The 72,089-nt window shown below is 37.7% G+C and overlaps 1 protein-coding gene across 5 annotated transcripts; it reads left to right on the forward strand.

Annotated features, from left to right (window-relative positions):
- The first annotated feature begins 7,732 nt into the window (after positions 1-7,732).
- Positions 7,733-53,811, forward strand: GALNT3 (polypeptide N-acetylgalactosaminyltransferase 3). Of its 5 annotated transcripts, none has more exons than XM_082689465.1 (12): positions 7,733-8,509; positions 27,056-27,096; positions 30,143-30,763; positions 34,815-34,987; positions 39,523-39,672; positions 41,561-41,795; positions 42,285-42,402; positions 43,885-44,085; positions 46,918-47,049; positions 47,265-47,366; positions 51,729-51,881; positions 52,732-53,811. In XM_082689465.1, exons 3-12 carry the CDS (start codon positions 30,252-30,254, stop codon positions 52,852-52,854), a joined length of 1,899 nt encoding a protein of 632 aa, XP_082545591.1. In that variant the 5' UTR covers positions 7,733-8,509; positions 27,056-27,096; positions 30,143-30,251; the 3' UTR covers positions 52,855-53,811. The 5 variants fall into 5 exon arrangements, with proteins under 5 accessions (XP_082545591.1, XP_082545593.1, XP_082545594.1 ...); XM_082689466.1 differs by lacking the exon at positions 7,733-8,509 and adding an exon at positions 25,533-25,550; XM_082689467.1 differs by lacking the exon at positions 27,056-27,096 and having other exon boundaries at positions 7,733-8,193.
- The last annotated feature ends 18,278 nt before the right edge of the window (positions 53,812-72,089 follow it).

Here is a 72,089-nt window from a genome sequence, read left to right on the forward strand (position 1 = left end):
AAAATGTACTTGTGTGAGACAACTGGCATTAGGCCATCATTGGTATCCAAGCTGTCATCTGCTGATACTACATCCTGGTCTCAATGCACCTTTTAGTCATGGTTAGAATTTCATTTTTGCTATGTGTCATTTCAGAAAATTTAGCTTTTCCTAGCTCTCTGTGCTTCATCTAAAACAGGAATTGGCAATTTTTTTTTCTATAAAAGGCCAGATAGTAAGTATCTTGGGCTTTACAGATCATGCAGTTTCTGTCACAACCACTCAACTCTGCCTTGGTAGCATCAAAGCAGTCACCGATGATAGGTAAAGGAATAAGCATGCCTCTCTTCTGACAAAATTTAATTTACAAAGATACCAGATCTAAATCATTCTCTCCTACTTTGGAAAATATTTTGGGGGCTCTCTGAATCTTCCTGGGGCAAAAGAGGCCTTGGGGCTGTCCAATACCCCATTTAGAAAAGTTTTCTGTTCTTACCATTCTTCAATATTGGCCAAGAAATAAACCCTGGGGTCTTTCTCTTCTCCAAGGTAGCTTCTTTTTTGCTCTCAGAGTTCCTTCATGGCTGGTTTTTTAGGGTCAGGTGTGCATTCCTGCACATCTTCTTCTATGAATGGTGGCCCAGATAGTTATGAAATATGGCGTTCCTCCATGGTGACATTCCAGAGTTTCTGCTCAGGCATGCTGGCAATGCCCACTATCTCCAATCCCCCCTGACTCTCTTCTCTTTCCCCATTCTGCACAAATTTTATCAAGATTTAGGGTGGGGATAGAAAGCTGATTCAGACTGAGCACATATTCTTTAAAATATTTGGTTTATACCACAGATTTTGTGCAGTCACTCAAGGCTTAGACTCTCAAAATTCTAATAAATCCAAGCTTTTGCATCTCAAAACCTTTCTCTGGAGAGTACAGAGGGTGCACAAATATAAATGGTGCTTATGTTCTTGTTCGTATTGAGAACCAAGTTTAGATGAAATAGTTAAATAAATTTTTTAAAATTCCCCCTTAACTTAGTGGCTTAAAACAGCAATGAATCAATATTTCTTATGGTTTGGTGGGTTGACCAGGTGGTCCTTCTGCTGGTATTTCCCTGGGATCAGTCACAAAGTTGCATTTAGCTGGTGGTTGGCTGGGGTCTGAGCTCAGCTTGAACATCTGGGACAGCTGGACTTCTCTCTACATGGTCCTTCACTCCAGGCTTCTTCACACCATGGCAACATTCCAAGAGAGTGGAGACAGAGGGTAAAAATATCACTCAACGTATAGCCATGGAAGGGACATAACACCACTTCTACCATATTCTGTTGGTTCATGCAAGTGGTACAGACACTCCAGTTACAAAAGATGAGGAAACGGATTTCACCTGATTGGACACCAGGTTGTTATGCTGTGCCCTGCTTAAAAGTATCCTGCCAAAGGTCAGGTAGGGTTGATACACAGCCTGGGTTCCATTCAGATCATTGGGTGCCCTGAAATAGATTTGCATCTACTTCAAGGAAGGGGTCATCCACTTGCCAAGCCATGTACTCAGGGACTCTCTCCGCTCATGGATGACATTTTCTAATTCACACAGGATACTGTTTAGGCTAGTAGAGGTCCTGCTGGATATCATCTTACTGTTGAGTCAAATACATACTCTATCTCAGTGAATGCTAAGATCTTTACCACAGAATTTAACTAATCATTCCAAAGCTGTACAGAGTTTGCAGTGGTGGGGAGGAAGGAAGGGGAGAGGGAAGAAACTGGATGATATTCCTTGTTTATTTCCTCTCCCTATTCACTCCCAAGAGTGAAGCCACATTAGCAGGCCTTGGGAGAATATGTCCCCAAAGATTCTCCTCAAGCCTTGAAAAGATGTCCCACAAGGGAGATTCCTCTGTCCTCTACTCTCCTCCTTCCCTGCCATTTCTAAGCCATTTAACTTCTTCCTATAATATCTCCCTTTTGTCCTTTTCTCCCTTATTCACAAACTGCTCCAAACGTCTTTCCCTAACAATGATTTTTTGGTGTGCAGCCCCAAATGTCTGTTACTTGTCAGGAATCTCTGTCTCTGAAGTTTTGCAGAAGTGATGAATTCACTGTGGTCTTAGAGTCTGCTGAAACCTCTGGGAGTGGAGAACAGGTACATTCTGATTTTGTGATTAAATTAGAGAAGGAGGAGGGTGCCTGGGTAGCTCATTTGGTTAAGAATACAAATCTTGATTCCAGCTCAGATTATGGTCTAAGGTAGTGGGATCAAGCTCCAAGTTGGGCTTTGTAGTCAGCAGGGAGTCTGCTGGAGACTTTCTCCCTCTCTTCCCACTCATATGTAGTGCACATGCATTCTCTCTCTCTCTCTCTTTTTAATTAAAAAAAAAGGGAGTAGAGAATGAGGTATTATGATAAGATACTACCTTGGGCAGCAGATTACTTTTCTGTTAATAGATTAAAAACCAAGACACTACCTGGTGTCTGGGTGACTTAGTCAGTTGAGCTTCTGACTCTTGAATTCAACTCGGGTCATGATCTCATGGTCGTGAGATCAAGCCTGGCATTGGGCTTCACACTCAGCCAGGAGTCTGCTTGAGATTCTCTCCCTCTCTTTCTGTCTCTCTCCCAGCTCTCTTTCTCTCTCTCTCTCAAATAAATAAATCTTAAAAAAAATCAAAGACTCTGAAAAATATAATTTCTTCCAAAATTCCCCTTCTAATATGCATGAAAAATCAATATTTTTCTCTTGATTAAGTCACAATGATGCTACTTCTTTTGATATAATACCTGAGAACTATTATGCTAAAAGAACATTCCTATCCTCTGTGGCTTAAGTTATTTAACAAATTATCATAACTTATTTGGCAACAAATAATATCATGGCCAAGTAGTGTCTCTCCACAATCCTCCCTTCTTGATACTGCAGAAGGAGGGAGGCAAGGACCAAGGGAGGAGGGAAGTTTACTTTATGACACTGCACTGGAATTAAGAAATACCAAGGTGATTTGGGCTGGTCTAGGAGGTTCCATAGGAGATTAGAGCCTTCAGTGGGCTGGGCTGGAGGGGATTTGAAGTGAAGAGAGACACACAGATTTTCAGAAACTAAGTGTGCTATGATCAGGAGAAGGTAGGAGATCTGACTTTTCCATATTAAGGCACACTTTACTTTCCTATTTCTAAAATGATAAAGTTTTTTTTAAAATATTTATTTATTTAAGTAATCTTTTTACCCAAGTGGGACTGGAACTCCTGACTCTGAGACTAATAGTCTCACCTTCTACCAACTAAGCCAGCCAAACATCCTTCTGATAAGGCTTTAATTATAATAAGCATGCTTTACATAAAATTTTGGTAACTAGAATTAATATATTTACAAATAAGTAGTGCTAAATCATTAATATACTTTCTATGATTTGTCTTTGTGATGTGATTCTTCTAATATCATTATTGTTTAGGCTCTTACGTGGCTGATACAAAATGGCTTAATAAAGTCAGTAGAAAAGCAATGTAAATGTTTCCACAGATGAAGATAGTGAGCACTAAAGAATGTGAGCATCATAGCACTGTATGCAACAGCAAAATTTAAAACAATCTTCACTGTCCAATAAGTGACTGATTAAATACATTCATACAAAAAGAAACCATGCAATAATTAAAAACAATGCTGTAAAAAAATGAATTCATTGACATGGAAAGCTATGTTAAGTAGAAAACACTGGCTACAAAACAAGATCCCAATATGACCTAGTTTTTATTTTAAAAACATGTCTCTGTCTCCTTCTATATCTTCCATTCCACTCTCCTTAGTTTTTCAAAAGTATCTGGAGAGATAAACAGTAGAAACGGGTCTGGTAGTTAGCACTGATTCATCTACATGGGAGGAATTTGGGGTGTTTCCAACTGGTTTCTTTTATCTGTATTTTCTGATTTTTCTAAAATAAATATGAATTGACTTAGAATATAAAAAGCCACTTTACAGAAAAAGAGAGATCGGTTTAGGAAAGAGTGAGTCAGGGACACCTGGAGTACATATCTGAGGTCAATATCATGCAAGACTATCACCATCTTTTCCCAGAAGAAAGCATTTGATGCCACTGTCAGAATTTAGAGCTAGCTAGATTGAATATTAGTCTGACTCAGCATGGTATTTCTTTTTGCTCTTATGCTAATGCTTAAAAGCTTGAAACACTGCAGTCTACTCAATCCATTTCATCAAATATTTATTGAGCACCTACTATGCGCCAAGCATTAAGGGTACAAGATTAACAAGACATAGTTCTGTTGCTTTTTAAGTCAATAAGCACACTCACAGAAATCTGTACGTCTTTGAAAGTCACAGATGGTTGCTCTATTGATATTCTTAGGGGGGAAAAAACCCTAATAAGCAATCTTTATATAAGACACTGGACTAAAAAGCTCATACTAAAAATAATCTATTCATGTTTTTACTGTTTTAACTCTTAATATTTTAAACACAATGTAGCATTATGCTGGATAGTTATTAAAAATACCTACATATTTTTATGTAGGTATTTTTTATGTGACTCTCACTATGATACCAACACTATTCTCCTTTTAAATCAATAGCCTTTCAATTCTTTTAGTAGAAATTATTTCAATCTGTTTAGTCTTTGAGCCAAGCTCTCAATTTGACTTTGAGATCTGACTGGAGGCTCCAGTTTCCACATAAGGCAAAATTGTTTTTAAAGGCTAAGCCAGGCAGGCAGTAAGTGTCAAGCTAAAGTTGCTAAGCTCTGGATAACCAACAGCTAAACAATTAACAAACTAAAATATTTAAAGTTAGATGTAGTGAATCTGAATAATTTAACTAGTTACATTATATGTTATAATTGATTTTATGAATTAGGGTTTCTATCTTAGTTAAGTAATTCCCATTCCTTCATCCTTGTTTTCTATTAATTGCTATTCCTATATCCAGAGGATGTTTTTTGCATGACCATTATCTCTTCATGGAGTTTACATGAATCAGTGTGTAAAGTAACTTGGTGATCACCTTGTACCAGTATTATATTTTGGGGAAGAGGAAATTTAAGCCCAAAAGTAAAGTAACTTGCAGGAGTGTAAGTTATTTTGTATAGTGCCTTTTGTAATATCAGTACATGATAACTGATATCACGATAACATGATAGCTGTTGTTATTAGATGATTGTCCCTCTAATTCTTAGTCTATGACTCTTAGTTGCCTTAGATTATTTCTCCATATTATTTGGTAAAACCATGCTTTGAATTTGTATTCGGCCTAAGACATTATGCATAATGGTTTTTTCATGGTACTTAGGCATCAACTTATTAATTTAACAAATATTGATTGAGTATTTACCAAGTGTTAGATACTGGTCTTGGCATTAATTTAAATGTTAACAAATATTATTAAATAGTGAATATTATTTTAAATTTATATAAATAAGCTTTTGGGGGAGCTAGTTCTCTCTCTGTGTCTCTCTCCACCCCTGTGTGTAGACAGATAAGTTTCTTCTTTCCTGTGTGAAATCTTCTTAATTTTCTATTTTAGCTGCCATTTCATGCCAAACATGCAGTATTGAAATAGTATTCTGAGAAGCATGTCTAAACTAAGACTCCTGGGTTTTATTTTTATTTCATAAAGAAATACTAATTTCCCCTTTATAACACAAATTCTTTATTTCATAATCTCGAAATAGGATGATACTTCCAAAAACTCTTTAGCTCATTGGATTTAGGGCATTAAAGATTGTAGCATAATACTTTTCTTCTGGGCCTGCAGCATTTTGATTTTACTGTTAAGTAAAAACGTTTATTAATTTTAAGACTTTGCTTTCAGAATGAAATGCTGGTAGGTATGCCAGACCCCAAAATACTGTTTTCCTTGTTTAAATTGTCTGTCTCTATTGTAAAACTGGCAATTTTTAGCAACTTCTGATTCTTATATTTGCTCTGTTCTCTTTTCACCCTTCATGCACCATTTTGGTCCTATTTGCTTGCTCTCTTTTTGTAGTCTGCCCTAGCTCCTTTTTCCAGTTATTACTTGACTTTTCTTGTCTTGCTGCCAGTGCATCTCAGTCCTTGGATTCCAAATTGCTATTCTATATCCATTTGCTCTGTTCTGCTCTTGTCAGCAAAAATTGTTGTTCTTTGCCTGGTGGGACCTCAAAACTGATAATCTTTGGTTCCTGCCTCATTCAGATGGGTGACGCAAGACATGGGATACAGATTCTGTGGTTATACTTTTAGGATTTCTCCCAAATTTCCCAAAGACTGAGACTACTCTCCATCTTGAGGCAAACAACAAAGAAAGCAGCAGAACCTCAAAAAAAGGAGGGGGTGGTAGGTGGATTTAGGTAGGTGGTATTTTCAGCTCTGGACCTAAGAACAAATATTATCAAGTTAGTATGGTTATACACGTAAGTAAGTCCTGAACTTTTTGCAGGGGAGGAGAGAGGGAAAGCTTAAAAGTTGTTTGTGGGTAGTGATACTAAAATGTCACAAACAGGGGCGCCTGGGTGGCTCAGTGGATTAAGCCGCTGCCTTCGGTTCAGGTCATGATCTCAGGTCCTGGGATCAAGTCCCGCATTGGGCTCTCTGCTCTGTGGGGAGCTTGCTTCCTCCTCTCTCCCTCTCTGCCTGCCTGTCTGCCTACTTGTGATCTCTGTCAAATAAATAAATAAAATATTTTTTTAAAATGTCACAAACACAGAAAAGGTTCCTTGATGCTTGCAAAACAAATACAATACAAACAACTAACCGAAATTTGAAAGCTGATACATAGGTGTGGTATGAAAGAGCTGTGGTAGGGGACACCTGGGTGGCTCAGTCAGTTAAGTGTCTGCCTTGGCACAGGTTTTGATCTCAGAGTCCTGGGATGGAGCCCTGCAGCAGGCTCCCTTCAGCACAAGTCTGCTTGTCCCTCTCCTTCTGCCTTTCTCCTCCACTTGTGTTCTCTTTCTCTCAAATAAATAAATAAATAAATAAAATCTTTCTTAAAAAAAAAAAAGAACATTATTGCAGATGCTAAAACCAGTGTCAGACTAGTCAAGTTCTAGTTACACCTATTGATACTATACTAACCAGTATTTTCAAATTTTAATTTTAGGTGTCACATAACACTAATATACCAATAAAAAGAAACCATAAGTGTATGTGTCAAAATACAGGAGGAAGACCACAGCTAAACTTTATGGAAAAACCTACCATCTTGTAATTAAGCATGCTGCTAAAACATTTTTGGCTATTTTTCTATTTATATTTCTATATACATTGAAGACAGAGCCAATTAGTGAATGAGTTTATAGGAAGGTATAAAGGTCATTTTAAAGTCCTGATTTTGGGTGTGTCAGTGTTTGTCATAACAGAAGGAAGGCCAAAAAATGGTTGTAAATATCATAAAAGGAAAAAATACTGTTGAAAAAAAAATCTGTCTTTAAAAACAGTGGCAAAACCCCTGTCTCCCTAGAGTCTGCATTGTCACCCTCCCAATGGATGGGGAGCTTTCAAGCAAATCTACAGTAGAAGGAAAACCTCTCCAGGAAGCCAGTGTCTTTCCAAACAAGGACAGCAGGTTTCTTTCTATTGTCGCTGCTTTCTCTCTCTTCTGGGAATTGGTTTCCCTTCCGATAGCAACCCAGGAAGGGGTGGTGCGCCCCAAGTTAGCAGGGCTCTGCCAAATACCAGAGGCTCTTCTTTGGAAGAGAGAGGCTCCTCCTTTGGACGTGAGGCGCCCCTACCAGAGCGCGCGCTTACAGAAACGGAAACCACTAGCTGTGCCGAAGTGAGTCAAGTGATGAAATCAAGACTAGTGCATGGGAAGGAAGCTCACCCAATAGCTCACGAACCTAACTGGTGACAGAAGCTGCTGAACCTTGCTCGAGGAAACCATACGAGCTAATAGTTGCAGCCGTCATGAGGTGGTTCTCGGGGGCACTGGGCCCCCCAGTCTCCGGGCAGCGCACTCCTTCATTTTGGAGAACCGCAGAGAAAGGCAGAAGTGTGTGAAGGAAATACAGACTTCTGGTTCTCCAAGGACCCAGACGGAGTTCTGGTTACAAGGCGACCACTGCCACCAGGTCAGTGCAGGACTCCTCAAATGTAGACGGGCGAAGGCGCGCCTCGCTTGGAAAACCAGCCTCCCTGTCCCCGGAGACAGAAGGGGCGCGGCGGCTGTGCTCCGCCGGGACGGCGCCCCTACCCTGCGCGCGGCGCGCTCGGTCCTCACCTGGAGCGCTCAGGTAGGGCTTGGGCGGGGCAGGAGGCTGGCGCGCAGGCGCGGGACGGGGGCCTCGCCCCTGCCGACGTCGCAGGCTGGAGCTCACCTGGGAGACTCCGAGAGGAAGCGGAGCCTCGGTTCGGCCTCTCCTGGCAACGCAGGAGGCCCAGCGGGAAGGCAGGAGGCGGCGGCGGCGGAGGAGGAGCTGGACTGAGCGGCAACTGTAGCGACAGCAACCAGAAGCGCCGCCGCCGCCACCACCTGCACCTGGCTCCCGGCCCAAGTCCAGCGCCCGCCCGGCGGCTGCTTCCCGCCGTCCTGCCGTGCCCACCCGCCAGGTAAGCGGGCGGGCCGGCGCTCGGACCAGGGGGAGGGAGGCCGGTAGACCCTGGGCAGCGTCGGAGGAGGCGGAAGGACGGACTCCAAGGTTCACGGGGTGGGGAGAGGGGTACGGTCCCAGCGGCCGGTTGGAGTTGGTCTCGAGAGCAGTGTTTCAGTTGCCCCTCCCGAGACGCCGAGAGGGGCGCCCGAGGCCGGGGCGGGTGGCGCTCCGGGGGTAGCCCTGTGCCCCTGGCAGTCTCTATAGGGAGGCCCCCGAGGAGCCGGACCCAGTCAGAAGTCCCGGTGGTCCGCAGCTTGACCCCGGGAGACTCTCAGAGTGGGGGTCTCAGGGGCAGGGTAGGCGCGAGACGGCCGCGTTTCCACGCGTGCTAACAGGTTGCTGGTCTCCTCTCGTTCCTGTGCCGGGGCGGCCGGGGGGGGCCTGGGTGGGGGGGCAAGTCCGCGACGGGAAAGGGCATGGCTTTGCCAGGCAACTTTCCCAGCCGGACCCCAGACAGTCCTAGGCTGGAAACCGCGGCCGCCTGAGCCATTTAAATGGTTTCCGAGTGGTTTGGAAAGCGCTCTGTGGTCGGGACGCGCACATCCCTCTCTCTCTCTGTCTCCCTCTCCTTTCTGGTCTCTACACTTTTCCGGGTGCACTCCCTAAACCAGAGCTGCGCCCACTTTCCGGTTTGATCGAGAAGAGTTATTTTCTTCGTGGCAGGAAGAAATCCAACTGCCACTCACCAACCGCACACCATCTCGTTAAAGGACCTGTTGACTTAACCACCCGTATATCGCGGCTCTGGTTTGCCCGTGGCATATGACTCAAAGGTTCAGAAAAACTTTTGTTTCGGGATCCTGCCACGACTGAACCGGGGTGTGCCAGGCCCAAATTCCTTTCCTGCCCAATTAGGCTTCTGAAGCTTAAGAAATGAAGATGAAACTGGTCCCTACCTTAGCCTTTTATTTCCTTCTCTCTCAAAACTCATCAGAAACACTTCAAATTCATTCAAATAACTATTTCTGTTTTTAGAACCCCATAGAGTTGACTATTTTTCTGATTTTTAGAAAAATGTTATTAAGCCAATGTAACTTGCTATAAAGTTATACTACATAATGAAAACATTTACATTCAAATTCTGTTGTTAAAAGATAAGAAAGTTGCTGTATTTTCATTTGAGAATTTCTGGTTGTAAGAACATATGTTGTTTCTTTTACTGTATACATTTTCTTTGAGTCTGTGGCTAAAAGACATGAGGTTAAAGTCATACCCTACAATTAGAGTTTCTTTAAATTTAACTTTTGCTTTTAATACCCGAAGTTTAGCATACATATTAGTTTAAACATTCTGACAGTTTATTTGTACCAAGCATCTTTCTTTTTATATTGCTTTAACTACAGCATTTTACATAAAGATTTCTAATAATAAATGGCAAGTCTATTGCCTACATTTGTTTACTGCTATATTTGCTCATTTAAAAAAATATTTTAAATTGCACATTTAACAAAATGTCTTAGGCAAATCCTATAGCTTATTATTGTTTTTATTAAATGTTTTGTTTAAATTCAACTTAATGAACATATATGGTATTATTAGTTTCAGAGGTACAGTTCAGTGATTCATCAGTCTTATATAACACCCAGTGCTCATCACATCACGTGCCCTCCTTAATGCCCATCACCCAGTTACCCCACCCCCACCCCTCCAGCAACCCTCAGTTTGTTTTCCATAGTTAAGAAAAAACTTATGGTTTGCCTCCCTCTCTTGTTGTTTTTGTTTTATTTATTTATTTTTTTAATGTGCAATAAAAGGTAAAAAGTCAACCACACAAACAGGGTGTAATTATTTTTTTAACATTTTTAAAAAAGATTTTATTTATTTTTTGACAGAGAGAGACACAGTGTGAGAGAACACAAGCAGAGGGAGTGGGAGAGGGAGAAGCAGGCTTCCCCCTGAGAAGCCAGTGTGGGGCTGGAATCCAGGACCCCAGGATCATGACCTGAGCCAAAGGCAGACACTTAATGACTGAGCCACCCAGGCGCCCCAAATATTAATGATATTTTCCACCAGTGCTTTCTGCTTTTGTCAAAAGAGCCTATCTGGCCCTCCTAATCTTATCTCCATTCAGAGAAATACATACGTTAAATACTATTTGATAATTGGAGGTAGGCTTTGTTCCTCGAGCTTAGGATATTAATTTAAACTTCATGGATTATTGAACCAGATGTTATTACACTATCTTTACTCTTAAGGGAGAAATGTAACATGTTTACTTATATTAGAGTAACAGTGTGCCTCTGTTAAACTATCTGTAAAATAGAAAAAAAAAAAAAAAAAACTTCCCTAGATTAAGTTAGTGAGGCCTTAAGTCAGGAATCTCCTCCTGTCCTAGTATTATCAAGATCCCCTTATCACTTTGGATACTCAGTGAGTCCAATCAGTTGGTGCCAAACCAAGGCTGAGAGAGAGATTCTAACGGCAGTTCAGCCAGCAAGTTAGCAGTAGACATGGCATTATTATTCCAGAGACTTGACTCAAGGCCTGTGTTATTCTTTGACCACCCTTAATCCCACTTATCATAAGGCATTTATCTTTTTGTCTTTCATACAGTTTGTAAGACCTTTATGGGTACAGAATAGTCCATTGTTCTTTGTCCAGCTCTAATTTAACTTAACTTGTCCAGATGATGCCTGACTCTAGGGAGAATGAGTGAAGATGTCATTCTTCTCTTACTGTGGACCACATGTGTATTGAAGATGCCATGTGGATTAAGATGTTTAATCCTTCCTTGGTATTTCAGAGCCACAGTTAATTTTTGAGTCAACACGGACAACATAATTTAGTCTTCTGATCTTTTATTATATTGGCTTAAAATATATTTTATAAGGCAGCAACCCAGGGTCATCCCTCCATTGGCAACACTCTAGATTTTTGACTGGCAAGCACACTTCAACATTAGTATTTTTAAAACTTCTTTTTGGACTGCAATCCTCATTAAGAAACTGCTTCAGTGTAGTGTGTGTGTGTGTGTGTGTGTAACAAGGCTTACAAAACAATATTTAGCCACACAATGTTGATTTTCTCTATTATTTTAAAAAATTCTGGTCTCAACACACTGGATTGATTTTTTATGACCACAAATGGGCTGGAACCTACATTGCAAATTACAGCATTCTATTGAATTGGAATTTTGAAGGCTGATTTTTCTATTAGCATACTGCATCATGTACATACACATATTTGAAAGAAAGAAAACCAAGCTGTACATTTTTAAAAATATAAAATTATAATCCTCATTAAACATTTAGGGCTGGAGACTCTAGGACCTGATGCTAGACTAAATCTCTCAAACATAGGAACTGCATGAAACTTCACTGTACGTTAGCACATTTTAAATGGATCCTTCAACCTCATGTAGTATGTTTGGACAGGGAAAACTGGAAGGATTTTTCTCAGGGGATTTTTTTTTTTTTAAGATTTTATTTATTAATTTGACAGACAGAGATCACAAGTAGGCAGAGAAGCAGGCAGAGAGAGAGGGAGAAGCTGGCTCCCTGCTGAGCAGAGAGCCCGATGCGGGGCTCGATCCCAGGACCCTGGGATCATGACCTGAGCCGAAGGCAGAGGCTTTAACCCACCGAGCCACCCAGGCGCCCCTCTCAGGGGATTTTGATGGTAACAATTATCAAGTGAAAGTTTGAGAGAAAAATAATTCTTTCCAGCTCTGTTCTAAGTCCTAAATTTTATAGCATATTAATAGTGCTTAGATGGGATGTTAAAAAAAATTATTTGAGTAAACATAAGCCAGTTTATTGTTGGTTTGTAGTCTGTTAACATTTTATATATTTTTTTTCTTTTACTGTGAAACAGATATAAGAGACAAATTCTAGAAATCAGACTCCTAGCCCCTAAAAAAGACTAGACTGGGAGATTGAGAGTTTGGTTGAGATCCCTAAGTGACCTGTAGGGATATAGACTTGGAAACTCTGATGGGATGATTGAGCCTTCCATAGAAGCTTTTAATTTTCACTCCTGATAGAAGGAATTTTTTTCCAAAAGAGAATTAGTATATTTAATATTTTGCAAGTGATCAATGCCCAGATCATCTTGAGGACATATTCAGTTCTCTGGTTCATAAAATGTAGAAATGCATTTATTCTGAGAGATCTTTTATGACTAGAAAATCTGATTGAGAAGGATGTATTATCAATCACCTAATTATGCATCTAGTTAATATCAGAATAATTCATTTTCTGTAATTTGAGTAATTTTAACATAATTAATGTACTGCTAATAGCAACATTGAACTCAAACCAATGCCAGCAATGGCAAGAGCCTCAAATGCATTAATTTATGTGGTAAAGCAGAGACAGGTAGGACTCTGAATTGTAGGTCATTAGTGACTATTGACAGATGAAGTTTCCTCGAGTCATTCTCTGAGTTGGGCTCATATTTTTGCCACCAAATAGAGAATATTTCCCCTATAGTACATTTTCCCTATAATTGTTTTAGTTTTTTTCTTTTTTCTTTTTTTTTAAATCTTTATTTACTTATAATTGTTTTAGTTTTAAACTGTCCCAACCAGTTTGTTCATCTATCCCATTGCCCACAGGACATTTTTAAGATGTCATAATTGTTTGAGATTATACATGAGTAAACCAGAACCTTCATCCCATCAAAGACGAAAACAAAAACAACCTATTTTACTTCCTATATTTTATTTATAGGTGTTACTACTTTTAGCATTTCATAGCCACAATTCCAAACTCCCCCCCTCCGAAAAAAAATCCCTGAAAACCAAAATGTTTTGGTAACTCATTTATCAGCAAAACTTGAACTCAATTTGCTACGAAAACTAAATGCACTGTCAGGAAGCTATTTACCATCTATTCCACTTGGTGGAATGTGTCTTGCTACAGATACACTGCTATATTTGATTACATGGTGCTGTTCCGGGCACTGCTGGGGGTACACTGTTATATTGGGTATGTAAACCATATCTCCTTTCTTTTTTTTTTTTTTTTTTTTAAAGATTTTTTTTATTTATTTATTTGACAGAGAGAAATCACAAGTAGGTAGAGAGGCAGGCAGAGAGAGAGAGGAGGAAGCAGGCTCCCTGCCGAGCAGAGAGCCCGATGCGGGACTCGATCCCAGGACCCTGAGATCATGACCTGAGCCGAAGGCAGCGGCTTAACCACTGAGCCACCCAGGCGCCCCCATATCTCCTTTCTAACATCCAAAATATTCTGATTTTTTTCAAAATATTCTGAGTTTTTTTTTTTTTTAATGATAGGACTTTTTAAAAAAGATTTTATTTATAAAATATCTCATTTGATAGAGATCACAAATAGGCCAAGAGGCAAGTGGTGGGGTGGGCAGCAGGCTCCCTGCTGAGCAGAGTGCCCGGTGCGGGAGCTCGATCCCAGGATTCGGGGATCATGACCGGAGCCGAAGGCAGAAGCTTTAGCACTGAGCCACCCAGGTGCCCCAATATTCTGAGTTTTAAAATGTATTTGGCTCCAGGGATTTTTGGAGAATGGCTTATGGATCTATACCACTATCCAACTGTCATGGCAGAAATTCAGAGGTCATTTTTTTATTCTTTTTTTTTTTTTTTAACTTCCACAACTATCAGATCACTGAATCTGTTAACATTTTCTGCCTTTCCTTCCCCCACAAACTCTGCTCTAGTTCAGGGTCTTATCAACTCTTAACTGGGGTACCATAGCCACCTGCTACCTACTATCTTAGCAGATGGCATTAAGCTCAAATCCATCCTCAGCAGAACCCCTCAGCTAATGATCTCTAAAAATGTAAACCTGAATTTCTTTTTCCTCTACTTAAATCTTTTTTTTTTAAGATTTTATTTATTTATTTGATGGAGAGAGCGAGATCACAAGTAGGCAGAGAGGCAGGCGGGGGGTGGGAGGTGGAGAGCAGGCTCCCCGCTGAGCAGAGAGCCCGATTCGGGGGGCTCGATCCCAGGACTCTCGATCCCAGGAACCCGAGATCATGACCTGAGCTGAAGGCAGAGGCTTAACCCATTGAGCCACCCAGGTACCCCGAATCTTTTAATAACTTATCATTGCTCAGGATAGAACTCATGGCCCTTAAAATGGTCCCACAAAATCTGACCCTTGCTTAACTCTGGATCTGTCCTTTGTAAACCAAAATTTTGTATTCCAACAACAGATTTCATTGTTTTTTCCTGTGTGCTTTTCTCTTGTTAATCACCCCTTCTGAGATACCTTCCTTTTATCTTTACCTCTATAACTCTGATTCTTAAGACTCAGTTCTCACGTCACTTAGGAAATTGTACCACCCTTCCCCCACACACACACCTCAACATACACCTGAGCTGGGGATGAGATGTCCTATGCATAATTCTGCCATGCATTTTACATATATGATTTAATATAGTCTGCTTTTGTGCCTGTACACACACACACATACATACACAACACCTTTAGATATTCGCAAAGCATGGAATATTTCTCTTTCCTCTAAGCCTATTGTGAAGTAAAAATATTAGGGGAAGGGTGCCTGGGTAGCTCAGTGGGTCAAGCCTCTGCCTTTGGCTCAGGTCATGATCCCAGGGTTCTGGGATCGAGCCCCTCATTGGGGGGGGTGTCTCTGCTCAGCAGGGAACCTGCTCCCCCCCAGGCCCCCACTGCCTGCCTCTCTGCCTACTTGTGATCTCTCTCTCTGTTAAATAAATAAAATCTTTAAATATATATATATATGTTCAGGTAAAAGTGACCCAGGGAGGGGAGTGACATCGGGCAAGCAGGATATTTGCTTTTTTATGGGCAACAACCACAGCAATTGAGTTAGGAAACTTGTTTCATGTACTTAGTCTATTGAATTTAGATTGCTGTTACTTCCATCTTATTCTTTTGAATTCAATATTATTTTTGTGCCTTTTGGTTTTGTTCCAAGACCTGGGTTTTACCATTTAGAAGTGAAGAGTTAACTTTGTGATTGGAATGTCTTATCGTTTTTGTTTATGAATGTTTTACAACTAAGAATATTGCTACTGGTGAGGAGTTAAAGGGGGCAGCTTTTACTTAAATCATAATCATACTAGACCAGAAAAAAAAAAAAAAGCTCTCTGTCAGTTTTACCTCTTATGTAAATACTTTTCAGATCTCTCTTCTTTTCTCCATTCCTGTTTCCTGTCACTACCATCATCTCTTGCCTGGATTTTTACAAATGGCCTCCCTATTGATTATCTGAATTCTTCCTGATTGGTTCCCCATGCTATACCCAGAGAGAGCTTTTCAAAACATTCAAAACTGCTTAAAGCCCTTCATTTCCTTAGGATAAGGCAAATTCCTTGACTCAGCCTAAAGGCCTGGCACAATTTTACTCCTGTGTAGTACGCACACTTCTGCCATGTTACTCTCTGTTCTGGCTCTGCTCGCCTTTTTTTATTACCATGTTCCTCCTGCCTTTGTCTTTTCTTCGAGTGTCACTGTCCCTTCCTGGGACTCTCTTCTCTCCTCTTTTGGCCTATCTAGCTAAAACTCATCTTCAGATTTCAGTTTGAGCTCCCCCTTTCCAACACTAAGAATTTTTCACCAGTCTTCCCCCGTCACCCTCACCCCTAGCTGCAGATTAAAGTGAAGACTGTAGGCTCAAGAAATAAAGTCCAACTTAATACCTGGGAGTGTTAACTTTGTGAGTTTTCTCACAAAGGGAGCAGACTTTAATACGTGGTTCATGTTTTTAAAATTAGAATTTAGTTGTTAATGTCTTTATATTTTTTTTATTAAGTAACCAAAGTTAGTATCTGTTGTCTTAATAAGTTTTAGTCCTTATTTGCCATTTTACTATTGAGCACTTATGTGCCAGGCATATTTTAAGCAATTTACATGAATTAAACATTTAATCTTCAAAGCCACTTAATGAGGTACATGCTGTTTTTCTCCCTATTTTAGAGACAAGAAAATTGAGAGATTAAGTAATTTGCCTCTGTCTACAAGGCCAGTGAAATGTCAGAGCGAGTATTCAAATCCAAGCTGTCTGATTCCAAATCCTGTACTTGTATCCTACTTATATGTAAATAAAATTAGAAAGAATTATTAAAAGGCTTACAACAGCAACAGCAACAAAAATTCAGTCAACTCTTTTTTTTTTTTTTATTTAACTTATTGTGGGGATAAAAATGATGCTTTAGTGTGCAGAGTTACAGGTTATCATTCTACTAGCATACTAACGTATCTGTGGGATCCCCAGGATCCCAGTGTTGGGCTCCCTGCTTAGTGGGGAGCTCAGTGGCTTCTCCCTTTCCCTCTGCTTTGCCCCCTCCCCTCCTGCTCTCTCAGTCACTCTCTCAAATAAATAAATCTTCTAAAAAAATTAAGAAAAGAAAATTTAAAAAAATCCAGTCAGCTCTCATCTTCCCCAGTCCTGCTGCCTCCAGGTAACAACTTTAAACTCTTTTAGGTGTTTCTTCCAGTATTTGCCTTTTGCAATAATATGCATATACTGCTATTTCTTAATTTATCAATATTTTATATTATCTATTGACTTCCCATTAAAATAGGTAAATATCTAGCTCTTTAACACATGTAACCCTTGCTCTCCCTTCTTCCATCTCACAATATAATTCTCACATTTTTGTTGCCACTTTAATATTTTCTTATGGTTATTATGTACATTTTGTTTGCTAATTAATTACATGAGTATATTGTGAGTCTGAGTAAAATTTTTTTAATCATGGCGTTAATAATCAATTTAAGAAAAAGATAGCTTGGTTTTTCCACATATCAATTTCTATTTCTCTATACTCCCACATCATCTCAGTATGATTTTTCTACATAATCACACCAATTTATTGGTTTCTTCTGACGCTCTCTATCCTCTTGTTCGAATTTGGACTATTGCTTTCTAGACCTGTTCCACAGCAGTTGTTTGGGATTTCTCTTTACTGACATTTTTTTTTTTTTTAAGAATTTATTTATTTGACAGAGAGTGAGAGAAGGAGAGAGAGCACAAGTTGGGGGAGCAGCAGAGGGAGAGGGGGAAGCAGGCTCCCTGCTGAGCAGGGATCCCAATGTGGGACTCGATCCTAGGATCCTGAGATCATGACCTGAGCCGAAGGCAGAGGCTTAACCCACTGAGCCACCCAGGTGCCCCTCTTTACTGACATTTCTGATGGAGTCCCTATTTCTTATATATGGGTGAATTTGTTGTTTATTTACTTTTTCATATGGATGGAATACATTCCCCAGTAACTTCTTGAGAAATGATGAATGGAATTAAGAAATTTGAGATATTATATGTCAGAAAATCTTTATTCTACCTTCAATTTTTTTCCAGCTTATTTTTTAAGTAGTTACTCTATTGAGATGGTCCAAAATTAAAAAAAAATATAAGGTGTATATGATAAGTCTTCCTTTCGCTGTTGCCCTCTGACACCTGGTTTTCCTCCCTGTGAGCAAACAATGCTTTCTTTATATATATGTGCATATATATAATATATATAAATTGCATACATAAAAATGTAAATTAATCTTTTTTTAATTTAACTTATTGTGGAGATGCCCTCATATCAGCATATAAAGTACCTTTTTTTTTAATTGTTTTTTTTTTTTATTTGACAGAGATCACAAATAGGCAGAGAGGCAGTCAGAGAGAGAGAAAGAGAAAGAGGGGGGATGAGGAGGAGGAAGCAGGCTCCCTGCTGAGCAGAGAGCCTGATGTGGGACTCGATCCCGGGATCCTGGGATCATGACCTGAGCCGAAGGCAGAGGCTTAACCCACTGAGCCACCCAGGTGCTCCGCCTTTTTTGTTTTTAACCTGGCATAATATTCCATCATATGAACCTATCATGATTTATTTATCTATTGCAATTTATTCTTCTAATTGGTAAAGTTGTCAGTTCCAGCATTTTGATGTTGGATACTAGCACATTAGCATATCTGTGGGGTAAATTTCTAGACGTTATCCTTACACCTGATTGATACATTGATGGAGGCAAGTAGTATGAGATGTTGAACGTTTGGAGTCAGATAGGTAAAAGAACACTTGATACTAAATACCTGGTGGCATGGTGGGTCCTTCCGGGGACTGTTAATAGTGCAGAGAGGGCTTCTGTTGCAAATTATTATTTTCTTTGTTTTATTTGAGCTTTTTGACCATGACCTTTGTTCTTTCAGATATGACCCATCATTTTGAACTTGTTAAGACTTGTTGCTATCATTACCTCAGTCTCCTCCTCATACTCATTACCCTTTGTCATTACCTCTTTTAGCGTTTGTGGCCTCTTGCCCTGTTATTTTAGCTCCAGGTCTTCCTCTGCAGATAATCTAGAACAGAGAACACACGAGTGAAGCACCCATCTTCACATACTTCATTATTAACGACCTTCTGAGGCTTCACATTGACTCATTTGCTGAAGTCAGCTAACCCTAACTTCCAGATATCGTATCAAGACTCCACACCCCTCCTATTCAATCTCTCACATGGATTACTTTTAATAGTCTCCTAACCACCTTCAGTCTTCTTACTGGCATGCCTCCCTCTTCCCCCAAAATCCAAATTCAGCACAGCTTTGAGAATAACCATTTTAAATTTCAGTTGTGGAATTAGGTCATCACCTTACTTGAAATCCCTCAGTGCCTCTCCCCTTTGCCTAAAGAATTAAGTACAAATCCCACAGAATTAGGTACCCCTCTCTTCCCTATATGGAGCTTGGCATTCAGCATTCTTATTGGCCTCACTATGTAATTGTCTGTGCATGGTTCGAAGGAAAATTATTCTGTCTGAGGTCGGCTTTTGAGAAAAGAAAGTTTAGTCTGGCACTGGCTTATTTCCATCTGAAACATGTTTTAGTAAGACTTTTTCATTCTTTCCCTATGAGGGGTGGGTAATGTAGGAATTTCAGATGGTGACTAGATAAGTGGAGTGATATTATATGTTTTAGAATAGGTACAAAATCACCTGATCTCAAAGGCAGACATTGCTTTTATGCCTATTTTTTACATGATGTTATGGATTTATGAAGGACTATTTGGTTCTTTTACATCTGGGGATGTGAAAGTTAATGGAGACTAGGTAAATATAGGGAAATATGTAAATTTCAGGTTGAAGCCTTTTTGGATTTCTAGACCAGGAGTTGGCAAACTACAGCCTTTGAGCCAAATTTTATCCGCCACCTGTTTTTATAAACAAAATTTTATTGGAACTAGCTGTGCCCATTCATGTGTGTATTGTGTATGATTGCTTTTGCAAAACAAAAATAGAGTTGAGTAGTTGTAATAGAGACCACCCAGTCCACCAAGTAAAACACATTTACTGGGGCGCCTGGGTGGCTCAGTGGGTTAAGCCGCTGCCTTCGGCTCAGGTCATGATCTCAGGGTCCTGGGATCGAGTCCCGCATCGGGCTCTCTGCTCAGCAGGGAGCCTGCTTCCTCCTCTCTCTCTCTGCCTGCCTCTCTGCATACTTGTGATCTCTCTCTGTCAAATAAATAAATAAAATCTTTAAAAAAAAAACAAAAACAAAAACACATTTACTGTTTAGGCCTTTGTGGAAAGCTTGCGGACACTTTTTCTAGAGGGATAGAACCTGAGGTGAAGGATGAGGACCCACGGAGTTGTAGATAAGCTTGTAGAAAGTGAGTGCTAAGTGACAACCATCGAGCAGCAAGCAGTCTCACTCACTTGCTCCTGCATTTCTCTCTCCCTTGGAATTCCGAGGCCTCGAAAGGGAGAATGAGTAGATAGAAATTGTCTACTACTTGTGAGTTTTGGGACTCCTTCAAAAAATGAATGTTCAATGAACTTATTGTGTGGAACCTGCATCCCCATCCTCTGGGTTCCATGACAAGGCTCAGTACACTCTCCCTTTGCTAACATAGGAGAAAAACATAAGTGAGGAAAGTGCCTGCATTAATGGAAAAAAAAAATCTGTGGTTGTTCTCCTTTGTAGGCCATTAAGATTGGCTCCCTGGTTTCAGTGGAGATGGTGGGATACCATAGTAGCAGAAGACAAGTAGCATTTATTTAATCACCAAAGACAAAGTAGGGGTATATACAATAATGGAAATCAGGGACAGAGATGTAATCAGAAGGCATTTGTTTTTTTGCAAATGGGTATCACCACAGTATCACCTTGTGTATAAAGCAGAAAAAACTCTAGACGTGGTGGCAGAAACATTGACCTTAGTTGCCACAGTTGAGCTTCATTACCTCTCACCCGATAAGTGTCATCACCAAATGTAAGTCGGTTCTCAGGCTCAGAGCCCTTCAGTTGAATTTGAGGCCTAGTCTTGAGGAAGTCTCCACAACTGCTTCAAGCATACAACACAGATCTTCCTCAAAAGCCTTCTCCAGATGGACCTGTAGCCATGCTTTGGGGAGAAGAAAATACTCAGACCTTTCATACCAATTCCTAGGGAGCCAAAATACCATTTGTGGCCCTCTCATCATAATGGGGAATTACAGTAATTAGGTAATAGATGGAGTCTTCACTCAAGTCTGACTCATAGGGGGCTTAGCTGTCAGAGATCTACCCTGTGCCTATTTCCCCATTTCCTTAATGTATAATTGGGGTAGACATTCTGGATGACTGGCAGAGAATCCCTATATCGTTCTCTAAGTCATAGATTGAGGACCATTGTGATAGGAGAGCTAAGTGGAAGACCTTAGAACTTTTCCTCCTTCTAAGATAGTAAATCAGAAATAATACTGTTTCCCCAAGGGAATTGTTGAGATCAGGGCCACCATCAAAGCTTCAAAATGAGACTTGAGATATCTATCATATCTCATTTAACTCCCTTATTTGGCCTGTGCAGAAGTTGGATGAATCTTAGAGAATGAATGGACTATTGTAAACTTAATCATTGAATGATTCCAAGTGTGCCTGCTGTCCCAGATGTATTATCTTTACTTGATATAATCAACCCAGCCTCTGGCACTTGGTATGTAGCTATTGACTTGGTTAATTGATTTTTCTCCGTATCAATTTACAAGGGCCACCAAAGGCAATTGCCTTTTATCTAGCACAGCCAAGGCCAGGTCAGTTCTCCTGTCCTAGAAATCTCAATTATCCCAACAATCCACAAAATATCACTTTGATTTGCTATGTTGATAATATTATATTGATTGTATCTGATGAACAGGAAGTAGCAAGTACTTTAGATATCTTTGTGAAGTATATGAGAACCAGAGGATAATCAGACCCACAGAAATTCGGGAGCTCTTCAGTAACATTTTCTGGACATTGAGTTGTTACTATACTTAATCGACCTTTATTTTGGGAGGCAACGTTTTCTTTTCTCCTTCCCATTTTCTTTTCTTTTTTTTTTTTTTAACAAATTATTACATTGACGTTGTTAGAAATTAAGTTTATAATTTAGTCTTTAGGTAAAAATGTTTGGTGGGATTGTGACTGAATTTGAAAAGTAATTCATATTGTCACAGTAATGGGTACAGTGGCTGTTGGCACTCTGCATCTCATTTCGAGGTTTCCTCTGCACTTGTAAGGAGGATCCTTGCATCTTGTTCGGTGGAATATAGAGCTGTTTTGTAATTGTACAGGAGTTCGAATGTGTGAGAAAGTGTGTGCATATGGAAACTGAGTAGTCAAAAGGGTAGATTATGCTGTTATCAATTTATTGTCTCTCAGTTCCAAATTTATTCTCTTCTGCTCTACAGTAATGGGTGAGGGCCCTGTCGATATTTCTCCTTTGCTGACTGGCATTGATGGTAAGCCTTATCAATAGAGGGCACTGGAGGGACACTGAAAAGTAGAAGGTGTTTCCCTTCCTGGCTTCAGGGTGGCTTCCTGGTTAGGCTCTCTCTGGGCATACTTTTTCTCTACTTCTCAGCCTCCACATAGTTTTCTCTAGTGTTAAGTAATTGCATGGTGCATCTTTCTCTAGAGCTGGCACACCCCTGGCCTGTCCACTTTCTCCAGAGCTTGACTTGGGCAGTAATGTTGTACCCTGGGATCATAGACATCATGGACCTATTCCCTAGCCTAAGTCACTGATCCCGACACTCTCTGTTAGACCCCACACATGTGCACACTGGGGGTCCCACAAAACTGGGTATCTAGGGAGCCTGCTTCCCAAATTTTATTCCAGGACCAATTTGGCACCATATTGGCCCAGGCTATACATGAAAATGCACTAGACTGTAGGGGACAGCTTTTTAACTCCAGAGGCCATCCGCACCCAGAAGCCAACAGTTATCCTAAGCACATAGCAAGTTCCAGGGTTTGATACCTCCCTCTGAATGGCTTCTTCTGGAACTCCAGAGGGCAGATTTTTTGGACGAGTTTCACTAGTGAGACACATCTGTCGGTTTTCCACCATCAGGAAGCCAACACTGTGCTCTCTCAACAGAGATCTCTGGTTCTCAGTGCGGGTGAGGAGAGGGTTCTTTCTTGGGCCCTCATCTCAGCCTTGTGGATAGTGGTTGCCCCTTAGGTCTACTCCTATATTATTTAAAATTCTCTTTCACTCACTAACTCAATTCCCTGTTACTCCAGTCCTCTCTTAAAAATAGATAACTTACCTTTTTCAAATCACTATGTACTTTCTGTCTCCTTACTAATCTGAGGGCCATCTATTATGTTTACAAGGTAAATACACAGACAAACCTTTTAAAATGTAGTCCTTCTGTCCAGGGGAAGTACTAGGTAAGTGGGTAATCTGTAGGACCACTCAAATCACTCCTCAAAATTACTCTCTACTATGCCATAAATTATCAGTATATAGCTTTCATAGCTACCTCCAGAATCTGCCTCCTGCTGCAGATTCATTCACAGTAGCTGGAGAGTACGTGAGCTCCCCTTCACCATCATCCTGCCCTCTCCCGAAAGAGTATTATAATTCCATAATTACTTGTTTGCTCCAAGCTGTAAACGTAGAATTGGCTGGTCCAGAAATCAAGAGCCTTTCTATAACCTTTCACTTTCAAAGATAATATTGCTATGGAGATGCTTATCTGACCAGGTTTAGCTGAGAAGTTGGATGTTTGACCACACGCTTTTCTATATTAAAACCTGTGCCTCTAAGTTATTGGCAGTCGGCTCTGTCAGTAGGCTATTTGTCACATAACCTGCAGAGACGACTGTTCAGAAAGCCATCCTCTTCTATGACAATTACATGCAGTTAGCTGTCTGCTGGTGGCATTTTCCAGCCAGCCAGAGCAACTCTAGTCTTTAGCTGGGATCTTTGGGGTATTTCTGCCTCCTCCTCCTGGGAGGCAGCATGTAGCCATCTCAGTGCAATTTGCTTTGCGTCAGTGTTTGTCACCTGTCATACATGCACAAGTCACTTCCTGCTCAGAAGAACTGCAGACAAGGATGTGGACACAGACTTAAACATAATCAAAACTAACAAACCACGACAATAAGTCACCATGAAATTTGATTTTAACAATGAATACAAGCAGAATGACTTCCTGCCACTCCTCCCTTCCCTAACCAGCAGATGAGGGCACTTAATACAATTTCTGCCCAAGCACATAAGGTTTATTATTAGGGCAAGTTTTTTGTTGTTGTTGTTGTTTTTTAATTTGATTAGGAAATCTTGATGATAATGTGTGGCAATGATCCAATATGTATTAATTTTGCAATGGTATACTTTTTTTTTTAAGATTTTATTTATTCATTTGACAGACAGAGATCACAAGTAAGCAGAGAAGCAGGCAGAGAGAGGAATGGTATACTTTTCTTAATCTATAATCTATACTACATTATAGGTATAGAGCTTTGTAATTTTTTGGTCTTTTGTGATTACTCCTAACCCTTTATAATATGCTTTCATTCATGCGGTAGCAAGCAAGTTTCATATACCAATTAGGCTTTATGCCAGTTAAAGTCACCTGGAACCAGACCCCAAATCCCTGAGGATGTAAAAAAAAAAAAAAGTTTATTGTCAGGAATATAGGAACAAGAAATGGAAAGAAACACTTTCCTCTTCTTTTATTAAATGTTACTTTCATGTGCAGTTATGAAATGTTCTGTTTTCACTGCTTTAGGAGATTGCTTCAGTTGGAATTTTTAAATTAAACTAACAACTAATGTTTTTGCAATGTGTCCTTTCCACCTGGAAGGGACAACAGAGACTAAAGATGGATTTTATCTTGATCTTTTCATATTTGAATCTGTATTTAAACAACATCCTCAGGTGATTTATTATTATAGTAGAGTTTGAGAAACCATAGTCTACAGAACTGGTGGCCACAGCTTTGTAGTTATTTTAATTTGTGATATTTCAGTTCTTTCTGTTCAGAGAGAAAGATATTTTTACCCCTAAGAATAATCCATTGATTTTAACCCAGTATCCACAGAGAATCTGTTAGATTCATGCATATTGTTTTAGTCTTTTAAAATATCATTTTGTGGATATTTTTATTTATTATTAATGCCCTCTTATAATGTCTACATATAATATTAGGATATAGATTGATATTCTTTAAGACCAGAGGCCTCGGAATTTTACTTTTTTTTCTAATTTTAGACATTTATACTTTAGAATTTAGAAGGTCTTTGAATTTAAATTAATTTTTTTCTAGTTTTAAAAAATGATTTCATGGTATTCCTATCTCCTGTGAATCTGATGTTTTATAATTAGCAAATGACCATTTTAGATAGGTGTATTTAAAGGTTTAGAACATACAATAAGAACAAGAACTTCACCTACTAATCATTTCTATATCCTGAAATTGCTGTTATGCTGATTTTTGTTTTTTAATCTCTGAAACTTCTGAGTTTAATTGGAAGTTGATTCTAGGAGAAATTTATTTTGTTTCACTGGCTATTTTCACATAGGTCTTCAAATTTGCTAAGTAGTGAGATCTAGGAATATGATGTTATTCCCTGGAATGGGAATCAAGAATCCTGGTTTTCTTTAATTCATTTGTTTATTGTGTTTTATTGTTCAGAGTCTGATGGGAATAAAATATTTTTAAAATGATTTTACAGCACCATAATTTGCAATAAAACCCCAGTGCATCAATTATATCAGCATTAATCTCTAATAAGCCTTTTCAGGAAACTTTGGGTTATTCGTGCTTTGGATTTCATCTAATCTCTGTAAGTCAAAATAACTTTTGCTCATTTTATTTTTTTATTTTTTTAAAAAGACTTTATTTATTTACTTGAGAGAGAAAGAAAATGAAAGGAGAGAGCATGAAAAGGGAGAGGGTTAGAGGGAGAAGCAGACTCCCTGCTAAACAGGGAGCCCAATTTGGGACTCCATCCCAGGACTCCAGGAACATGACCTGAGCTGAAAGCAGTCACTTAACCAACTGAGCCACCAGGCACCCCACTCTTGCTCATTTTATATCAAGAATCTATTTTGAAAAACCTGTCCTTGGAATATTAGAAATTAATAGTGTGGTTGCCTTAGGATAGACATAGACCTTTCCTTTTCAGGTGCTAGTTTGATTTGCCCAAAGTCTTCTGACCTAGACCAGTGATTCTTAGCACCTGCTGCCCTTTAGAATTATCTAGAGAGCCTAAAATAACAACAAAAACAGGCCCTATGCCCTGTCCCTCGAACAATTAAATCAAACTCTCTAGAGGGGAAGCCTGAGACACTCTTTTTAAAGAGCTTTCTGGTACTGTGTACCCAGAGTTGAAGACCACTGATAGAGATGCTTGATGTAGAGTATAATTTTCATTAATGGAAGCCTAATAGTGCACATTAGCAACAAGGGGCAGAAAAGTCATATAAAAATTCCTGGGAGATTTATGTTGGAATCTTCAAGTGATCAGCAACGGATAAAAGTACATTTTTCCCTTCTGAAATAATCTGAAAAGAGGAAAGCATCCTGTTCCAACTTTAGTAGACTCTTGCTACTCAAAGGTCTCAATCTGTGAATCCTCCATTGTTAAAATCCACAGTCTTATTCTGAATCTTTATTTCTAAAAATATGCTCTGGAAACAGTTTTTTTTTTTTCTTCCCCTTTTTAACTCATTTGTCCAGAAAACCTTACCTGATATGAAGCTATTTGTAGTTCTTTCCTTAGGTTTTTCCCTTAGGTCCTTACATTTAGAGTATCAAAAATTTTTTGAGATCTATTTATTTATTTTAAAGAGAGAGCATGCGAGCAGGGTTGGGGCAGAGAGAGAGGGAGAGAGAGAATCCTCAAGCATGCTTCCTACCGCAAGCAGATCCTGACTCAGGCCTCTATCCCAAGACCCCAAGATCACAACCTGAGCTGAAATCAAAAGTCAGCTCCCTCACTGACTGAGCCACCTACGAGTCCCTAGAGAATCAATTTTTGACCCTTAAAGGTCTTATTTCAGATAACTTCAGTTAAAAGCTTAGTAATTTAGATCAAATTTGAACACAGCTGGGAGAATGCTACCATTCCACTTAAAAGAATGGTATTGGCCAGGCCCCTTAATCTGTTTGACTCTCCGTGCTTGTCAGTAAAATGGGAATGACTTCACAAGATTGTTGGAGGACTAAGTGAGAACCTGTGTAATGTTAAGTAAGGTATCAGGGACCTAATCAACATTTAACAAAAATGAGTTATTGTTTTATTATTTCTAATAATATATGAAATCCTGGTCCTTCTTCCTTTTCTAGTTAAACCTATACTGGGTATTCACTGTGTCACCAACATTCTGGTAAGTACCAGAGAAACAACCATGAAAAAGGGAGACACTGTTTGTGTCCTTCATGAGCTTTTCTTGACTCCCTCATTGGATACATCCTAAACTAAGACTGACTAATTGAGTGACTTCCTTAGATAGACAAACACACAATGATAGGGTTATTTGCCCTATTGGTGAAGAACTTCTCTAGTTTATAATTCATTCCTAAAAAAGAACTTTCTTCCAACTACCTCATTAATTCCATCCTTCTTTCTCATTCCTCACCCTACCCACAAATGTGATTTCTGCCATATGTTTTGGGAAAACCATCACTGTTACAGAAGTATCTAGTTATGTCATTTCCCTTACTGTATACTTTCTCTGCACCCTTTCCTGGTTTATGTGTTGTTGAAACATCTTAAAAAGAACAGCTCATTCCTTGTCTAATTCCTGATCTAGTTTACATCTGGTTGCTCAGGAGATCGAGTATCACTAGCAGCACTGCAGAAGGGGATTTTGGGCGTTGACTCAGGGATAGGAAGGAGGGTGAACGTAGGCTGATTTATATCTATTTATCAAACTGTAGTTAAAGGTGATCACGTAGTAATTCATAGGTGACAATTATCCTATGAAGCTTCAACTTTTGCCTGTTCTTACCTTCCTAGAATCTCTTAGAACAGGTTGTTGCCCTGTTAGTCTGAATGCACGCTAGGTCCTAAGCCCTAGATCTTGGAGGCAAGACTGTACGAGTCTAGTGGATTCTCTGCCAAGGTTTATTCCTGGTGTTGCATTAAAATCCACTGGACTAGGTCTAGTGCAGTTTACTTTTAAAGATGAACCAACTGTCAAAGAATTAACATCTCTAAAGGGTTAACTGCAAGTTGTAGAGTCTATATCCACTTGACATGGATACTTTATCTATTAACCTGTTTTCCCTGGACTGTCCTCTATTTTGTTTTTATAATCCCCTTGCTCTTTCTTTCCAGTTTATCCTTTTCCCACCTACCCCTTAAATGTAGCTATTTCTCTGGTCTCTTTACTGTATATACTGTAGGTGAACTCTTCTGTAACCCAAGACTGACTCCCACATTTTCTTCTCTAGCACAGAGTTTTTCTCCGATTTTCAGTCCTGTATATCTTTTTGCTCATGAGGACATAAATATGGTTATGAGTCTTCCTTAGAATCACCCATTTCCTTCCACTCAGAATAAAATTGGTGGATTCCCGTCTCACTTTGTGTGCTGGTTTTCAAGTGACATCCCAGTGTCCCCTCCTGCTATTTCCTCTCTGTGTCTTCCACTTGGACTGCCCATGTCTTGTCTTGCTTTTTATGTCTTTGCGTCAGTCACTCTCTTGCTCGCTTCTCTCTTGTCCATCTGCCTGAAAATTGCTTATCTTTTATGATACTGCTCACCAGTGTTATCTTTGGCAAAAATTCCCCAACATTTCTGTTTACCTCCCATATTGCTTTCATAGTCTTCCATCTTAGCACATGTCACACTGTTTTGTGGTTGCATGTTGGCATGCCACCTTTCATACTAATCTCTGCTCCTTGAGAGTAAGAATTATCTTTAATTTGGTAGCCAGAGTTTAGCACAACATTTGCTACATAAGAAATTACACAGCAACAATTGTGTGGTTCTGAAACTATTTACATAATGTCTTCAAGTAATGTAAAAAGCTTACCAGGTCATTTTAATTCTTACATGAGTCTCCTAAAGCAACAGAAACTCAGAAATGTTAAAATCTCATTTTTATGAGCAATATACATTATAATTATCTTTTGAAGCCAAAGTGTCTGTTCTATACATACATGCATACATACGTACATACATGTATCTTTCCAAATAGAAGCAGTATATAGAACTAAGTTCTGCCTATTTTATTTATTTAGCTTAAAATGTCTTACTAAAGGTGAGAGAATCCATCATAAAACTTGGCTTTTTAATTTTAATTTAGCAATATCTGTGGAAACTGAATAAAGTGTCAAATGTAGTTTTCACTTATTTAAATTAAATTTGACTTAAAATATCTAAAATATGTTTAGGATTTAGGGGAAAAGTCATTTTCCTTCCCGTTTGCCCTGCAAATTTGATTGAGTATCATGGTGCATAGTATGTAATTATATACTGAAACCCTTCCATATACCTTTTTTTTTAAAGATCATTGTAAAGAAAATCAGCTTTATCTGTGACTCAGGCTGTCATCAATGTTCTCTTTTTTCTTTTTCTTTCTTTCATTTCTGGTGGCCTATCTTAGAGTTTAATAAACATGTAGCTCTGTTCTTAGGGTCAACTGCAAGCAGTATTTTATTAAACCAGACATTGCTTTTGTAACTCAAAGTAAGGCAAATCTCTGTTGCCTGTTTAGAGTCATTTCAAGTAAAGCTTAGTGCCATCTTCTTTTTGCTGTTAGATTTTGTATTTGTGTGAGCTGTTGAAAATAGCTGTGGAATAACAATGAAATAGATGCTTTTAATTTTCTTTCTTGGTTCTGTCAGGATTCACAAGTATTATCAGGTGAACAAATTTGAGAACATGCCAGTTTCTGGGTTTTTGAAGTTGCTTTGTAATCTTAACTGATTCATTTGGAGCAGAGGTTCATAAGTTGCGGGCAAATTCCATAAAATCAAAGCCACTACTTTAGATGTAGGCCTAACACTACCTGTTTACTTTTGCTTTCTTGTGGATTTCCCCCTTTCTTTATAATCAATGCAGTGAAGTCCTTTGGCCCCTTGGTCATTGAGTTAAGATATCTTTTTAAAAATACTCTAAATTTGTTTATAAAAATAACTGTGTGCCTATCACATAATAGATATTAGCCACAGTTTACAAGGTATTTTCCCCCCACTGGAGAGAAATCCTAATATTTTATAAAGCCAGTAGATTATAGCTAATTATAGCAATGTGCTCTTCCAAAAATGTAATTTTCTTGAGGGCAAGATATCTTTGTATTTTTGTGAACCATAAGAATACATTGTTTATAGCTTATAATGTTTAGTTGTTGGTTGAATGAATGAATTGAGCTATGCTTTTAGGAATGAATAGCTGCTAATGCCATTTATCATTTCTGTTTATAGGTATTACCCTTTAATGAAATCTTCTTGCCAGCAAATCTATGATAAAAAATATAAGTTACAGAAGAAACTATAACTGTTATTTGTCAAGTGGCAAGCTTTTAATGTCAGAATGGCTCACATAAAGCGACTAGTTAAATTACATCTTAAAAGACATTATCATAAAAAATTCTGGAAGCTTGGTGCAGTAATTTTTTTCTTTATAATATTTTTGATTTTAATGCAAAGAGAAGTAAGTGTTCAATATTCCAAAGAGGAATCAAGGATGGAAAGAAATATAAACAAAAACAAGGTGTTTGATTTAATGTTAGAAGCTGTAAACAATATTAAAGATGCGATGCCAAAAATGCAAATAGGAGCACCTGTCAGGCAAAACATTGATGCTGGTGAGAGACCCTGTTTGCAAGGATATTACACAGCAGCAGAACTGAAACCGGTTCTTGACCGCCCACCTCAGGATTCCAATGCACCTGGTGCTTCTGGTAAAGCGTTCAAGACAACCAATTTAAGTGTTGAAGAACAGAAGGAAAAAGAACGTGGAGAAGCAAAACACTGTTTTAATGCTTTTGCAAGTGACAGGATTTCTTTACACCGAGATCTTGGACCAGACACTCGACCTCCTGAGTATGTTGAAGAATATTTGTTGTTTACTGTTTAAAATTGAGGTTTCAGGGGGAGAGGGATTAACTAAGGAATGTGCTTGTTTTTCAGCCACGCTGAGGCAAGATATCAGCAATTGCTGTTTAATTTGTCTAATTATGCTTTTTCTTATTATTGAGGTTGTCCATACCTATGCTCGATGAGGCACTGTAGATGTGAGAACTTGTTACCTTACAAACTGGAAAACTAAATTTTAGATCTGATTGCTGTAGAGCCACATAGAAATCCTCTATTCTTAAATGCTTTAGTTTTCTAATCTATTAAGTAGGGAATAGGGGGCAATTTTACAGGAAATGTGGGAGGCAGAGGAGCTGTTTCTTTTCCTCTGTGTATTGTTATGAAATAAATAGAAATGTTTAAAAAAATGCCAAGACTCTGGAGCTATTAGATAAGAATATTATATGAAGTAAGTCACAGACTTTGTGGCTACTTTCAGTATTGTAATTGTATTTCACAATGCCGTCTAACATTTTGTAACCTTTCTTTTGAGGAACAATATTGTTAAATTGCACATTCAATTATGTTTTTTTACTCTAGCGTTTTCTTGATTATCTTATGTATAGAGTTGTCTCCTTTTGCTTCAGAGAGACCAACACTACTTCCATGTTATCTCAAGTACACAGTATTTTTACTATGGTTTCCCTCCAGATCCTACTATGTTCTCCTTACTTATCTTTGAGGTAGTGTTCAAATTTTCTATTTGAATTCAAATAGGCTAAGATAAATTCTACCACTTTCAAATCATCTGTTGATTTGTTGAAAGTGTAAGGTAGACAAACTACAAGTGATGCCCGCACATTTGCTTTCTGGTTATGGTAGAATTATATTTGGAAGTGAACCTGAAGAAAAGAACTTTTATAGACTTAAGTCTATGGCTTCACTTATATTTTTCTAGATGTATGATCATGAATACCTGGTGAGAGACCCTCTCATTCTCACTATGAATCCCTCGATATTGAAGTTGTGTAGATTATACTTCTGTCTTTCTATTCTAACCTGTGTGATTCAAAGTTAAGGTGCTCATCATTTTTAAATCAATGTGTGAAGAAACAATGAATATCTATAAAATATTCTGCCTTTATAACGACACAGAATAGTTTCTTATGTTAATAGTTAAAATGCAGTATTGCATTTGATTTGGGGAGAGGTCTTAATGAAAAGCAATCCACATCACAAATTAAGAAGCACAATTTTTATTCTTTGATGTGACAATGTCAGCTCAAGATAAGTTTTTTCCGTTTGGGAGAAGGGGGTGGGATTATGGACATTGGGGAGGGTATGTGCTTTGGTGAGTGCTGTGAAGTGTGTAAACCTGGTGATTCACAGACCTGTACCCCTGGGGATAAAAATATATGTTTATAAAAAATAAAAAATAATAAAATCTTTAAAAAAATAAGATAAGTTTTTTCCCCCTCCGATAAAGCATGAGGAGCTACAATAATATTAATTAATGAAATCATTTTAAGTGAAAAACAACTAAGCACTCAAAACAACCTTTTTTGGGTAGAAACCGGATATCTAAAACTGTGAAGAACTGGTGAAGATTTAACACTTTCTTACTTTAAATTTAACCTATATAAGTAAGGAACAGATTTTCTGAAGAATTGCTGCTCTTTTCCATGCTCATTAGAAGTATAGATCCAGGGTCTCCCAAAGGCAGATGTTCCTGTAACTGATAATTTAAGCACCCATCTATATCCCAAATTTTCCGAATGGTTTGACTGGGAATATGCAGTCAGTTTGGCAAGTTATTTGATTTCACTACTTTAAATGACATTTGAAAAAATGTCTAAAGCATAAGTTTAACATGCTTTTTTAAATTGTTTTGGAGTAATTGGAGTTTATGAAATCATACTGTGAAATTTTATTATCACTTGCATTAATGGTATAACATGACACCTTTGCTTGATATTAATAGTTATCAGTTAAGCAGATAAATCCTAGCTTAAACTGAGGGGAAGCCTTGTAAGAGTAAAGTGATCATATTTTATGTGAATTTTTGTGAGGTTTTATATTTTAAATTTCAAAGCCTTTTTGTAATTCTCAATTAGTATATTGATTAGTCACATGACAAATAAATATAGGGGAATTTCTTTTTTAATCCCAAAACTCCCTTCCCAAAATGCTTATAAAACAATTAAGTCATAAGGGTGTTTTGGTTTTGTTTTGTTTTAAGGAAAATAGCATGGAGTTTTTAGTAATTTTTACTTTTACTTTATATTGGTTTGTAAACCTTTATGTCCTAAAAATATAAGCTTATATTTAGTCATTTGTTTCTGTGTAATTGTGAGTCAAGAGTAATTATGAATAGGTAGTTTGTGTTTGGACTTTATTTCTGATTGAGTTTATCCAAAATTCAATCTAAAATAAATCATTTGCTTTCATCTGTCAGTGAGGACGAATGTGGTTATTTGCTTCTGACTATGCATATTTATTTGAAATCATGAAAGCATGAGAGAGCAAAATCACTTTCACTTATAACCTTCCTCTCCTTTTCTTACTCAGCAGTGTTGACATACTCTGTTAATAACTTTATCTTCAATCTAACTCCTTTTTTTATCACTACAAATATTCCACCCTAAAGACCTCTTCTCAGAAAAGGATCTGAAACACATTCATATTGAGGTATGGCTGTGAGAGTGATTCGTGAGAGTTTATAGGATATCTCTCTCAGGGTGGCTTTCCCAGGCCTCTGGTATCACAGTGGGGGTTCTGGTTTCTCCATTGACCCTCACAGAGCATTTGAAGTGTGCTAGGCTCTTATCTCCATAAGTGAATGATTTACGTCCTTATCTTTGGGCTTGAACAGCACTGTTGGATTGTTCACACACTCTATTTGTTGTACCCTTTGTGCGGGAGGATTTTATACTCTGTTGTCTAAAGTTGTACAACCATTTATGATTTTTAAGTGAACTTAAAGATAGTTATTTTATTTATCTTTACCATAGACCACACATCTTTTGTGTCCCGGGGTCACTTTGTTTGGTTTTATAGTGGTCTGAAGCCCTCTGCTGCATGTTAAATCTTTTGATCTCACTTCCAACTCAGTAGGTGAGGGACTGTGGTCAGCTTCAGTCTCAAAGGCTGGAGACCATACAGAGCCGTCCACACCCAGTGGCTTCATATGAAGATTATTTTCTTTGAGGAAGACGTTATTATAAAAATGAATTCAAGATCAATTTGTAACTAATGTGTTTAACTAATGGTGGTAGTACCATTAATCAGTCAAAAACTATTTATGATCGCTCTCCTTGTGCCTATCAATGTTTCTTAAGACAACAGGATCACAGGATTTTTAACATGGACTTGGGATTTTTATTTAAAATTCTTAAGTTTAGTATTTTAAGATGCTAGATCTTAGTCAAGTAAACTATGGGCCGATCAGATTATTGGAGCAAAATCTTTAACACAGCATGGCATATGGTAGCAACTTAATAAGTCTTGCTGAATCATGAACATAGATTATATGGTAAGCCATTTTGTTCCCTTTTGGTTCAAGTATAGATTAAATTGATTTTAAAAACTTGAAAATTATTACATACTTAGGAAAATAAGAATCCCTGAAAAGATATATATTCATTTAATAAAGTTGCACTGTTTAAAAAATTGCAAGCAATGAGAAAAATGAATGATTTCTACAAGGAAGGAGAAAAACTTGGTTTTTATTTGACAATTACAAGTATTTGCTATTTTTACAGGTTGTCTCACTTGTAGGTTATTTTAATTTTTTATAAAATATTATTTGTGTTTTAGAATTATCTTGTTGAGAAAACTTACAACAGCATATTTTAATTTTTGACATGTTGTCTGTATCAGTGGATATGATCTCTGTGTAGAAAAATTTGTTGTGATCTATTTATATTTACATAACATTAAGATCAACTTACATAGAAAAAATTTGTCCACTATTGTTTCTATGGTGATAAAGTCTAAATAATGATATTAGTAACGACATAGCTGTGAAATAAAGTAATAAAATTCATAATTGTTTTTCTACTTCTTTGACTTCTTCTAGATGTATTGAACAAAAATTTAAGCGCTGTCCTCCCCTGCCTACCACCAGTGTCATAATAGTTTTTCATAATGAAGCCTGGTCCACGCTGCTTAGAACTGTCCACAGTGTGCTTTATTCTTCCCCTGCCATACTGCTGAAGGAAATCATTTTGGTGGATGATGCTAGTGTAGATGGTAAGAAGGCACATGAAAATTAGATTGTTTCCCAAGTAAATCCATGTGATGTTGTCCAAAGTCTATTTTATTATATTGTACTCTCTGCATGCCACCTCAGAACTTGAGTATAATACCCTGAATGGTAGGTATGATGGATGAAAGTAGAATCTAAGGGTGTCCATATTTAAATATTTTAGAGTTCAGAAATGTATGAAGTACCATGATCCATAACTTTGTAGTTCTCAGTGTAAGATTTTTATTGTAAGGCATAGTGGTTAAGAACACAAACTTGAATCTTGACTCAGGCCATCTTGGCTTGAATCCCAGCTCTGGTCCTAACCAGCTATGTAATTTGGGCAAATTACTTAATCCCTCTATGCCTTAGTTTCCTTTTCTTTAAAATGGGGAAAGTGCCATATTTCATCAAATTTATTGTATAATACATCATTAGTTTGTTTACCACTTGAATAAAAAACACAGCCAATTAAGCAAAGATGCCACTGATTATAAGTATCCAATTGTGCAGCTTAGGAGTGATGAAATACATAAGTAATGCGTAAGTCCTGGTGTTGTTTTGAAGATAAGATGAGTTAATATAAATAATACATTAATTAGTAATATAAATGAGTAGATAAAAATCATTAAAGAGTCACTACATTCTGTTTTATTTTGGCTGCTAAATATTCCAATATTGTTTACAAAGTTAGCTAAATTCTTTAATGCATATATACTTAAACTTGTAAGTCAATTGTCAGTTATTAAATTATACATTTTTAATTGGAATCACAAAGCTAATCAAATACCCTAAGTTGCTAAATTTTCAAACAGTACAAGTATTCTAAATACCGATCAGATACAGATTATTTCAATGGTCACAAAATTTATTCCTGAATGAACTGGGTTTGGATCCAAATTCTTGAAGGTCAAATTCCAACTCTAATTCTAACTAGCTATTTCCTCATCTTTAAAACGGGAATAGTAATACTCTTCCATCAAATCCAAAACAACATCTCTTTTAAGATAAACCATCATTTTATGTACTATGAAAAAAGAAAAAGTTACTGCTTATTAAGTGACATGTCACCAATAACAAGATTTATCCAGACTTATGAAATGATAATAAGTGAATAGAGTATAAGATTATTAACTTGATTTATTTAATTATTTCTTCATATAATCCTCAACATTTCTATTATTTCAAAATACCATGAATGAACTGAGATTATGTTTTGAAATTACATTAGCATCTAGGTGGACTAAGATTGCTTATCACCAAAGATTGTTGACCTGGATGTGAAACCTAGTCACCAAATGGGCAAGTTTTTAAATTTAAGTCTCCTCTTTATGGGTAACACTACATACAGATTTATGACTTGAATTTCTAGTCCTTTTACCCAGGTTATATCACTACTTAATTGTAATCGATGAATTTATTTACTGCCTACGGTGTTCTGAATTTTTTCCAATTCTTTCTACTTGGTCTGCAGTCCATAGAGTTTTAAGAGATTGAAGTTCTGAACGTCTCTGATACATTTTGTCATTTAAAAAAAAAAAATTTTTTTTAATTCCTGCTTTGGTTTTGTGTGCTTTCTTCTCCAATTATTTTTATTTTGTTTGATTTTTCAAGCAGTGAGAAATTAGGGCCACAATAAGGCTATTGTAGTAAGCCTTTAGTCGAAAGTAACTTCTGTTATTTAATTATAAATTTAATTTATATTTTTTATAAAAATATAAAATTTATAAATTTAATTTTAAAATAAAATTAGTAGACTTCAAGGAAATCAGAAAGAAAGGTGGGGACCTTAGATGTCTTAGTTAGTTAAGCATCTGCCTTTGGGTGAGGTCATGATCCCAAGGTCCTGGGATCCAGCCCAGCATCAGGCTCCCTGACCTGAGGTGGAGCGTGCTTCTCCCTCTGTCCCTCTCCTGGCCCATGCTCTTTCTCCCATGTGCTCTTTCTCAAATAAATAAAAACTATTTTTAAAAAAAAGAAAGAAAAATGATATCCGGTCATAATCTTCCTATTTCATTTTAATTTTTCTATTTCTCTTAATCACTGCCTAAATAAGCATATGTTTATCTAATTATATCCATGTAAGAAATCAATTTTGAAATCTGACATTTTCATGTAATATTCTTATTAGCTCATTTCATTCACTTTCAGAACTTTATTTTTGATGACCATGATGGACTAGATGCATTTCACTTAACCATTCACCTTCACTTGCTCCACAGTGTTAATATATATCATACTGTAAAATGAATATCTTTGTGCTAATGTTATTTTCCTCTATTTGAATTGTGTCTTTAGGTAAGTTAGACTGCTTAGTCAAAGGGCCTGAATATTTTTTATAATTCTTTATTACAATTAATAATAAATTTGCAACCGTTTTCTTAAGGGATATCTTTGCATACCAATGTAATTAATTTGTCTTATTGAATAAATGGTCTAATGATGAGTACCCCCTGTGGAAAATGTGTCCCTAGTCTAAAGAAGTGTGTGAGGTAGAAACGATAATCCCTGATTTCAGTTGGTTTAGGGAAGAGCAGCAAAAATATGTGGATAATCAAGTGACAGAGATAGGTAAGTCCCAATGATAGTAAAACAAAAATAATCAGCATTTTCAGAGCATAGACCATGTGGTAAGCCCTGTCTTAAATGCTTTATTTGTATAGCAGTCTTTCATTTTATCTTCCCAGCAATCCCTGGTGAGGGTATTATTATCCCCATCTTAGAGATAAATTGAGGTATAGGTAAAATAAAATAACTTACCTAAAGTCATGCAGCTAAAAGTAATGGGTGCTATAAATAGATAAACCCAGGAGATCTGATTTCACAGCTTTGCACTCTTAACCTCACAAAAAGATGGTTATGGATGGGGATTGAATTTAAGGGGCAGGTAAAAATTTATAGGAAGTTCAGAAGTTGTGGGTAAATAAAAAATGCCTTAACAAATCCAACAGTGGGACAGTTCACTAAAGAAATCTGTAGTGACTCCATTTAAAAAAATCAATCTCCATTAAGGCCTTTGAAATGTTTTTATATAAGTTTCTATTTTATAAGTCAAGACTATGGTTAAAACAGGAAAATCCATGATTTATACTTTAAGACAAATTACAATCCTGCTTGCCTTTCAGAGAATTAATTCTGAGGTACTTAAAAATTTAAGTTTAAAAATTTAAAAATTTAGTCTCTTACTCTGTGGCAACAGTGTTTAGACTTATTTTCTACAGAAGTTGTTCATGGTCTCTCACCTCCTGTATGAATGTTTAGGCTTTGAATAAGCAACTCATTTATCTGTACCACTGAAGAATAGGAAGAAAACATACATAATCACAGATAAAGTCATCTATCATTTATGCTTCTGAAATCTGGCAGAAGCAAGCATCTACCCTAGGACATTTTTAAATTTTTTTTAAAAATGTATTTATATGACAGAGAGATACACAGGGAGAGAGGGAACACAAGAGGGGAGTAGGAGAGAGAGAAGCCCTTTCCCGCCGAGCAGGGAGCCCAATGCAGGCTCCATCTCAGGACCCTGGGATCATGACTTGAGCCAAAGGCAGACGGTTAAAGACTGAGCCACCCAGGTGCCCCTACCCTAGGACATTGATTTATGTTCTCAGCATTCCAAGATCTTTCTGAGGCTATAGTATGGGCCTAAGAAGGCTACCTGAGGAACTATATTATATACTCAACAAAGAATCATGAATTTAATGGTGAAAAAGCAGACTTATGAATTTATTTCAAGATATGAGCAACACCTGACTAACGTGATTAATGTGTTTTCTTTTACCTACTGTTTTAACTCTTGCTTCTATGTCTCTTATCCAAATTGGAATGTTGAATATCTTAAATTAATATACCCATTAATAAGATTTAGCCTATTTTAGCTTCATTCCTCACTTACATGCTCATTTCTTCTGTCATATTTTTACTGGAAAAAAAGATTTTGTGTCAGAGGACTCCAGAGCTTTCAAAAAATTTTATGCTGATTCTTTGTAAAAATATTTCCAACTGTTATAACCTTGGACTTTTCCTATTTGCCATTTTCCTTAATATTTTGTTTTTAAATTATTTTGATCACTAAGTATCAGAGAATCCTTTGATACTTGTCATTTTTCTTGAAATTTCCAGATTTAAATCCCAGTTTTAAAAAGTGTCAAATATGTTTTTGGCCAAATTCAGTTTCCCTCACTCCCTTAACTAATGTTCTTAGACCCCTAAATGAACTGGGGTCTTTTTAACTCCTGGGGTCTACTCCATTTGAAGTCTCTGCTTTCCCCCAAACATATTTATTGATATTGCATGTACAGGATAAGTCTGTGTTATAACATTTTGTGTTATAGTAGTTCAGAAGTTAAGATTTGTGTATATGGCTATTTTTTCATTAAAGAGCTCAAGATACAATTTTCATCTTAATGGAAGAATGTGTGCAACTGTTGGGATGATAAATGTAGAGATATCATTGCTCTGTGGTTTATTAGATTTCATATGTTATATATGAATATAAACTTAGGAAGATTTAATCCTGATTTTTTTTTTCTTACAGAGTACTTACATGATAAACTAGAAGAATATATAAAACAATTTTCAATAGTAAAAATAGTCAGACAAAGAGAGAGAAAAGGTCTGATCACTGCAAGGTTGCTAGGAGCAACAGTTGCAACAGCTGAAACCCTCACATTTTTAGATGCTCACTGTAAGTATGTATGTATAGACATAGTTGTAACATTTTCCCTCTGCTTCCTTATAGTTTAAAAAGTGAGGAAGACTTTTCTTTAGATGACTAATTCTATTTTCTTTAACATCATTTTCAACTGGTGATTATAGCAATGATGTCTGAAGCAGATTACAGCTCTGGGTAGGGACCTCGTTTAACTTACATGGAGTTCTTACCTCCTCTGTGTTTTGGGCTCCTCAACTCCAGTATCCTTCAGTGACCAACTTTCCTGGCAAGTTATCCTTGCCTGGGCAATTTTTTCCAGACACACAGTCTGTCAGAAGAAAAAAAAAAAAAATGTTTTTCCTTATTATTCTTGATTCTTACAGTTTAAAATGAATGAAAGTTTTAAGTGCAATGAATTCTATCTTTAAACTTTGTTCTGGTCCTGATACTTAAAATTTCTGTATTTTAGTTCTTTTTTCAAAGATTTGCACACTTCTCTTGTGCTACATTAGGGATACCTCCTTCCAACTTCTTCTGGCATTTCTTAATGAATATTATCAGTTTTTATTTTATTGCTACTGTTTCTTTCCCTTTAATTTTTAATGGTTTTGTTCTCCAGTGTCAATGATTTTAAGTAAAATATATAGCATATAGCATTTTTAGATTCCATATTTAGAGTGCATGTTAGGAATTACTAAAATGTCAGTTAGTCCCCCAGCTGTAAGTTTAGTGGGTTATGCTCTTTGTATGAGTATTTAGTTTTGAATTGAGTTGGCTAGCCCTTTGATTATGTTTGACCTGGCAAATGGTTTTGGTTATATGCTAGTTTTTACAGAGGGCTTTTGGACTTGCTGAGTCTCTTTAGAGCTCTCAAATCCAGTACTCTCTTAATACCTGGCTCTTAAATGAGCAGAGAGGTCTGAAGGTAATCCAAGAGAGGTGTTTTAAAAAGAAAATGGTTTATTCTCCAATATTGCCTCTGATGGTCCAGAATTACGATTATGTCAGACTGGGCATTCTTTCTCTCAGGCAAATGTATCTGATGTATCTCCTTGATGCCAAGTGGTCCTCCTAATAACTGCCAAATTCTCCTGATGGGGAGACCGGGGTAGGACTGACTCTCCTGAATTCTGTGTGTTAAGTGCGCCTGGCCCACAACCAGGGCCCAGACTTTTTTTATAGCATTCTTTTGCCCCCACTTTCCATTAGGGCTGAGGCAGGTTTGAATGGTCCTTCTCCAACTGCTAAAATCAAAATATTTTGACTCCTTGACTTATTTTCTCCTAAGGCTCAGTTAGAGAAATGAGGATTTTGATTGCTATACCTTACTTAGGGAGACAAGTTTAAGTAATTCAGAACACTTATAGGGTTAGGTGGCGTGAATCAGCAAATAGTTACTTTTGACTCATAGCCCATTTCAGAGGGAAACACAGATCTGAAACTTAAACATGCCAGTGTCATTTTACCTCCTAAGATTAAAAAAAAAAAAAAAAAAAATCTCCTGTAAATAAACTTCCTAACTATGCTGAATTTTGCTTTACCTTTTTCACTCTACCCTCATCTCATCACAGAAACCTTGAAGAAATCTCCTTGGGGTGCCTGGGTGGTTCATTGGGTTAAGCCTCTGCCTTCCTTTTGGATCATGGTCTCAGAGTCCCAGGATCGAGCCCTGCATCGGGCTCTCTGCTCATCAGGGAGCCTGCTTCCCCCTCTCTCTCTACCTGCCTCTCTGCCTACTTGTGATCTCTCTCTGTCAAATAAATAAAAAATCTAAAAAAGAAAAAGAAAAAAGAAATCTCTTCAATGTTCAATGCTCAAAAATACAATTGACTATTATTTGTTTCTCTAAACTGTCTTCAAAAAACAAAATAGAAAACCCTCAGTGTTTTCATTGGCTTGATTAGAATTGTGTTCCTTCCAGGTGAGTGTTTCTATGGCTGGTTAGAACCTTTGTTGGCCAGAATTGCTGAGAACTACACGGCCGTGGTGAGTCCGGATATTGCATCCATAGATCTAAACACGTTTGAGTTCAACAAACCTTCTCCTTATGGAAGTAATCACAACCGTGGAAACTTTGACTGGAGTCTTTCATTTGGCTGGGAATCACTTCCTGATCATGAGAAGCAAAGAAGGAAAGATGAAACCTACCCAATTAAGTAAGATGATAGCTTTCAAAGTCGTATATGCAGTTCAGTTATTTAAATACGTATTCACTCTTTGCTTTTTACAGTTTTTGCCTCCAAGGTCATTCACACTAACAAAATAAAGAACACACACATTCTATGTAGGGAATAAAAAAAGCCATATATATATATACTTACCTACGCATGATATTACCAATTCGGAATTAGAAGTATGTGAGGTCTTTCGTCTTCCTCATAATCGTTACTTCAGAATCTTAAGGCTTGGTTAGAAGACACTTCATAATTTTATTCTGTTGGGAGAGGATATTTAAACTTCTTCCCTGTGCCCCCGCAAAACTTGACTCTGAAGATAGCATTTTTTGTTTTTATTAATCTATGTAAAACCTTTGAAATTGTGATCTCTCTTTAATTTTGGGGGGGAATTTATTTCACTTGGCTCTTTAAGTTCTTTTTTCTTATTTAATTTTTTTTAACAAAGTTTGACAATGGATTATTTTTCAGAACACCCACTTTTGCAGGAGGCCTTTTTTCCATATCAAAAGAATATTTTGAATATATTGGAACTTACGATGAAGAAATGGAAATCTGGGGAGGTGAAAATATAGAAATGTCTTTCAGAGTAAGTTTATAAATATAGTACATATTAAACAATAAAATACACATTTCATCCTAACTGGTTGATACAGATTGTCATAGATGTGTGCAGTCTTTACTTTTTGTGCTTTCTAAAATTTAATTGCTAGAAATTCTAGAATAAGGGTATTTCTCTTAAAATGTAACTTAATATATTTACTTGTTGCTGCCAATGTAACAAGAGGAATCAGTTAAACGCCTGTGTCCAGCCAATAACACCAATTAATGCACTTGTAGCTACTGAATTCCAGCCAAGATAAATATAATTCAATCTAGTGCTTCAGGAAATGGGTTGATTATCAAGGGAGTCAGAATGGAAAAACATTTATGTATAATTTTAAAAAGACATTAACTCTTTGCATTAAATGAGCTCCTTTTTTCCTATGCGTATTAAAAGTTAATATGAGAAACAAAACAAAAACTTTGGATGGTCTCCAATATACTTACTTGATTTCATGAGTTCATTTTCTGCAATGACTCTATCATTCATTTTTCATCTATTAGGCTGGAATGTCGTAGGAAAAAAACTGAGCTAGGACTAGAAGATTTAAGTTTTAGCTCTGGCTGCAACACAGAATGGCAATGATGAGCTTAATTAGCCAAATTTGAGCTGCTCAAGGCAAGGGCCTTTCTTTATTCACTTAAGCCTTCCCAACCCCTAACACATGTTAGATTTCAGGCACAACTTGTTGCATTAAAAATACCACTGAGTTTTCTGATTTGTTTTAAAAAAGAGAGAATATGACCTCTTGCCCTAATACTAGTACAGACTATTAAACATGTCTTCATTTTAGGTTTTTTGCTTAGTGACTATGGCAGAACTGATTGCCACGGTATTTAAGTGAGTAGGTATTGATTTAATAATTTCCCAGATAAGTTTTTTGACCCACTATCTCTAAATAGGTATGAGTATTTTTAAACAATGACCAACTACTTCACAAGATTGTACTTGGGTATTATCTGGAATTATTTTCTTAATTACAAAATTGAACATGCAAGGGTAAATGTAGTCTGGGTCCACTTACTCCGAGACTGCTAGTTCCTGCCATACAAGAGAGAATCTTTGTTTCAAGTGAACTGGCCATGTATCTTATATAAGAAGATAGAAGTCAAAATACAAAAGAGCCTTTGGTCTTTGGTATACATTAGAGTGCTGACATAATTGTTTGCAAAAAAAGAAATGTGGGATTTGGTTTTTATGAAGGATTCAAAATCACTATTTTGTTAAATTACTTTCTGAAAATATGTCCTTGTTGTATTTAGTTTTTGTACCATTTCATAAAATTGTTTTTTTTTTTTTTTTATATTTAAGAATTTAAGTTGAACTGGCCAGGAACAGAGACTATTTGAAGTTTTAATAAATTTCTTTTCTATATTTTATTTTTATTAGTACCTTAAAGATGAATTTAAAAGCAACACTTGGTTTTGTAAATATACTGTAAATTAAACAAATATCATTAATTATCAGGTATGGCAATGTGGTGGGCAGTTGGAGATTATGCCTTGCTCTGTTGTTGGACATGTTTTTCGCAGCAAAAGCCCTCATACCTTTCCAAAAGGCACTCAGGTGATTGCTCGCAACCAAGTTCGCCTTGCAGAAGTCTGGATGGATGAATACAAGGAAATATTTTATAGGAGAAACACAGATGCAGCAAAAATTGTTAAACAAGTAAGTTAGAGCTAAATAATTAAATCATGATAAAAGTCCACGCCAAATTCTCATATTCTTTTACTTACTTGAGTCAGTTCAAGAATACAACATTGTAAAAAATTATTTCTGAAGTTGGTTTTTAAACTCAAAATACATAACTTATTGATGCCAGTTTTTTCTCTTTTTAAGGAAAAAAATGAAGTAAATGGCTTTTTTAAATATTTAGGCATTCCACTTGATGTTACTCTTTAAATATGGAAGATACTTAGTTTTTGTAACTGCCTTGGTTCAGGATATTCCTGAAAGAAAAGTAAGATTCAGTGGAACCAGTTGTAACTGGTTTGAGGTGATGTGATTAACACCCAAAGGAAGGTGCTAAGAGGCTTTTTGAACTGGAGATGGAGACAGTGTCAAAATGTGGCAGGAGAATAAACCAGGAATATCAAGCCATTTAAAAAAAAAATTTTTTTTTAAGATTTTATTTATTTATTTGAGAGAGAGAGCATGAGCATGAGCGGAGGGGAGAGGCAGAGGCAGAAGGGGAAGCAGACTCGCTGCTGAGCAGGGAACCCAATGCAGTGCTTGATCCCCAGACCCCTGCAATCATGACCTGAGCCAAAGACAGACACTTAGCCGACTGAGCCACCCAGGAGCCCCAAGCACTTGCCCCCCACCCAAGTTCTAGTTCCACTGCTTGCTGGAAGGGTTTACCCTGGCAAAGCCCCTTTGAGATGCAGAATGAGATAACACTGGTTGAGAGGTTGGCCCGGCATGGAGTATATGCTCAGCCGACCTTCTTCTCTCTGCTTCTCCATCTTGAGGGACAACATACTTGCATGTCTCCCAGAGTAGTTATGAAATAAAGAAGTAAGTGTTCACAAATGTATGGCACTGTTGTTACTGACCTGTCATGGATAAAAGCTCTACAGAACTGTGATGCTTAATACACTGGCCCTGAGGTCCAACAGGTTCAGTACTGGTTGTGGTAAATGAACTAGACATTTTAGGAGTGTGCCTCAGTGAATATGCCCCCAATCCTTTGGAAGAAAAGTGCTGATTTGCACGGGGTATATATTGAGATTAAAGGGGGTCAACATTTTGACTGTTACAACAAATGGTTTGGTTACCTCTTTTCAGTTTTTCTTTGGTTCCAGTATCTCCCTGCAACATGTTAGTAAGATGCAAAGTCAGAGTGCTAGTGGATTAGCCCGATATCTTTTCATCTAAGGCCACCAGAACAAATTGGGCAGACTGTGTACTGCGAACGGGTACGGGCTGCGGAGGCAGGTGTGTGCGGACTGCACCTTATACTCCCTTGTCACCCACAAAAGGGCAAGCAAGCCAGTAAACCCTTGTTTTTATCACAGGGCAAACGGATCTTGTTACAAAATACGTAAGTTAGCCAGAAGTCCTTTAGAGTTTTACACTTTTTGCTAAAACCCCTGGATTCAAGACAGGTGTTGGCAGAGAAAATATTTACCTTAACTGAAATAGTGAGCTCGAGTGTTTAAACTTTTCTTATATTTAGGTACCAAATATAGTTTTTCTTTAAAATTTTACCTATGGACCCAATACTTTTTCAGTTTAATAGTGTTCTCTAAAAAATTTTTTCCTTAGTCTTTTTAAAATAAAGGAAAATGGGGCGCCTGGGTGGTTCAGTGGGTTGAAGCCTCTGCCTTCGGCTCGGGTCATGATCCCAGAGTCCTGAGATTGAGCCCCACATCGGGCTCTTTGCTCAACGGGGAGCCTGCTTCTCTCCCTCTCTCTCTCTGCCTGCCTCTCTGCCTACCTGTGATCTCTCTCTATCAAAGAAATAAATATTTTTTAAAAAATGAAATAAAGGAAAATAAAATGCAATTGATTAAAAACTTGCCTTTTTCTGCCAATACATTGTTATTGTTAAGGTGTAAGTGACACTCTTAAAACTAGAAAAAACTTATGCCCAACTGTGTTGTCTTTTGTAGTCTTGACTAGAGAAAAGATATAAATTAGACTGTATTGGCAACCATCTTTTTATTTCTTTATTTAACTTTTTTGAGAAAGAGAGAGAGTGGGGGAGGCCAGGGACAGAGGAAGAGGGAGAATATATATAAAATGTGTAAGTAGTTTAAATACTTAAGCTCATCATTTCAATTAAGGTAAATATTTTCTCTGCCAGCTTCAGTCCCAAGGTGGAGCTTGATCCCCTGACCCTGAGATCATGACCTGAGCTAAAATCAAGAGTCATGCTTAGGGGCGCCTTGGTGGCTCAGTGGGTTAAGCCTCTGCCTTCAGCTCAGGTCATGATCTCAGGGTCCTGGGATCGAGCCACGCATCAGACTCTCTGCTTAGCCGGAAGCCTGCTTCCCCCCCCCCCCCCCTCTGCCTGCCTCTCTGCCTATTTGTTATCTCTCTGTCAAATAAGTAAATAAAATCTTAAAAAAAAAAAAAAAAAAAAGAGTCATGCTTAGCTGACTGAGCCACCCAGGTGCCATAGCAACTATTTCTTTATACCTTCTTCCTCACACCTCACTTCACAGATCATTCTTGGGTATAAAATTAGAATCAATTTTGGATTCTCCCACTACCATTTCTCTAGAGATCTTTGCCCCAGTGAGGGAGGTTTGGTAGCAGAAAGAAAGAATAAAAGAGCATTATGTCATCACCCACGCAGGTAACTTGGTTCTCTTTCAAGGAAGAAACAAGCAAGGAGGCATACTTATTGCCTGAATAAACAGTGAATTCAGTTAAAGTGCATCTTGCATTTTGGCCAGAATTCTTTTCTGGCCCAAATATAAATACAAAACATTTGAACTCTTTTACTAGTGCTGTTCTGATTAAGCATTTGTTTTACTTCTCATCTTTCTCCAGAAATCATTTGGTGATCTTTCAAAGAGATTTGAAATAAAGCACCGCCTTCAATGTAAAAATTTTACATGGTACCTGAACACTATTTATCCAGAAGCATATGTGCCAGACCTTAATCCTGTTATATCTGGATATGTGAGTATTTTCTGGCTCCTTTTTGCTTGGTATATATGCCTTTGCCACAAATATTTATGTGGTCCAGGGAAAATTTCCGACATATTTTCTGGTTTATGGCTTTTGAGATTTTACATGTACTATTTATTAATACTGCTTCCTGAGATGAATTGAAAAAAATATATATCAACCACATAGATTACATTTTTTTTAATAACTTGAAAATTTTCCTTTAGATTAAAAGCGTTGGTCAGCCTCTGTGTCTGGATGTTGGAGAAAATAATCAAGGAGGCAAACCATTAATTTTGTACACGTGTCATGGACTCGGGGGAAACCAGGTGAGCCCTGCACTAAAAGTCCTCGCTTCTCACTGACACAAACAGGAGTAGGTTGTCAGAAGTCCCAGATCACCTTTGTATTCGGGTAAATGGGTGTTTAAAATGTTTTAGGTTAAGTTTGGCAATTAATATTAAAGTTGCTGAGTGCTTGATTTTGACTCTCATTCTGGTTCTGAAAACAATTTGAAGTGGCTCACTTAGTAGAAAGGCAAATGAAAAAATAATAGGATAAAGCCATTTGACATTTAAAAACAGGATCTTCTATGTGGATCTTTGATGTTGGGGGGACTACTGGCAAGGTGATTTTGCAAAACTATACGTAAAAGCTATATTTACTTAAATGCATTCAGTAGCAAATTGTATTCAGTGTAAATACCAAAAGAGTAGTATTAGAAGTTATCTTTGTGGGTCATGATATTGTTTCAGTATGTTGTTGAATAAGGGCATGTTCTTGATTACCCTTCACTGGTATACCTGCTCAAATGTCACATGTGAGTATTTGGCCTGCCATGGGTACAGAACTTACAAAGATAACATTTCTAGTTTTTAGCTTCCTTGCCTTGCCTTTTACAAGTTTTCTCCTGGAAAGATAGGATCGTCTCATTTGTTCATTCAACAAATTCACCGAGTAACCCCTGCGTGCCAGACGGATATTCTGCTGGATTCAAGCAATTTAGATTCTAACTCCTTCAGGAAATCTACATTTCAAAGCCAGTGGTTACAGTCAGCATGGGAAGGTCTGGAATAAAGCCTTCAGAGCGCTTCAAGATTATGAAGGAGGGCATCTGAATGAATTAGACTGGGCGCCCATACATTTTCCTTGGAAAGCAGACATTTGAAAACATTTTTTGGAAGATGCTAGGAGTTAGTGAGGTAGCTGGTTGGAATGAGAACAGGATGAGACGAGTATGAAGAGGGGTTACAAAGGAGAGGAGCTGGTATGTCTTTTTTTTTTTTTTTTTTCTGTGAATTGCAGGTATTCGGGGAGGGAGTCCAAGATGTGTATGGAGGATTTTTACAATATTAAATACTAATGATTTTGACAATATTAAATATTAAAAACTCCTGTTTTAGTAGGATGGAACTTTAGTGGTGTCAGTTTTAAGAAGAGTCCATTTACCTCTTGGTCTATCCTCTTCCATGTTTCCTCCTACTCATTAGCCTCAGCTAAATTTAGTTCCCATCCCTACTCATCCAAATGAACCAGTCCACCAAGGGTAGGTGGCACAGATGCCCAGAAGCCATAGCTAGTGAACAGGATCCATTGCCGGATGATTAAGCTGTAATTCTGAAATGGGATGGAGATACACATACACAGACCCTCACACAAGCATATGTATCTATATATCTAGATACATATCTATCTACACATGTGTATATGTGTGTATATATAGGAAAATTTAAAATATGTATATATAGGAGCACCTGGGTGGCTCAGTGGGTTAAGCCTCTGCCTCTGGCTCAGGTTGTGATCCCAGGGTCCTGGGATCGAAGCCCACATCAGGCTCTCTGCTCAGCGGGGCGCCTGCTTCCTCCTCTCTCTCTGCCTGTCTCTCTGCCTGCTTGTGATCTCTCTCTCTCTCTCTCAAATAAATAAATAAATAAATATATTTTTTTAAAAACTTGTAAATTTAAATATAACATAGCTGTCTTTTTAAAAAACTCCATTGGGAATGGAGAAGTAGTTCATATATTCTTTCAATAAATATTTGTCTATAATGTCTATAATGTCACTTGCACTGCTACAGTAGTGAAAAGGGAAAAATCTCTGCCTTGTGGAGCTTGTGTTTTTCAAGGAGAAGGGGAAAAAGAGTAATTTTGGACATAAAGAAAAATGAAGCATGATAGGTGGATAATGTGAACCTGGGGAGTGGGAGAGGGGTTTGTTTTTGGAGGTTCAGGAAGACCTCTCTGAGAAGGCAACTTTGGAACAGAGGCCTAAAGGAGTTGGAGAGGAGCCATGTTCCAGGAGGGGAGCATCCTGGCAGAGGGGGTGCAAGGCTAGAAACTAGGGGTGGGTCAGTGGAGCAGTCAGAAAGCCAGTGTGTGGCTACAGCAGAGTGGTCTGGGCAGACAGGGTGGGAAACAAGGTCAGAGACATCGATAAGAAGCCTGGTCATAGAAGGCTTTGCAAGCCTTCCCTAGGAACTTGGATTTCATTCTCAGTTTGACAGAAGCCATGTGAGGGTTTTGAGCAGGAGGATACTATTTCCCAGTTTATATTTTAAGAAAATGACTCTGATTTCTAGCACTGTAATATAGCCATCGATTTTATTTTAGTTTATTTCCTTTAAATTTTTTTTTTCAGTCAAGCACTGCATTTAAACTGCTTTGCAAATTTTAGTTCCTTGAGTGCTAAGCGTTTTGAGATATCATCTAACCTGACCATTTCTTTATGTGCCCTTTTACTGTTTTGACCAGATAATGATCTTTGTATAACATAAAACTCCATTGTAACAGTATTTGTATATGCCAACTAAAAGTAAATATGTTGATAATGTGGCTATATTGATCAATATACTGGTACAGTGCCGTGTAAGTCATTATGGCTTTGTAACACTGAGCTTTGTTCCTGTGCTTCTTATTCCAGGGTATTTGTCCTGGTTCTAGGTTACGTTTCCCCAGTGTTCCCAGGTAGCTAATTGCATATTCTTTTTGGTTGCTAAAGTATCTTCTACTATTTTCTATTCCTTATAACTTGCCTTTTAATGATTTTTTTTAAATGATGTATGTGAGGTAAAATATTGGACAGACTTTCCTACCATCTTTGAGATCCTAAGATTTATCTCTCTTCAAGAAGGATAGCTAAAATGCTGTTTTCGTGATCTACACTCATTTTCATTCAGTGTCTTCATCTGAAGAACTATCAGTTATAAAAATGATGTATATATTTGTGGAAGAAGCTAAATTAAGCATGAGGCCAAGACCAGGGGAACTCAAGATTAATTCAGCTAATGTTTGTGGAGTGCCTACTCTAATACACATAAAGGGTTTAGAAAAAACCCTGCTTAGCACATAAGAAGGGCTCAATAAATATTAGTGCTAAGACTAATTGCTTCATTATTGAACATCCATTATGTTCACTTATTTTATCTTTGAAATGTCAACATTATGGAGTATTTGATTTGTGAGGGATGTTATTACTAGATATGCTGCCTGACTTTGGTCTATGGTGAAGCCAGCTAGCTACACACACAATTCCAATAGAATGCTATGAAAGTTATTTCTGATGTACTATCGGAAGCCTGAAAAGGGTGTGATTTAATTCAGTAGGACAACCTCAGGGAAATTAAAGAAGCAAAGTAACATTTCAATTGGCTTTGCAAGGATAAAAAAGGAATTAGCTAGGCAGAGAAGAATCCAGAAGGATATTCCGGGCGGAGCACAGTAAAGCAGTCTTGGACTTATGGATGCATATACTCTACATTGGTAAAATTGTGTGAGAAGAACATGGTGTACAGTTCAGGCAGTGGTTGTTGTAAGATTGAAAACTGAGGAGTTCATGTAGTTGTTAAGGATTGTGAACTTCCTCTTAGCAGCAGTAGTGACTCACCCGAGGAAGGGAGGTAGGGCATCAAATCAGTGTTATGAAAGACCAACTGGCAGCAGAGTGAAAATGCAGAAATTGCAGGTAGCTGGAAGTATTACAGTGGAGATTCTGAGTGCTGGAATAAGAGAAGTGAGATACAAAGCAAAGTGCGATGGTGACATCTGAGAGGGAAATTCAGTAGAGCTAAAGGGCTGATTAATAAATTGGACATACAGGGAGAGAGAAACTTTAATGCTAGTAATAGCAGCTAAGATGAATAAAAAGCTTACCATGTACCAGTTATTGTTCTGAGTGTTCTACATAGATTAGCCCTCTTAGCCTCATAACCCTGTGGGGCAGGAAAACTATAAAATCACCCATTTTACAGGGAAGGAAACTGAGACATGGAGATTACCTCATCTAATTGTTCCTAGTGTAAGTGAAAATGCCATTAATTGAGATTAATAGGAGAGAAGGAACACTTGTGGAGAGGAAGAGGCGGTTAATGTGCTTATTAGAAGTTTCCAGGTCCTTTCTGTGGCACACCTGTCCTAGCTAACCTCCATTCCACCTGACTTACTTCCCATTTCTGACACGATAGGGAGACGGTACCTTGTTATGTAACTACCTGCTGGGGATAGGCTGGGAAGGGGTTATAGCATCTTCTGTCATAAAACTCATATTTCTAACACCTATTTTTATTGTATTATTTTGTTGCGTACACAGGACTTCATTATTCAGCAAGTTGCTGATTTTTTAAAATTATTATTATTATTGGACCATTATTTTGCAGCTGAGGATACAGGTCAGTGACAACATTCTTCTTTTCACAGTATTTTGAATACTCGGCTCAACATGAAATTCGGCATAACATCCAGAGGGAATTATGTCTTCATGCTGCTCAAGGTCTTGTTCAGCTGAGAGCGTGTGCCTACAAAGGTCACAGGACAGTGGCCAGTGGAGAACAGATATGGGAGATCCAGAAGGTACCTCAGTGCAATTAATTTACCCCTTCCCATAATTATTTTGATTAGCTCAAGTTGCTTATCTGGGAAAATGCATGAACCATAGCATAGTAATGTGATCCGTCAGTATTTCTTTGTTAACTTTGTTATTGTGTCTGTCTACCAATGTGATGAGAGAATGTTTCTATGAATTAAATACTCGTAGGAACAAGTTGCTTAATGAAAGCATGATTTATACCGTCAACACTTTTGTAAATTATTAATAATAGTTGCTCATGTTTGTCTTTTTAGAGTTTCTTACAATGCTTCTGGCATTTAATCATGGCCAAGAAAAAAAAGATCATTATCTTTTTCGTCCCTAAAGTGACTAATTTCTCCTGTTTTTGTGCTTTTTTTAATGAATTTAGAATTGAGAGAATACATAAAAAAATCTTTGCTGTTTTTAAATATATGTATTAAAGCTTAGCTGGAACATAGCAGTCCTTACCTGAAAATTGTTTTGTACCCTACTAAAATACTAAAAGATCGATTTTTATAACATCATTTTTTGAAGGGTTTGTCACTTGTGGATATAACAATGGAATTGTTCTTATTTGAAAACTTGATTCAGACCTTACTCTCTATACATCTCTTTATTTATCTAATACCTCCTGTGAATTGAACAGTAGTGGCATAAATGATATGGTTTACACCAGAAACCAGAAAGATTTTATCAGACAAGGTTGATCTGAGAAAGATTAAAAGTTAAGAGCTGTGTACATTTGGTTGTGAGTGTCCTTTAGCTTCAATGAGACTATGATGTAGTTTTCATATTTATCAGTTAACTAGGAGTCTTGAAATTTAATGTCTGTTGTGTTTTCTTTTTTTCTAGGATCAACTTCTATATAATCCATTCTTTAAAATGTGCCTTTCAGCAAATGGAGAGCATCCAAGCTTGGTGTCATGCAATCCATCAGATCCACTCCAAAAATGGATTTTTAGCCAAAATGATTAAGTGTTCCTTAAAATTAAGGAGTTGAAAAAGGAGATATTCTTTCTCACAAAACTGTGACTAGGCATACACTGTAGTTTTTGAAAATTATGCAAAAGCAGCTAATTGTAACTTATTCCAAGTGCATTTTTCTTATTTATGTCTTAAGATGTCTATGTAGCATTGCTACAGAAATCTTTTAAGTTTCCGTTTCAAAGCACAATAACTAATAATACCAAAGACTATTTTGAAATGTCCAGATGTAGGGGAAGAGATGTTTACAGTATGATGAAATAATTTTCTAAGTAAAGTGATATTTGTGTGTTTTGTACACTTAAAGATATGCATAGCTACATTCACACACTCACACTTTAAAATATTTCTTCTAGTTTTTTGGGGGGAGGGAGAAAGATTTGATACTGTATTTTTTTAACTACATAGAAATGGATCAATGAAGGTCAAGCATTGGCCTTTGTGTATAAACCAGGAAATTTTTATAGATCTAGAATTTATTATATAAAAATGCAGGTAAACTTTTTTGCCTTTTGTTTTCTTATTTGTCATAGGTTTCCTTAAACACGAAATTAAATGAATAAGAATATTTTTAACACTTCAGTATCTTGGCAAATTTTAAAATACTTTTTAGTCTGAATCCACTTGACTTAAAGCACTTAAATCTTGCTTAAAATATATTTCTTAAATAACTATATGGTGTGTTTTCCCAAAGCAATTAAAAGAAAAACTATAAAGTACTATCTGTTGAAAAGATGTCTTTTTCCTTTCTGCTAGTCCTTTTTCCTTACCAAAACTCACTAATCTTGAATGTTTGTGGAATTGAATTTCAAATGCAGAATACTTGACTCATTTAAAAGCTAAATTTTGTTTGTTACTGATTCAATTTAGATCATCTTTGTAAAGAATTTTTTTCATCAAAAAAAAGCTTCTATGTGGAAAACACAATAAAATGAATCCTTATCACTATTGTAACTTTTTTATTTCAATTTCTTTTCTCTTTTGGATAAAATATATAATTCCTATTAAATGGGGGGGGACATGAATTTTGTATACTTAATTTAAGTACCTACTGTAGAGCCATCAGATATTTTTTAAGGAATACTCAACTATTTCGGGATGATGGCATAAAAGATAGGGAATGGAGAAGATTTTTTGTGTTAGATATTTTGAAAATTTTTTACTAATTTCTGATATTCCTTGAGCATCTGATGGAGTAATTTTTTTAAAATGTGATCCCTACATAGATTTAACACTTTTCTTTTGGGTCCATTTTATATAGAGATCTCTTGTATTCTTATTTAAGAACTAAAGTATGATTGGCTTTAAATGTTGCTGATCCTCAGTTGTACAAAAGAAAATATTTTTAAATCATTGGCCCTATCACCTCATTGTTTGTAACTTTGAACTTGCATCAAAAGACCTGCATTCTTGGGGACTTGTGGCACCTGGGTGGCTTAGTTGGTTAGGCGACTGACTCGGTTTCTGCTCTGGTCACAATCTTGGGGTCATGATCTCCGGTTCTGAGGTTGAGCAGCACTAACTTCCAGTGTCAGGTTCTGCACTCAGTGCAGAGTCTGCTGAAGATTTTTTCCCCTCCTCCCTTCCCCTCGGCTCCTTCCCTACTCACTTGCGTTCCCTCTCTCTCTCTCAAATAAATAAATGAGATCTTAAAAAAAAAAAAGACCTGCATTCTTTAATTTATTATAGTGCCAACATTTATTTCAATTCAACTAATATTTATTATATGTCTAACGTGCCAAAGTTAGGGTAGGCAGAATGAGTCTTATATTGTCTTTGAGCTTAGATCTTATGGAGCAGAGAGACAAATGATTTTGAAGTAACATAGGGTCGCCTGGGTGGCTCAGTTGGTTAATCATCTGCCTTTGGCTCAGGGTCCTAAGATCCAGCCCTAGGTCGGGCTCCCTGCTCAGTGGGGAATCTGCTTCTCCCTTTCTCCAGTCCCTCCCCAACACTTGTGGGCTCCCTCGCTCTCTCAAATAAAATCTCTAAAATTTTTTTTGAAATAGCGTAGTAACATTATGATTTAATTTCATGACATGACAGCTTATTCGTATGTGATATTTCTTCAATAAGATATTTTTATTGCTATAGCTAAATACTAATATGTATTGTGAAATATACAATGGTGCCCACTCACATGCACAATTTCTGTTTCTCAATTTGTTACTCTAGAGTAAACATCCAGGACCAAATACTGCTCTTAAGGTTCATTATATCTCACAAAACAAATCCTCAAAGATATTTTGTAAATAAAAATCATATTTTAAAAAAATTCGAGGGGCACCTGGGTGGCTCAGTGGGTTAAAGCCACTGCCTTCGGCTCGGGTCATGATCCCAGAGTCCTGGGATGGAGCCCCACATCGGGCTTTCTGCCCAGCAGGGAGCCTGCTACCTCCTCTCTCTCTGCCTGCCTCTCTACCTACTTGTGATCTCTGTCAAATAAATAAATAAAATTAAAAAAAAAAATTCGAGTGCCGCCTATGTATTAGGCATGCATTATCATGTCAAGATTCAACCCCAAATCTATTTAGATTAGTTGGTTTTATTATAGCAGTATTAAATGCATCAAGGTAGGGTCCTTCTTACCTGATTTAGGAGCCTCAGTTCAAGTGTCACACAACTCATTTCATTAGGGATTTACCCTTCTGGATAGAGGTAGTATCTTTTAAGTCTGAATTTTGTAAAATGCTAAAAGGAATCTGTTTATGGAGTCTAGTTGCCATCTACCTGAGAGATCTGAATACACGCAAGTGTGAAATTGTGGAGCCCTTGCTCAATTTCAAGCGACTGTAGCAAATGGTCTAATTGCTTCACAAGACCTGACATGTTGCCTTCATTCCAGAGGACTCAGTCCTGAGAACTCTAGATTGGTAAGCTAACTGCCAAACCTGCTAGGGTTAACCTGATGGGTGGGCTCACTTAGAACTGGATGTGACTAGCCGCAAGAGAAAATAAGCAATATCCTAAAATGGCCTATTCTTACAACCAATAATGACGAACTATTAAGTCCCTATATTGCCAGGTAATTGGCCTTCCTGTTAGACAATTTAATTAAATACTACATAAGCCATCAAAATATAAATGCAAAAATACAAGGAGTTGCTATTTCCGAGAAAACAAGGTTGGATGCTTTGGGACAACAACTGATGTCAAATTATTTTTTTAAAAATGCTCAGTTATGTGTGGATGAGAACTTTAAAAGAGAAAACATATCTCAGAAGATTCTGCACTCAAATTGCTTCCAATTTACTTTTTAAAAAAGCAAAGGATCTTCAGACAATGCATTTTTACTGTGGTTGGTGCAGGAAAGAAGTTGCATATAATTCTCATAAACTGATTCATACTCAAAAGGCCTTGGCCTTTCAATAGAGTGTTTGTGAAGAAATCAATATACATACAAGTGTAGGAATGAATGTGCTTTAAGTTGAAAGCATTTGATATATATCATCTTCTTATGGCTTTTTATTTTAACTATTTTTGAAATTATTATCAGTCTGACTGCATTGGAGGGGAGCTTTTTCTGCACGCATGTAGTCACTATTGCTGTTCAATATTCAACAATATTTAGGAAACATCATTGGTGTTTTCATGACTGTAGTAGGCATCAGAGACTAATGATACACAAAATGGTCCTTATCTTTAAGAAGTTTACAGTCTAGGGGCACCTGGGTGGCTCAGTGTGTTAAAGCCTCTGCCTTCAGCTCAGGTCATGATCCCAGGGTCCTGGGATCAAGCCCTACATCGGTATCTCTGCTCGGCAGGGAGCCTGCTTCCTCCTCTCTCTCTCTGCCTGCCTCTCTGCCTATTTGTGATTTCTGTCTGTCATATAAATAAATAAAATCTTAAAAAAAAAAAAAGTTTGCAGTCTAGTAATGACTGACAACAATATTTTGGAAAGAAACACCTTCAGCCTACAGTGAGTCCATTGCCAGGAACGAGAAGAGAAAAAACAGTGCCGTGTATTTTAGAGGTAAATAGCTAGAGAAATGCTTCTCAAACTTTATTGTGCACACTGGTCTTATTAAAATGCAGATTCTGATTCATTACATCTAGGTAGAACCTAGGATTCTGTACTTCTTTTATCTCTCTTTTTTTTTTTTTTAATTCTGTGTTTCTAATAAGCTCTTAGATGAGTCCGAGGCTGCTGGTCATGAAACCACACTTTGAGTAGAAAGACTGCTCCGAGAACCAATGCCTGGGATTCTTTGAGACTATCACAGTGAATTCGGTTATGTTTTACATCCTGATTATTTCAGGCATCACCGTAAAACAGTGCTCTCTGTTGTCCTTTGTTGCCATTACGGTTTTCTGGCAATTCCCACATCGTGTGTATTTCTCTAGTTTGGTCAACTCCCCCACCTTGTGTATTGCCTTCTACTCTGCCTGCTTCTACTGGGGCTCTTTTTTTAAAAAATTTATTTATTTGACAGAGATCACAAGTAGGCAGAGAGGCAGGCAGAGAGAGAGGGGGAAGTAGACTCCCCGCTGAGCAGAGGCCCTGATGTAGGTCACGATCCCAGGACCCTGGGATCGTGACCTGAGCCGAAGGCAGAGGCTTTAACCCACTGAACCACCCAGGCGCCCCTACTGGGGCTCTTTGATCAGAAAACTCCCTTGTGTCAACAGCCTCATCTCTGAAGTTTCTATTCTTTGTCTTGCCTTAACTTAAGCTGGACATCTATGGATACTTCTTCTTATTCCTATCTAAGTGCTGTTGTTTTTTGTTTTCTAACGTTCTTCTTGTGCTTCAAACTGAGGATTTGAAGTAGGTGTGTCCTTTCTACAAAAATGCCCCATGAAGACCATGCCGCATGGATATATTATCCTCCACCTTTTCTAGCTGCTGTCAGTTATAAATCTATAGGTCATTTCTTTATTCTACCCTCATATTTAATAGGTTGCCAGAGGATCGATTTCTTGGTTGGAAATCATTAACTGATAGTTTGAAAGTATTGTTTCCATTTTTTTCTAAATTCCCATACTGAAAAATCCGATGCATTTTTGACGTTTGATCCTTTGTTAGTAATCTTATTTTTTTCTCTCTGAAAACCTACAGGTCTTCTATTTGCCTCATTGTTTTGAAATTCAGGGTGAGTGTTACGTTGATTTACTTATTTCTGTGTTCCTTACATACTTATGCCTTTCAATTCTGAGAAATTTTCTAAATGTTTCTTAATTTTATCTTTTTCTATTCTTAGTTTCTTTCTGGAAGTCTTATTATATCAGACCTCTAATATATTGATCTTCTAATATATTTGGAAGGTCACTTTGCTCACTTCATCCCATGTCTTTGCCTATTCTATTTTCTAAGAGCTATTCTTGATGTATTATTCTAAGCCTTCTACTAAGTTTCTAAATTTCTACCATTTATAATTCTCATGAGCACGTTCTTATATCTGAATGCTTCTTGCATAAGATTTTGTTATACTACATGAATGCAATTTTTCCCTCATCTTTGTAGGAATATTAATGATAGACTTTTAAAAATTTTATCTATTTGCATCTAATTTATCATCTATTTGCATGGACTGTTCCCTCTGACCTGTTTTACTCTCTGCATTTCACAATAGATACATTCCTCAAATCTCTGGTGATTCTTGCCTGCTTAACAGAGGAGTATTGAATGCTTATTGGAAATTTCTATAGTGTGGGGAAGGCTTGTTGACTGTGGTCTGTCTTTTAGGGTGACCTGATTCGCCCCTTATACTGGGAAACAAAACTACTAGAATCTTCCAGTCACTTTTCTGGAGGATATAAACCTAACTGCCATTAGGAGAGGCTTTCAATAGAAGACTCCTGTCCTCAACTGTGCTTGATATTCCCTGTTCGAGAGACCCTCCTGTTTTACACTCTCCAGTGAATGACTCTCTAGATTTCTTCTTGGGTAACGGACTGGTAGAATGGTAACTAGTCCTCCTCTCCCAACTCCATTTTCTCCCTCACTTCCAGAGGCACCTGTATCCACCAGTTCTTGATATTTTTAATGGTCTTGCAGTGCAAAATGGATTGATTACTGCCCTGCTTGCTCCACTACTAGCTTCAAATAAACCTTTCTTCATTCTGTTGACATTTACACTAACTGAGTTTGTTTTTCAAACTCTAAACTCCAAAATGTTGTTATTGAACTGCTCCTGTTCTTTCCCCCTATGAATTTGTGAATTTTTGTTTTATCTCTATTTTCATTATCATGGAATTTTGGAAGGGACCAGAAGAAAATGAGTGTTGAATCTGGCATTGTGAATAAAAACAAAAACAAAAACAAAAACAGAGCCCTCCATTCATTTTTCAATGACCTCCAATCTATCTTCTGTCTCTAACAACTTCCAAGTTGTCAAATCCAATATTCCTTTTTCTGTCCTCAAATATCTAAGCTCTGCAGCATTTCAAATGATTGACTGCAATCTCAGTTTTGAAGTTTTTGAAACTCTCTCCTCCCTGGGCTTCTATCGCACCACAAGCTCCTATCTCCAGTCAGGCTCTTCTCCAAACCATCACATCTCACATGGACCAAGATGGTCTCTTAACTAATTTCCCCTGATTTTTTCTCATTTCATTAGCTGATTTTTTTGCCTCCACAGAAACTGAAGTTTGTTCTTTAAATAAAAGATACATTGCCTCCTTGCTGTTGTACTCTTCCAAGAGCTTCCTTGGAAGATAGTTCTTAGAGCTTCCTTGGAAGCTCTTCCTTGGAAGATCGTGTTCCTGACTTTAGGCTGCAAGACCCTAGGTGACCCATCCCTTGCCTATTTCTCCTGCCTTATCTATGATCACTTTTTCTCTGGCTCACTGTGCTCCAGACAGAGCAGTTATCTCTTCTATTCATCTCAGATGTCAAGTTTGTTCTTGCTTCAGAGTCTATGTCTTCTTTGGATGCTCTTCCTCCCAGTATTTTTATGTTTAAGGTTTCAGCTCAATGACATTCTCAAAAGGGACCACTCTTTATAATGTAACTGAATCATTACTGCACTACCCCATGCATTTCCTTTATTAAATTTACTATACCTAAAATGATTGTCTTATTTTATGTGTAAACTTGTCTTTTGTCTCCACTAAAATGGAAGCAGCGATATTCATGTCACATTAAAATTTAGGTAATTCAGTATAACTGTACATGAAACAACTCTGTATTTTTCAAGAATGCTTATATTAAATGCAGAATGTGTAGCAGTGGGGAAAGTCTATGAGCACAGGAATGGAAGCTGAACAGGAAAAATGGGGGGAAAAAGAGAGAACAACATAAAAAAGGGATTTTGCTTTGACGATAAAGACAGATCCAAGTAAAAAAAATATTAATGGAATAAATTCTCTGAGTTTATGTATTATTTCTTCAAAAGGTGTTTTACAGAGTCACAGATTTATTTATAAAATTCTGTGGTATAAGAGTAATAGAACCAAAACATAGAAGTACTAATTCACATAGCAAAGAGTGACTCCACAAAACTCTTTAACTAGAGAGTTTATGTAGGTGGGAATTTTGAGTAAATATGAAGTATATTCAGTAAATTGATGGCTGATAAATTCACAAAATTGATAAGGAAAGGAAGGATGCTTAGCATGTCTCGAAACTCTTAGAGTGACACAGAGAACAGCAGGATCCTCCCAAATACATCTCGTGAGTACTACAGCACAGACAGACTACTCCCTTGAATGTTAGCTATGTCAGTATTTGTTTTTACTTAACAACTTTTTTTAACTTTAAGGTTTTCCTTTAAAATCTCCGTCATCCACTATGTAAATTATTGTGGGAATAGTCTAGTTTTTTGCCAGGGATATTTTGAAAATGTCTCCTCTTTTAAAGCATAACATTAACTGTGAAAAATACTTTGGAAGCATGAATTGAACTCAGGATGTTAAATTATTGAAATAACTTAAAAAAAATGTTTTTAAAGACCAAATAACTTCTACTTATTTGTAAAATCTCTGGTAACTGGAAGGAGCATGATTTCTGTTGTTATTCTATATTAGAGTGTTTTTATTATTTTTCCAACAGGGTCCTATCGCCAGCAATAAAAATTAACTCTGAATGATTTTGGTGAAAAGGAAATTTTTTGATAGGGTATTGAATAGATTATAGAATCATCTGGAACACCAGAGAAAAGGCTAGAAAAATGGCCAGGAGAAAGCAGAGCATGCAGCTCTGAAGTGACCCTTTAGCAGGTGAGAACTCTGCTCCCGCTGTCACCAAACAACAGATGAATGGTTTGCACCTGATTTCCTCTGGCGGTGGCATTGCCCACTGCCGACACTGGCTACAGGATGCCCCTCCTGCTGCTGGAGCTATGAGTGTACCCTCCAAGCTGCTGCCCCTGCTGCTGCCAGAATGAATTCCCACAGCCCGCTTCTCTTCTCAACATCTCCCAAATCAATCTCTAGCTGGATGCAGATGAACCGAACCTCTTCATGTGCCCTCTCCTCCAAGCCTCTGAAGGCCAGGAGCCAGCTTTGGGGTTCTGCAGTAGAGGACAGACATTTCACAGACTTAGGAGAAGAGTTCAGATGCCAGGAAGCTTAAAAAAAATGCAAATGACTTTAGTACAAATCCTAGGATTTGTAAACTATAACATGATTTGCATTCTTTCCTTACTATCTTGGCTATGCATTGAGTATATATGAACATGCTTCCACTTAATCCATTATATTGTGAATGTTCTCACTGTTTTTTGCCTTTCGATTAGGTTGAAGTATTTTAAATTTCTGTACTGCAGTTAGATATCATATTCATGTTTTCTTGCAGCAACACGTTTTAGTTTGTTTTAGAAAATTAACTTTATTAAGATGTAATTAATAGACAATACATGGCACAAATCTTAAGGGTTTGGTTTGATGAGTTTTGGCTTACAGACATCCTTGTAACCACCACCGAAAAGTAGATATGAAATATTTCCATCACACCAGAAAGTGCCCTTGTGTCTCCTTCTGCTAAAACTTTCAACCCAGGAAATGACCACTTTCTGATTTCTAGCTGCATGAATTCATTTTGATTTTTTTCCACTTTATATAAATGAGATCATACATTATATATCTTTTTGTACCCATTTCTTGTTTATCATACTATTTTTGAGGTCCATCCATGAAGTTCTGTGTGTCTATTCATTGCTGTGTAATATTCCATGTATGGATATACCACAATTTGTTCATCTTTCACTGATGGACATTCGTGTTCCAAGTTTTGAATTCCTTTGAATAAGAGTGCTATAAACATTCAAGTATAAGTCTTTTTGGGCAGGGGGTACCTCTTTATTTGTCAGAGAGAGAGAGAGAGAGGCAGTGAGCACAATCAGGGCAAGCAGCAGACAGAGGGAGAAGCAGGCTCCCCTCTGGGCAGGGAGCCCGTGTGGGACTCGATCCCAGAACCCTGAGATTACGACCTGAGCTGAAGGCAGCTGCTTACCCGACTGAGCCACCCAAACGTTCCAAATATAAGTCTTTCTGTAAAGGTATGGTTTTACTTCTTTTAAATTGAAACCTAGGAATGGGTTTATAGAATTGATGAGTGTTTGAAATATACTGCACAATGTGTTGTTGTTGTTGTTTTAATTGTTGTAATAGTTTATATTTCCACCCGTAGCCCATGAGAGTTCCCAGTGGCTCTGCAGCCTTACCATTTGATATTTTCAGTCTCTGATTCTAGGCATTCTAGCAAGTGTAGAATAGTATCTTACGGTGGTTTTGTTCTTCTTTCTCTGATGAGTAATGAACATCTTTTCATGTCCCTATTGGACAGTCATATGTCTTTTTTGTAAAATGCTTTAAGTTTCTGTGCATTTTATTGGGTAGATTTTTTTTATTACTGATTTGTAGAAGACCTTTATATATTATGAATACAAGCCTTTTGTTAGACATATGTAACTATTTTCTTCCAGTATGAGGTATGACTGTTTATTTTCTTAATGATGTATTTTAATGTGTAGAACTCCTAATTTTTAATGAAGTATAATTTGTCACATTTTATTTTATGTTTAGTGATTTTTACATACTGAGAAATCTTTGCCTGCTCCAAGGATGTGAAGCTCTATTTCTATATGTCTTCTAAATGCTCTTCTAGATTTTATTTTGGGTGAATCTTGAAATAATTCTTATCTTGCAGTAATGTTTGGAGTGACATGGAGGTCTAGACTTATTTAATTTTCCATGAAGATATCTAGTTGTTCTGATACCATTTGTGATCTTTCTTTCCCAAAAGAACCGCAATGGTGTCCTTGTTGAAAATGAATGAATGCTGTATGTGTGTCTCTTTCTAGACTCTATTTTATTGGCCTACTTGCCTTTCTTGGCAATACAACTCTGTGTTGATAATTGTAGTTTTGTAGCACGTTTTGAAATCCTGTGGAATAAGTAAGTTGCCCAACTTTATTATTTTTTTAAGAGTGTTTTGACTATTCTAGTTTCTTTGCATTTGCTTTTGTATATTGTATTTGCATTTGCATTAACTTGTATCCTACATACTTGCTGGACTTGTTTATTAGTTCTATTTTGAAAGATTAAATTGACCAATACTTTGTTGGGGATTTTGTTTCTGTGTTCAGGAAAGATATTGGTTTGGAATTTTCTTATAATGTCTTTGTCAGTTTTTGTTATCTGGGCGTTATTTCATGCTAGTCTCGTGAAACTGGGAAGTTATTTTCTCCTCCTTTATTTTCTGAAAGACATATTAAGGACTACTCCCAGATCATTCATTGCATTTAGTTCTCATTCTTTAGTCTCCTTTAGACTGGAGCATCTCCATGGTCTTTCCCTGACTTTCATGTAGTTCCAGTTTTAGAGTATAAAGAATCTTAATCAATATAAGGCCCTGTGATATTTCCAAATGGCTAGACTCAGTCCATTCATTCTTAACAGGAAGAGTACAGAGATGATGTTGTCCTTACAGTATTACATCAAGAGTCCTTCTGTGTAAATCCTTCCTACCACTGGAGATTTTAACCTTGATAACCCATTCGAGTTGGCAACTTCCAGATTCCTTAGCCATAAGGTCATGATTTTCCCTTTTGTGGGTGGGCTTTGTTAAGAGAAACTCCAAGGCTATGCAAAGGTATAATTCTTCATGAAGCTACTACCAACTGGCTTTAGTCATCCACTGATGACTCCACTGTGGCAAGTGTCATCATTCTTTCTCCACACATTGGTTGGCATTATATACTAAAAGAAAAAGCCTTCCTTTCTAATCCATTCTTTCCTTCTGGCCTGATGGATTTTTGCTTTATTCAAGGGATTATGATCTAATGACTAGCATTATTTATTCTGATGCTCTGATTGTGCCAAATTTGGCTATTGAAGCCTCTTCAAGCTAAGTCCTGTGATGTCTTTTTAGCATGTTCCTGTCATTGTTTGAGAATTTCTGTGCTGTCTGACTCATTTTGTATTTTCCCTGGCCCAGCCTTGGAACTGACCATTCATGGAATTTGGTTTTTGTTGAGCCATGTAGAAATCAGTATCTGGACACTCAGTGTGTTCCTTACTGGTAGGGTATTATTACTTCTTGCTCTCTTAGCAGACAGAGGTATTTTTATATATCTATGTTATTTAACTGTATATCTGTACATACTTCTTTATTTATTACCATATATCTATCTCCCAGTTGCAGTCCAATACCTTAGCCTTCCCCCTTTCCATTTTTATAAATCCCTTCTACCACCATGAGAAACCTGGCTCCCATTATCTTCAATGTATTTACTTATTAGCTCAATCTCCCTGCAGGTAGACAGCCTCCTGACTATGCCATGACCCTTCTTGGCTGCCATTCCCACCATCATCGCCTCAGCCCCTAGGAATGCCATTTCCTCCTTGCCCTTCTAACTTCCTCAGCCCCCAGACACCTCCACAAGAAGGGAAAGGAAAAAGAGAGGATTAAACACCTCTCAAAACAGAAAAATGTATATATATTTGAGGCCAAACTAGACCACTTGCATTTTTTATCAGATTTTATTGTTTCACTGTAATTGAGAATAGAAGGAACATAGTGAATACATTTTTAAAAACACAGTTTGACAGCTTTGTAAAGAGTCTGTGTATAAAAAATTGGGAAAACATTTGCAATGTGTGTATCCGTTTCTTACTGCTGCTGTAACAAACTATCAGACACTTGGTTTAAAACAACACAGATTTATTACCCTATAGTTCAAGAGATCAGAAATCTGAAATGGGTATCACCGGGCCAAAAATAAGCTGCTGCTTGGGCTGTGTTTCTTCTGGAATCTCTGGGAAAGATTCTAGTTCCTTGCCTTTTCCAGCCTCTAGAGGCCACCCACATTCTTTGTTTCTGGCTCATCAAAGGCAACAATGTTGCATCTTTAAATCTCTCTAGACTCTGTCCCTGCCTTTGTCACTCTCTTCCACTTCTACAACCCCTTGTGATTACATTATGAGTTCACTGGATAATCCGGGATAATCTCCCTGTTTTAAGGTCAGTTCATTTGCAAATTTAGTTCCACCAACAACTTTAATTCCTTTTTTGACATATAACACAACATATTCAGAGGATACTAGCAGGTGAAGATTTTGGGAAGGCTATTATTCTGCCTACCACAGTGTAAGATGGACAAAAGGTTGACATCTTTATATAAGTAAATCTTAGAAATCAATAAGAATAATAATGTTCTATCAGAAAAATTAGCAAAAAATATTCACAAGTAATTAATAAAGGAAAAAGTGGAAATGACTCAAAACTCAAAACAAAACTTACGTTTGATTACACCGGTAATTAAAGAAATTCAAATTAGAGGAAATATCGAAGACAAGTTTTCACTAATCAAGTTGGCAGGGATTTTGTTTTTCTCATAACAATGGTCAGTATCGGTGTGGGAAGAGAAGGACCCTCATGCATTCCTTGTGAGCATTCAAATTGGCAAAACCTTCTGGATAGCAGTTCAGCAATATATACTAATGACCTTAAAATTGTGCAAACCATTTGACTCAACAAGAGGATAACTATAAAGGTATTTGTAATATGGTTTAGTGTAAGAATAATCAGTTTTGTTTAGTGAAAGATTAGAAAAATATAAATGCTTACTGGAAGGAGGTTGCTTGAATGAATTTGGATGTATTCTATATTATAAATAGTCTCTGTGTAAAGTTTTATAAATAATATAGATGTTAAAAAAAATAATGAAAAATATTCATGTCTTCAAAATTGTGGCTAGAATCTTCTCAAATCCAATCCCCTTTCAATAAAAACACCCAATTTTCTGAATTTTGTCTTTATTTTCCCTTGTCTTTTATTGTGATTTTATTAACATGTATAGATTTATATACAGACATTAAATATTACTGCTTTGGAAGTACATTTATTGAGATGAGAAGAAACCCAGGGTATACTGAATGAAAAAAATCAGGTTGAAAAACAGTATAATCAGGATTATCTAAGTTTTTTTGTGGAAAAAAGATATATTAAACCTGGAAGGATGTATAGCAATGTAACGTGGTTAATTCTGGGTGATAGGCAGTATCTGATAATCTGGATGTTTTCTTTTTACTAATTTTTCAAGGCTTAGTTAATAGAGTAAAGATACTTCATCATTGAAAGCTTATTTAAAAGGTAATAGCTTTCTTAATATTTTGTTCATCTACTGTTCAACCTCTAAAGAAAAACAACTTCTAGCTCTGCTATTACAAAGTAGAAGGAGATGAGAAAATCAAATTTTAATCTATTTAGTACTCAATTACACATGTGTTTGGATTTAGGGATACATCAAGGTGAAAAATATTTTTTAACATCTTTATTTCACATGTATCACTGTGGAAAGGTCTCGTTACCTGTCCAAGTGACCCAGTCATGGGAATATCTGCCTGAGATGTGACTTGCCCGAAGCCAAGAGAAGGCAAGGAGAAATCACCATGGGGACTTCAGGGACACTTTAGTGGAAGACATGACTGTGAGCTGTACTTGGAAGGACAACTTAGACATGGCCAGACTGACTGCCTTTCAGCTTCCTACCAGAAATCTGGAGTTTATTCTTTGGATGGGACCAAAGAGGGTGATCTTTCACCTCCTCTTGAGGGCAGGGAGTGGGCCATGGTGAACCAAGAAGCAGAGAAAACAGAGCGACCCTCTGTCCTGGCCTATCACTACCAGACCTCCAACTCCAGATTCACCCCCTAGGTGCCCTAACCTTGGCAGTCCCACTTTCCCAGTCTATTTCCCTCTGCTTCCATATCAATGCCTTATGTAGACTCCCAGGGAAACAGAGGCCATGCTAGGATAGAGAGCCCTTTGTCAGCATATTTTCTGCCAGGAGATGTCTTCTATCAGTGGCAATATTGATTTCTTTTTTCTTACACAGATGGGCCTGTGATTGTTACAGTTTTAACACTAAATGATGTACTGTTAAAGAGAAAGAATAGCAAAAGTCCAGATTAATGCAAAAGTCAGTGGTTAACACAAAAACTGGGATTGTGGTTACCTTGGAATGTGGAAGGACAGGGATGTGGTTGGGAAGGGACCCTCAAGGAATGTCTAAGGCACATTCCATTTCTTAAGGTCGGTGCACAGGTGCTCATCTTATTATTCTTGAAAATGAAGATTTATATTTTATGTGGTCTTAGGTGTACATGAAGCATTTTATAATTAAAAGAAAAAAGGTTAGGTGAAAAAAGCAGGGGCTTAAAGATGGTGAGGGGGGAAGAGGTGTGTGGAAGGAGGCATACCCATCACTCACCAGGATGTTTGCTTTGCTGACCATTATTTGATCCTTATTCTCTCTAAAATGGCCTCGTCTCTAATTTATCACCGAGCATGAATTATAAATATTCATTTATCTGTAGAAGAGCTTTTGCTAAGGAGAATGCTTTATGAATTAGATGTGGAACTTACAATACTTTAGAAGAGCTCCCCGAATTCGACGGCTGAAAAGCCAAAGCCATGAGCATTGAACAAACGCAGCATAAAAGGATTTGCATCATGTTGCCAGCAGAGAGCAAGTGCATTTACTGGGGTTATAAGGGAGTCATGGGAATTGTGTGTTTAGATAGCGTTCAAAGCGAGCTCTCACCAGGTCAGGGAAGAAAGGCTCTGTAGCGGGGGCGGGATGGCTGGAGCCAGCTGATAGAAGCAGGAGAGTTTGAACTGGAGGGAAGAAAATGTTTCAGGCTTTGAATTATATGTGGTCCTGTTGCTCTTTGGACTCCTACGGAGCGGGAGCCGTCGGCCTGGTGATCACCCGGGCCAGCCGCGGATTGTCCAGGAATGCTCCACGACGGCCGCCCCCTCTTCTCTGGCAGCCCTTTTCCCTAACCACAAAACCCAAATGAATGTGTTTTTCTTCTAAACGGGCATGGCTTTGAATGTGAAACCAAAATTTCTGGTTTGAGAAGAGTCAACATTCTTGATGGCATTTATATTTCTGGTCTTTATTTTTCAAGCCTCGCAGCAAAGATAAACTGTCCTCCCCCATCTGTGCTTAACATCTTTTTATAGTCCACTGCAAAGTGGACCCCACAGTGCTCATCGTGGTCGTCACTCGTTCGTGTCTGCTCGTTCCTTATTTTTAGATCAGTTTCTCTCAACAATAGAAGCCCGCCTGCCCCTCGGCATTGCTATTCACTTTGTGATAGGAGAAGAGAAAAACTTAGGGAAGGCCTTATGAGTCAGGGTCCAGGAAAAATGACTTCAGCCTGGTCTCCCCAGCTCTGCTTTCTGCTTCCTCGTCTCTGCTCTTGTCCTTTTTCATTGTCCTTCCTCTCCCCCTCCCCCACCCTGCCACGTCCCAGTCTCCTCTTGTTCTTCCTCCCTCCCTCTAGCCAAAGGTTCCACATTTGGAAAGGCTCTGAGAAGTTCCTCACTCCCACCCTGTTACTTATTACAGAACAATTTTGCCTGCACCATCCACAGGATGAAGGATGTAATTAGAAAGAGAAGTTTCAACCATTGTTTAAAATTGGCTGCAATAAAGGAGGCATTCATTTTTTATTTTTATTTTTTAAGATTTTATTTATTTATTTTATCAGAGAGAGAGAGAGAGAGAGAAAGAAAGCACAAGCAGGGGGAACAGCAGAGGGAGAGGGAGAAGCTCAGCTCCTGCTGAGCTGGGAGCCCAATGTGGGATCAATCCCAGAACCCTGAGATCCTGACCTGAGCCAAAGGCAGACACTTAACTGACTGAGCCACCCAGGTGTTACTCAACTTATTTATTTTTTTATAGAAATTTTATCCAATCATGGTAGAATTAAGAGGGAATTATCATTTTTAAATTATTTATTTATTTATTTATTTGAGAGGGGAGGGGTGGGGTGGGGGAGGGGCAGAAGGAAGGGGAAACAATGTCAAGCAGACTCCCCACTGAGCATGCAGTCCCATGCAGGGCTCCACCTCCCAATGAGATCCTGACCTGAGCCAAAACCAAGAGTCAGTCACCTAACCGACTGAGCCACCCCGGTGCCCCAAGAGGGAATTACTTTTGTATTCTCCATGTAGAAAATGACATTACAAAATCATATGAAGAGAGCATGCAGCCAAAAAATGCAAGAGAAGTATCGTAACAGCATGTTAATTAATAAATCTAGTCTGTTATTTCTGTTGATTTTGTGAAATTTATGCTACTTGTCAGCCCCTCAAAATCTGCTTGTTTGTTGAGGTTTAAATTGTCTCTATAGAGGGGCACTTGGGTGGCTCAGTGGGTTAAGCCTCTGCCTTCAGCTCAGGTCATGATCTCAGGGTCCTGGGATGGAGCCCAGCATTGGGCTCTCTGCTCAGCGGGGAGCCTGCTTCCTCCTCTCTCTCTGCCTGCCTCTCTGCCTACTTGTGATCTCTGTCTGTCAAATAAATAAATAAAATCTTAAAAAAAATTCTCTTTATAGATATATTTACCTTGGGACTCTATGTGCATAATCTTATGTTTATTTTCATAATAAGAAACCCCTGAACTGTAAAAGCATCAGCAGCCACAACACTTAGCTCTGCACTTGGAGCTCAAGAAAATGAGCAATTGCAAATGTGAAAGACCCACAATCAATGAAGGAAGATTCTTTCCATATCAACACAGGAAGATACGTAGCTTCTCTGATGCTATCCTTCTGATGTTTCTGGTTCTGATTTAGAACGTATCTTTTTCTACTTCCAGCCATTGTGTCGAACTGTTTTTCCAAACGGTCAGATGCCTGTTACACACTTATTCTTCCCAGAGCATCAGTTCTTAATTCAGAACTGTGCTTTTTGATTTACTGGAAACCTGCCCAGTGGGCATTGCCCTTGTGTACCAATTTGATATAGTGCTTCCATGAACTGATGTTTAGTAAATATTTAATAGGGTGTGTTCAGCTGAATTAGGTCAGCAGCTAAGGGGGGAGGGGAACAGTATTTTTTTTTTTTTTTAATACTGGAACAGCTTTGGAGGTTGAAAAGCGTTAGAAAGCAGAGGGCCTGACAGGAAAGACAATAGTTACTGCCCTCTTTTTCTCAAGAGGCTCCAGAAGCTGCTCCAGATTTCCTGAGAGGATGTTCCAGTCAATAGATGCTTGGTTCTAATGTTGACGGAGTCTTGGGAGAGAGGCATTCTGCCCCTCCCATCTGTGTGCTTCAGGTGTGCAGATTTACCGGGCAAGCACAGAGGGTCCAAATCACTGTAGAACACTGAAGAATTTAGCGGTGAAAGGACATCATTTTGTCAACGTACTGCCAAACTTTTGGGAGGTGCAGGGTGGGGAGTGTCTGAGAGATAGAGCAAGGACAGTACAATTTAACATCTGGGTAAAAGGAATATGGAAATTTGGGCTCACACTCTTGAAACTTCTCTATAATGTGGAATTATGTAACAATTAAAAATTAAAAGAAAACTGCTGCAACATCATAAAAAGAGGACACAATGAAAAAAGAACAGTGAATCTCCATTTTGACTCTACTTTTCTGCTTAGCATGAGGAAAACATTGTGACACAAAGAATTTAAGTCAAAGATCATCGCCATGTCTCTTTACCTGGTGTATTATGAAAAGCTGGGTGGGACACCTGCGTGGCGCATGGGTTAAGGGTTAAGGGTCTGACTCTTGGTTTCTGCCCAGGCTGTGATCTCTGAGTTGTGATATTGGGGTCCTGGAATGGAGCCCCACATGGGCTCCGCACTCAGTGGAGGGTCTGCTTGAGATTCTCTCCCTCTGCCCTTCCCCCTCTCCCTCGTGCACTCTCTCTTAAATAAATAAATGAATAAATGATACACATATGAAGAAAAGCTGAGTGTTACTGAGATTTTGGTAACTTAAATTATTTTAAGGGCCTCCTATTTAAGAGAATTGGGACTATCCATGAATGAAAGAAATTCGAGTCTTTTAAGACTCCATAGACAATTTCACATTTCTAATAGCACAAATACTACAAGCAGTGGTACCCCTTAAGTTTTTTTGAAAACTGGGTTAAAACTAGAGGCCCTTGCATTCCTGCCAATAGCCTAACTTCACTGTTGTTATTGTTGTTGTTCTTCACTGTTTTGTGTCACCTACTATTCCATAAGCTATATATCTGTATATATCCATATCTATCTTGGTTGACAGCTCCATAAAGCATGGTAGGTTCCATGGCAATGCTGAAAGGATAATGTATGAGATCAAGATTTTCTTGCTGAGCTGAACTGGGACTTTTGCATGTACTGGAGGTACAGGGAGTGTGTTTGCTAAGTAGAAGAGAACCTTGACTGGGTTAGGGTTGGCCTTCTTGCGGTAGAACTCTGAGGACACTGCAGACCAGCGGGGAGTGGGGGAGAACATCAGTGAAAGATGAAAACACATTGTTGTTATGGTAAACCCCATATTCAGATAAGAAGAGGAACCACACTTCCCTCTTTGTTTCCCCTTTTCTCATCTCTTTGTGTTTGCTGCATTCTTTCCATGACCTTTTAGTTCCAGAACTTAAGATAGATCTATTTGAACTGTTCTGCTATGTTATTTCAAATAGATATTTAATATGCTACAAAAATCTAAAAGTATATTAACCATTTGCACCAATTACTATAGCTCTTAAAAGTTATTTACGTAGCTCTAAGCAGCTAGTCTAGAGCTAACTTTGGGAACAAAGATGTAAACTAAGAAATGTGATATGCATTTTTACTTTTGAATTAAAATAACTTTCCGTTTTGCACAAACTCAATTAGGTACAGCTACAGAAGAGGAAAACTGATCTTGGCTGGGAATTGGGAGGCTTGAATTTCATGTCCCCTAGGCAATAGCATTTGATTGTGTCCCCAACAAATCTTTGCCTTACCTGTGCTTGATACAATAGTCATTAGCAGTCCATTCTTACAGT

This window comes from Mustela nivalis (genome assembly GCF_964662115.1).
Source record: "Mustela nivalis genome assembly, chromosome: 11".
NCBI classification, from domain to species: domain Eukaryota; kingdom Metazoa; phylum Chordata; class Mammalia; order Carnivora; family Mustelidae; genus Mustela; species Mustela nivalis.

What these genes read in the sequence shown, in the direction of transcription:
- GALNT3 (XM_082689465.1), top strand. Translation starts at nt 30,252, where the DNA reads ATGGCTCACATAAAGCGACTAGTTAAATTACATCTTAAAAGACATTAT. An exon ending in GATGAAACCTACCCAATTAA is followed by an intron (nt 41,796 to 42,284) that starts GTAAGATGATAG and finishes ATTATTTTTCAG; the next exon opens with AACACCCACTTTTGCAGGAG. An exon ending in AGATATGGGAGATCCAGAAG is followed by an intron (nt 51,882 to 52,731) that starts GTACCTCAGTGC and finishes CTTTTTTTCTAG; the next exon opens with GATCAACTTCTATATAATCC.